This window comes from Diplotaxodon limnothrissa, linkage group LG23 (genome assembly GCF_057381915.1).
Source record: "Diplotaxodon limnothrissa isolate DT_005_m linkage group LG23, D_limnothrissa_male_GT1.1, whole genome shotgun sequence".
NCBI lineage: Eukaryota > Metazoa > Chordata > Actinopteri > Cichliformes > Cichlidae > Diplotaxodon > Diplotaxodon limnothrissa.
Window position 1 is genome coordinate 46,395,453 of NC_140617.1, and position 72,089 is coordinate 46,467,541.

The following is a 72,089-nucleotide window of genomic DNA, read 5'->3' on the forward strand; positions in this document are numbered from 1 at the left end:
GACACACAAAGATGCTAAAAGCCCCAAACATGAACCTGTGAGGTCATTAATACCTGTGTGTGTGCATGTTTACATGTCTTTGTGGGGACCAAAATGCCCGTCCCCACAAGTTTGAAGACATTTGTGAGACTCAGAATGTGGTTTTAGTGTCAGGGACAGTCAGGTCAGGGTTAGGCATTCAGTCTTAATGGTTAGAGTAAAAGGCTGAGGAGAGCATGATGTCAAATAGATGTCCCCACAAGGATATGAAAACACAACCGTGTGTGTGTGTTACTGTGAATTTGTGAAACAAGTGAAGATTTCAGAATCAGTGAGAAATGTTTCACTTCCTGTTGGTGAAGAAGAGCAGACTCCTCTTCAGCCACAGAAATGAAGAAGCTTTTATTTTGTCAGCCTGACAAACACGACCTCAGCCACGAGCAGAGGCGACCCTGCAGAGGTGAAGGTCACAGTCAGAATCAGCGCCAGAGAACCGCACAAGGACGGCCTCATTGGTCACGGCTGAGTTCATTATGTGATGGTAACAAGCTGATTATTACAGAACAGGAAACACACGTCTGCTCATCAAACACCAGCTGCTGCTGCTTTTATCAGTCTGACAACAAAACCTCACAAGAAAGAAGTTTTTGTGAGTTTGCAGCGTTCCTCTAAACTGAAAACTAAAACAGACTGAAAATGGGAACACGCACCCACACTCGAGAGTCAGGCAGCTTAAATGTGTTTGTCTTCATCTGTAGTTACGTTTCATTGGCTGGAAATGTGCTAACTGGAATCATTCATGAGTCCAGATGAACAAAAACAAGTGTTTACTGCTCCACGCTGCACGAATCTGAATCAAAATCACTCAGACGCGCCCACGTAGGCATTCCACTAAAACCATGTGACCACCTTCACCTTTAAACCTGTCGTGAATATAATTTTAGACTCTTCACTTTATTTTGAAAGAACAGATTTGCAGGAAGTGCGGCTGCTGCAGAAACTCTTCACTTTTCACTGGCTTTAATCTTGAAGGTTTCTCCAGATGTGGAACATTCATGCTAAACATTCAACATCTGACGACCGTCTCCGTGTAAAACACTGACAAACTCAAACTTTATACGGTAACTGACAGATTTATTCCTCCATTTTCAGGCATTTCACAATGAACTTGGATTAGTTTGATGATTTTATTCACGTTGGTGAATAAAACCAGCCAAGAGGCTGATTCCTGCAGAGGAGGAGGCAGAGTGGAGGAATCTGCAGGTTCTGTCTCTAACACACAACCAGAGCTTCAATCATAACGAGCACATAATAAAACCATGATCCCCCCTGATCGACTCTTTTAGCCTGTTTCCTCTGGATCGAACAGGATCTAACAAACCCCAGCTTCTGCTGGGACACTGGTCATCATGGGAGGAAAAAGATGGCTGCCGTGTTGCTGTTTCCTGTCTTACACCAGGGTTATACTTCCTGTATCTGTGGGTCTGAGTTTTTAATCAGAGGATGAAGTTAAAGCTTTCAGTCTGCTCTACAACCCACCACCTATCCACACGTCTGCTAAGTGGACTGGAAATCAGTAAAACTTCTACCAGACTTTAGTAAATATTGCATTAAGATGAGCAGACAGATTTTAATCTCAGCATCGTGCACACAGATTTTTCAGGACACTGGAAGAGTTCCTGCCGTGGATTTAGATGTTAGTGTTGTGTGGATGATCCCACTCTGTCATCTTTGTGTTACTAACACTGATGCTTTTACACTTTAGGACCCTCGAGACCTCTGCTGCTCAGCCGTCCTGATCGCTGCCTCCACTTTAACCAGAGGCTGTAACCTCTGATCATTTCACCTGCACCGACAGTAAAACTCTTCTCCAGAACCAAACGTGCCATAAACCCATCACAGCTTCATCATCAGCTCAGTCTCAGCAACATGCAGACGACCGAGCAGCAGAAACTCTGCAGGGAACGTCTGAAGTCTGTTCTTCAGTTTTCCCAGCTCACTGTTTATTGAACATGAGACAGAAAAATAACTTCACCTTTAATGTGAAACTTTTATCGCCTGTGACATATTTGCAGGAAGTTTACATGCTGTGATTTAGTGTCACAGCCATAAATATCACACAAGGTAAAAACTACAAGTCCCAGCATCCTCTGTGTTTAGGGAGGAGCAGTGAAAGTGAAAGTGTTGATCCTCCGTTCAGAGCAGCAGGAGGAGGAAGGTGGAGCTGAGGCAGGTGAGTGTTAACATGAATATGTTTCTTCTTATGACATAAAATAATTCCACGCTGTTCGTGTCTGTGGGTGAAACGTGAGGCCGGTCGGCTCCTCTGAGCGCTGGTTTCCTGTAAGTAGAGAGGAAGTGAGTTTAGCTGAGAGAGCAGGAGGAGAGTGAGAGCTGTGCTGAGGCAGCTGAGTGTTAACACCGCTCTGACATTACTGTGTCTCTGTGGCGGGAACAACAGGCTCCGTCAGTGGAGGCAAAAATAATCAGACTTTGGTTTTTCAAAGGAAACTACTTTATGTTGGGAGAAGCCGCGCGCTCATTGGATAGCGACTTGTCCATCTCAAGTTATTAGCCAATGAGCGCGCAGGTTCACAGTAAGACCCGCCCTTATCACGACGTCTTTTAAAACGAAAATGGCGACAGAAACTCTGTGAGTGGAGTTCAGGCTGACTTTACGAAAGTGCGACGTTTGAGCCACTTCCTGTTCTCAGTCCCGGCGTCCTGATCACCGAGGTTTCTGTTGCTCTGATGTCTGATATTGATTATATCGGTAAACAGGCTGTAGGCAGAAACATCAGGTCTGATCTGAAAATCCCTTCAGAAACAAACTTTAAAGAGTTTTATGTCCGTGTGAGGCCGCACGCTGATTGGATAACCACCTGTCAGTCTCAAGTTATTATTAGCCAATGAGCGCGCAGATTCACAGTAAGACCTTCTCACGTCATTTTTTAAACTAAAACATCAACAGTGAAACTGTAACGTGTCCTGTGATCTATAAACACTCTGTGATGAATAATCTGAAGTCATTTTGAGCCTGACAGTAGTTTCCTGTCACAGAGCAGAAGCTGCAGGCAGTTTTTGGCACCTTTATATTTAATTTATTCCAAAATAAATCAATAAAGGTAATAATAATAATGGATTGGATTTATATAGCGCTTTTCATGGCACCCAAAGCGCTTTACAATGCCACTATTCATTCACTCTCGCATTCACACACTGGTGGAGGCAGCTACGGTTGTAGCCACAGCTGCCCTGGGGGAGACTGACAGAAGCGAGGCTGCCATATCGCGCCATCGGCCCCTCTGGCTAACACCAGTAGGCGGTAGGGTAAAGTGTCTTGCCCAAGGACACAACGACCAGGACAGAGATCCCGGGGATCGAACCGGCGACCTTCCGGTTACAGATACGCTTCCCAACCCCTTGAGCCACAGTGCTTCCAGTACAACAGCACCTCTGAGTGTGTGTGTTTACCTCTCAGACTAACTCCACCCTGACATCAAGAAGATGGAGGAAGAGGACGGAGCAGCATCTGCAGCATCCAGCTGTGTGTCTGTGAGGAGTGACGGGGTTACACAAACACCTCCACCTTACAGTCATGGACCTGCAGCAACAATGTTCTTCAATCGTGGAGCTCAGCTGACCATGTAAGAGATCTGCTGACTCAGAGTTTAAAGGTTGTTTATATACATGTATTCTACCAGTGACATCATAAATTATTCCTTATGGTCGTGTTGATTTAAAAAAAGAACCAAATCTGAGAGCAGCTCCAACCCTTTAGTTTAAAATCAGCTGATTTAGTTTTTTTTCCTACAGTAACTTCAGTGTATTTAATCAGAATCAGATACTTTATTAATCCTTAATGAAAGTATGTGTTTGCAGTTACTCTAACACAGTAACAATAACTGACTGAACTAATGACATAATACAATATATATGACAGTGTTACAGAATATAAGAAATGGCTCTAATATATACAAACAGCTCAATCATAAATATCCAGAATATTACAAATGATCTCTCTTCATTTGTAGGTTTTAGTGGACTCCTCGTACTGTGTAGTGGTTTTCATGGGACAAAGGCATTGTATTCCAAGATCTGGGAGATTGTAGAAATGAGCAGCGATGCCCTTCTTACCATCTTTCCAGAAACATAAGTGATCTGGAAGCTGTTAGGCTGACTTACAGCAGCAGCACTTTCTGCACCTGCATAAACTCCAGAACACATTTACTAACAGTGTTTGTTGCTGTGTGTGCTGCAGCTTTGATTTTTTTTGAGAGTTAATATTTTGGCTGATAATTTTGACTGGGAAACTCAAAGCTCAATAGTCTGTATCAACAGAAATTCACTGCAGTCTGTGTAATATTTGATGTGTCATAATTTATTCCAGTCTATCTTTCAAATACATATTTGTGTTGCAATGTCATGCACAAACACAACTATTAGATCCTTTAGATCAAACCTGTGTCATTCTTTTGGTCCACTGCAGTGTAGTAAGCCATCAGATGCCCCTATTTGAAACTAAGAATATTACATGAAATTGTTTGTTTGGCCAAAAATGGGTAAATGATGTAATTTGGTAAAAAAGAAAAGAAAACAACCATAATTTTTATGTGTTGAGTTTAGAATGAAAGCAATTTTACCTAAATTGCATGATTTAGCACTGTCAATAACAAGGAATTTAAAAATGTCATAATGGGTTTCAAGTGGCCAAAAGCTGAAAATAAATCTAGACCTTTTCATTCAATTTGCATTAACACAGCAAAAATGGTCCAAAAAAAGAAGTGAAGTGGCCACAAATAGCCAGGATAGAGCCCAGAAGGTTAATGCATAAAATGTATAAAATATTATTGATTACAGGGTAATACATTAATGTTAATAGCATCTGTAAGCTTTTTATTTTGAAGTTACAAGTATAAACAATGCTGAGCCTTGAAGGTTTTTTTGTAAGAAGACTAAGACCACAGTGAGGGCGTTTTATTTTCATGGACTTTCCACAAGCCACAGTTTCATTCAGCACAGAGGGAGGAGCACATGAATGTTCTACTGAAGATTCAGATGCTGGAGACAAAACATCGAGAGGGAGGCGGGGCTCTTTGGAGAGTGCAGCGGGGAGCAGTCCTGAATGCTGAATGCTGACATGACGCTGTATGACTGTCATGTTACAGACAAGGCAGTGAAAGTGCACCGGCATATCATTTTGTCTGGAAGAGAGAAAAAAACAACAACATGTAATTTAAATGTAGTTGTATAGAATGCAATCAGTTTATCTAACAATCAGATTGTACATATTAACAAAAGTATCCAAGCCATGCTCAATAATGAAAGCAAAATGGTGTGGACCACAAGAGCGGTCAGGAAATATGGTGAACAGGAAAAAAAAAATTTCATGAAAACACTTTTTTCTCTTGCTGATGAATGAACTGAACTGTACAATGTGAAAAGCAACTTTTAGGTCAACAAAGAGACTGCAGAGGTGCTGAAAAGAGGTGCATATTTATAACTTTAACTATGAGGTATATTTAATACCAACATACCTTTGAAGGCAAAGCATTTTTAATGTGTCCATTTATCTGCTCCTCGATCTTTGCCCTGACAGTAGGGCTGAGAGTGGGGCACAGAGGGCAGTGAAACAGCCAACACGTGGTGCTTTCCTGCAATTCTGGCTTGGAGGCAGAACTCCAAATTGATATGTGCATCTAAAACAGAGAGAAACAGATAAACACCATATACACATTTAAGTTCAGGTTTTAGCAGAAATAACACGTTACAGTTAGCATGTAAGAGATTTGGGAGAAAATTCTTTACAAAAACATAATTTACAAGACACTTTTATTTGTGACATACGTATATATTGACATAGACAATTTAACAAATGCTAACTAACATCTGGGCAATAAAAAAGCAGAACAGAATGGAATAGAGAATATTAGTATTTCTAAATATATAAACCTCTTTGTGACAAACTTTACAGTGTTGATTAGGGCTGGGTATCGTGTAACGCAAAGTTATTTAAGGACTAGTTTATTTCAATGGATGAATTTACTGACTGACGCGCAGAAGAAATAGTTCTTTATGGAGCCTAGATGGTGTGAATGATGAGACCAAAGACTGCAATATCTTGTACCAAAAATATATTGAATAAATGGGGGACAGGGGAAATGGAACAAAATAATTAATACAACACACAACATAAACGCCCACAATTAAATAATAAATCAATGCTGTGATTTTTCTGTGCAAGAGTCCTTTTGCTAAGAGTCCTTTTTGGTCCTTTTCTTTTTAAAGTTCACTTTCAAGGTATTCCTCCTTAGGGTCCAGCTTCATACAATGGGGAAATATGTCCGTAATCCAAAGACGGCTAAGTGGGGGAAAAGAGGGGAAAACAGAGAATGGTCCTACCGGCTCGCCACTTCAATATGAACAAGATCAATTCAAAGGGGGGGAAAAAAAACCTGACCTGTAGGTCAGAAAAATGTCCATTAGCACATCAAGTTCGATTCAGTTTACGGGTAAACAAATATATTTTTCTGCAAGTCTATGTAACAATGCAAATCATCATCATCAATCAATGTACAAAAATTATTAATCATCTTGGCTACGTAGCTTAATCTATACATTCCAGTAGCGTTCGCTACAAACAATACAAAAACAACAATAAAGAAAAACAACTGTCTAACAGACAGCATAGCCGAATTCAAGGCAACACATAACAATAATCATTCGATCGCACTTTGTTTCAAAGTAAGCCCATAAAAATGCTTAAGTAAATAAAAGTGTTCAAAAACAGCGGTTTCTGAACCGGAGTTCTGCTCGCGGTGGGAACGCCGCCGCACAAAGTCATTTTTTAATCGCGAAAACGATCGGCTGGTTACTGACAACCAAAGGGTGAAAGATATTAAGGACACTTACCGCTGAGGTGAAATGAGTTTATAGATGAATTGAGGGGAGAAAACGCTTTGTTTTCCAACACCGTTCTAAATGCCATAAGCTCACAGCCACAGCAGGAGTTGAACCCGGAAGTATCCCTCCACAGCCGGTTTTCAGAGTTGCCGCGACGTGGAAGGAGCCAATCAGAAGAGGGGCCTCAAATCAGCTGACGTGGGTCATGTGACAGGGAGTAGTTGATATGGGTTACAATTGTCACTGATTTCTAGAATCGATTCAATTCCGATTCACAAGGTCCCGAATCGATTCGATCCACGATTCGATTTAATTCGATTCGATTCGATTTAAATCTGGGAAATTTTGACAGTCAGAAATATAATTCAGATCAGTACCTTTACATATTTTTGTATCAATCAAAAGGAAGCTGACACACGCAAGACTTTATCACAGGTGTGAGCGTCACAGCAGATGCCTTTGTGTCAAAGTAGCTGAAGATAAAACACAGAAAAACATGAAGGTTTTCCTGGCCTGGGATTTTATAAAGATATTCTGCAGTACATCAAAAACGAAAGAAAACCATTAATCAACATATGAACATTACCTCTGACGTTATACCGGTTTTATTAGAGACACGGTTAAGCGTTTTGCATTTTGAATAATTTTAAAAAGTTTACATTTGTTCAGTATTGAACAGCAGAAATGAGGTTTTCTTTTCGGAAGAATGTAAAAGGGAAAAAAACAGCGGCCGACAGCGCTGTAAGCAACAGTAGACTTGTGCGTAACAAGCAAGCGAATAATGCAGAAAGGGAAACTGTTCTTGAAGTACAGAGAGAGGGAGAGAGAGAGAGAGAGAGGGAGAGAGAGAGAGGGAGAGAGAGCTGTGCATCGTGGTCGACGCAAAACAGTAAAAGTCAGAGTGAATTCATGATGATGTTTATGTGAAGCGTTTGGATCTTCTTTTGCTGCTGGTTCGGTCAATATTGTTTGGAGAGACATCAAACTAACAGCTTTAGAATCAGCGCATAAAGGGCGTGAACACAAAGCGCGGACCCGCCGACAGATCAGAATCAGCGAGCTGTCGGCTTTCAGCCCCGACCGTGAGAAAGGCGACATCTAACTGATTCTGATCCGCGGGACGCGCTGTGTGTTTAAGTCTATGTGCAGAATCCCTGTACCTGCTCTCATTTACTGTCTTAACTGTTTGGTGGTTCTTGAAATTTTGTGAGATGTCACCAGAGATTCTGGCATTTCGGGCAAAATAAATTTATATTAAAAAAATCGATTCAGGATTTTAATGAATTGATTTTACGTTATCCAAGCCAGAATCGATTTTAATCGATGAATCGATTATAAAAACCCACCCCTAGTGTTGATGCAGGTGGAATGAAAGACATGAACAAAGTGCAATATGCAGTAAATGGAACAATGTGCATTGATGTTACAGATAGTGAAAAGCAGTTCAATAACAAGCAAAAATCAAATACTTTTGAAACTGACCACTAAATGCTAACCAGAGGTGTTAAAAGTACACATTCCTTACTAAAGTTTAGATACCTCGGGGGTCTGACCGTTGTTGTAACGCTAACAAAGTGCCAACATAATCAGTGTAAGCAAAGTAGTTACTGTGGAGGTCCCAATATGGCGCTCCCCAGTGGCTGCAGCCAGACCCTTCTCACCTACCCGGCCGTCGGTGGACACGGCCCACGTAGACCGTGTTGCTAAAATGATTAAGCTTGCAATATATTAGTACTGCAAGATATCTGTCGCCAAAGTGCTCGATCATCGGGGTCATATGATTGTTAGATTTTCTCTGCATGTATTATTGTAGGGTCTACCTTTCAATATAAAGCGCCTTGAGTCAACTGTTGTTGTGAATTAGCGCTGTATAAATAAAATTGAATTTAATCAACCTTGAATCACAGGTCAGAGGTCAAATGTGACACAAGATTTTAAAATCTCAAATGGTCCTGTCTGTACTAACTGTCAGTTATCATGTTTACAGACAGAATGACACAAAATCATATCCTTGTTTTCCTGTGAACATCTCTGCAGCTGTTTGTAATCTAATCTCAGATTACTGTCACTGACAGAAACTATGACATCATTTAGTTTCTGTGTTTACAGCTGCTTAAAAGATTTTAACCAGAGAATCTATCTCTGATTGATGTGTGTGTTTGCAGAGGTCAGAGGTCACAGTCTCCAGTATCCAGCTGTGTGTCTGTGAGGAGTGACTGGTCCAAAGAACATCCTCTAAACTTCAGTGATGAACCTGCAGCAACAATGTTCTTCAGTCATGGACGCCAGCTGACCATGTAAGAGATCTGCTAACTGTAATTCTACCACTGACATCATAGTTTATTCCTAACAGTGGTCTGTGTATGATGATGCTCGTTCTGGGTGTATTTTCCTGCTGATGCAAATGCATCTACTTTACCCTTCATCTGTCAGTTTGGACCAAAACATGCAATGAAACAGACCCAGGCTGTTCACCCTCAAAGTAAAACTTTGTTTTTTAACATGTGTTAGTTTATTTTGTGTATGCACTTTACATTGGAGTTGTTGTCATGACAACAACAAACTGTATGTGAGCTCCTACAGAGTAGTCTCCTTAAATGAACGGAGGATTCAGGGTCACCTGGTCCAGCCCTAACTATATGCTTTAGCAAAAAGGAAAGTTTGAAGCCTAATCTTGAAAGTAGAGATAGTGTCTGTCTCCCGAATCCAAACTGGAAGCTGGTTCCACAGAAGAGGGGCCTGAAAACTGAAGGCTCTCCCTCCCATTCTACTTTTAAATACTCTAGGAATTCATCTTCACACACTCAGGTCAATTATGGTGTTCCACAGGGTTCAGTGCTAGGACCAATTCTGTTTACATTATACATTCTTCCCTCAGGCAGTATCATCAGAAGCCATAGCATACATTTTCACTGCTATGCTGATGACACACAGCTCTATGTGTCCACATATGAAAAGAAATGTTTTTTCTGTTTGCAGAGGTCAGAGGTCACAGTCTCCAGTATCCAGCTGTGTGTCTGTGAGGAGTGACTGGTCCAAAGAACATCCTCTAAACTTCAGTAATGAACCTGCACCAACAATGTTCTTCAGTCATAGACCCCAGCTGACCATGTAAGAGATCTGCTGACTCATTTATAGGTGCTTGAAGTTGTTGACCACTTTGTTATTACAGTTAGTGGGGATAGGTTAATTGGTCAATCTAAATTGTGAGTATGAATGGTTGTCTGTCTCTGTGTGTTAGCCCTGCGACAGACTGGCGACCTGTCCAGGGTCGACAATGCCTCTCGCCCTATGACCCCGTGATCCTGAAAAGGACAAGTGGAAGCAAATGGATGGATGATCTAAAACTTAAACTAGACAAAGATGACCGAGTGAGAGAAGGATATCGGACTTGGTTATTAGTTTTCTTAGAAATTATCTAATATAAAATCTGCTTTTAATATTTAAAAAGGTAATTTGCTTTTCAGTTGATTTTATTTTAATAAGAACAAATTTGTGTCTATACATGAATCAAACAGAATTGTGAGGCTGTGACAGAAACAGGTGTTAACAGGTCTGATAACCTGTGAGGTTGTTTCCCCTCTGCAGTTTCCACAGATGGATTATTGATAAGAGGAGAAAATATAAGATGATTAAAGCCAGAGTTAAAATTCAGTGCTGTGAAAGTCAGTTAGTTCAGCTGGTGGGAGGAGCTGTGTGAAGGTGTGTGTCAGCAGGAGGAGACGGTGACATCACTGTTTATAAGACTGTTGGAAACGAGTCTGTGAAAGAAATCTGTAGCATCAGTCTGTGAGAATCATTTTACTGTCTCTGACAGCCCAGAACAGATATGACCAACATAAGCTTTGAATTTAGTGACGAGGAACAGAACAGCTCTGTGTGTAACATGGTGACGTTACACTGTGTGTAACATGGAGAAAGTATCAGGATAATAATCTGAACTGAGTCATCAGAAATAGAAAGATGGTCTCAACAGGCCACTGAGCTGATCTCCAAAGAAATGCAGAAGATTGAAGAGTCCGAGGCTGTTTATTTGTCACAGGCATCGTCATACACGTACAACACAGTGAAATGTGCTGAGCTGCTCCTGTGACTGGACAAAACATTAGAAACAATCATTAAATGAAATAATGAAACATTGTGCAGATGTAATGTTAAAGTGCTTTGTGCCACATTAGCACAGCATGTACTGACAGAGCAGTGCAAGCAGAACAAAGCAAATGAGCAAAGTGATGTAAACAGAGTAACTGAACAGAGTGAGCAGAGTAATATCAGCAGTAATGAAGCAGCAGGATCAGTGTAGCAGCGTGTGACGTCATAATGAATCAGGTATGATCTGAAATATGACAGTGAGACAAGAACATGATGTAAGGTCCTGTTTAAACCCTGATGGTGATGCTATGAGGGGAGCATGTTCTGATTTAGGACTTGGATGGTCTGAGGATAGAAACTCCTCTCTGTTTGTGTCCTGATGGTGCAGAAGCTTCTGCCTGATTGTAGAAGGAGCTGAAGCCAGCATCATCCCAGAGGTGAAGCTCCTCTGTGTGCAGACCTGAGGTCAGATTCCTCCAGGCTGATGTTCAGGATCTACAGAAACGTGTGGTTGTAGTTATTGCTGCACTGTGTGCTGACAGCAGATACTCAGAACAAAGCGCTGCACACGTGTTCTTTACAAACATCTGTACATATCAAATATGGATCATGGCAGTGAATGAACACGTTTCTGTCATTTGTTTCATTGGCTTCTTTTTTCTGCCTGTGTTCATGTGATTAATGTCTAACACATAAACAGGTTTGTAATCAAACATCACATCATCAGGGAGGCATCATGAAACAAAGTTACTGCTGGAGGCTGAACTCAATTTGGTGGCAATGTTCAAAAATATCACTCAGATCATTTCAAAGCTTTTAGTTCTTCTTCTTCACTTCTGTAAAAGAATAGAAAGGAAATCAGAACCCAGAAGTTCACTTCCTGATGACTGAACTCTTTCAAAATAAAGCTGAAAGCTCTGAATGTGACACCGCTGCTCCACCACAGTTTTTAGAGGAGGTCAAAGGTCAGTTGAAAGTGATGGATCCCAAACTTCCAGTACATCCAGTGAAGGACATAATCAGCTCTGTGATGAAGGCTTTTACTGTGGAGTTTGTAGGCTGATCACTCTGTGTTTAATAAGACAGGCAGGAACAGCAAAGGAAACTTGGATTCTGAACTCAAACACAAGTTTCTCCACTTTGACTTTTCTCTGTGACCATCAGAGCTTCTGCACAGTGTCATCAAATCTGGATGTTTGTCACTGACAGTCAATGATTTTAGTGATAAAGAAATGTGTTCACAGAGGGAGGAAGAGGAAGAGGAGTGGTGTCTGTGAGGAGGAGCAGCTGTCCTGCTGTGCTTTGTGTCAGGACGTCCTGAAGGATCCAGTCTCTACCAGCTGTGGACACTGGTTCTGCAGACAGTGCATCTCCTCATACTGGGACCAGTCTGCTTCATCAGGAGACTGGTCCTGTCCCCAGTGTGGAGAAAGATCCAGAAGCAGAGCTGGACTGCAGACAGCCAGTCAGAGCAGCTGTGTACAAAGTAAGACTGAACATCTGTCTGCTGATGGACTCATTTCTGAAAACTGGACTTCTTGTTGTTGTTCAGACATTGAAGAGTTTTCTTTCTGTTTTTCTTTCTTTCAGCAGATGTTGGTCTGCAGGAGGTTTTAGATGAACATAAGATCAGTCTGAGGAGGAGATGTGAACGTGTGACTGAAGGAAGTGATGAAACAGGAAGTAGAACCCTCCTCAACAGGATCTACACTGAGCTCTACATCACAGAGGGACAGAGTGAAGAGGTTCATAGCCAACATGAGGTGAGGCAGCTGGAGACAGCTTCCAAGATGGACGCCCTCCATGACACTCCAATCAGGTGCCAGGACATCTTTAAAGCCTTACCTGACCAACAGAGAGCCATCAGAGTGGTTCTGACCAACGGCGTGGCTGGTGTTGGAAAAACCTTCTCAGTGCAGAAGTTCACTCTGGACTGGGCAGAGGGCTTGGAGAACCAACATGTCAGTGTGGTGGTTCTGCTTTCATTCAGGGAGCTGAACCTGATCAGAGAGGAGCAGTACAGTCTTCTGGAGCTGCTCCATGTTTTCCATCCAACACTACAGAAGGTCACAGCAGAGAAGCTGGCTGTCTCTCAGCTTTTGTTCATCTTTGACGGCCTGGATGAAAGCAGACTTTCATTGGATTTCACCAACAGGAAGCTGCTGTCTGATGTCACACAGAAGTCATCAGTCAGCCAGCTGCTGACAAACCTCATCCAGGGGAATCTGCTTCCCTCGGCTCTCGTCTGGATAACTTCCCGACCTGCAGCAGCCAATCAGATCCCTCCTACATGTGTTGACAGGCTAACAGAAGTACGAGGCTTCACTGACGCCCAGAAGGAGGAGTACTTCAGGAGGAGATTCAGTGATGAAGAGCTGTCCAGCAGAATCATCTCCCACATGAAGACATCCAGGAGCCTCCACATCATGTGTAGAATCCCAGTCTTCTGCTGGATCACTGCTACAGTTCTGGAGCACATGTTGACTACAGAGCAGAGAGGAGAGCTGCCCAAGACCCTGACTGACATGTACTCACACTTCCTGCTGGTTCAGACAAAGAGGAAGAAGAACAAGTACCACGAGGGACATGAGACGAGTCCACAGGAGCTGACGGAGGCTGACAGGGAAGTTCTTCTGAAGCTGGGGAGGCTGGCGTTTGAACATCTGGAGAAAGGAAACATCATGTTCTACCAAGAAGACCTGGAGCAGTGTGGTCTGGATGTGACAGAGGCCTCGGTGTACTCAGGAGTTTGTACAGAGATCTTCAAAAGAGAGTGTGTGATCTTCCAGAAACCAGTCTACTGCTTTGTTCATCTGAGCATCCAGGAGTTTCTGGCTGCAGTCTACATGTTCCACTGTTTCACCAACAGGAAGTCAGAGGTGCTGAAGAACTTCCTGGGAAAAAAATACAGAGAGTCATCTCTGGATGATTTTTTGATGCAAACACTAACAAAATCCTTCAGGAGTAAAAATGGTCGTCTGGACCTGTTTGTTCGCTTCCTTCATGGCCTCTGTCTGGAGTCCAACCAGAGACTCTTAGGAGGTCTGCTGGGTCAGACAGAGAACAGTCCAGAAACCATCCAGAGAGTCATCAAGAATCTCAAAGAAAGGAAGACAAAATCCTCTCCTGACAGAAGCATCAACATCTTCCACTGTCTGATGGAGATGAACGACCTCTCAGTACATCAGGAGATCCAAGAGTTCCTGAAGTCAGAGAACAAATCAGAGAAGGAACTCTCTGAGATCCACTGCTTAGCTCTGGCCTTCATGCTGCAGATGTCAGAGGAGGTTCTGGATGAGTTGGACCTGCAGAAGTACAACACAACAGCAGAGGGACAACGTCGACTGATTGCAGCTGTGAGGAACTTCAGAAAGGCTCGGTGAGTCCAGATGTGATCATTAATATTATCAATTAGTGATAGTTTAGTTACTCAGTCACACAGTAATAAATTCTTCTTGTTGTTTTCATGCTTTTAAAAATGTTTTGTTTTTTATCAGAACACTACATTTGTATTATTCTGGCAGAGACCTTGGTAGGAGAGTGCACCGTCACATGTATGTGGGTGTGTAACTGTGAGCTTTTCACCACGTCGTCGGTTTTTAGTCTTACGCTGAGTTTGCAGTCTGACATGTTTTATCTGTGTGCTGTTTCCGCTTGGTCGTGTTAACACGGTGCAGCAGACAGTAATGAGACTGTTGCTCATGTCTGTGCTGCTGTTGGTCTGTTAGCATTGCTCCTTAGGAGAGAAGACTGAAGTGAGACTTTACAAAGAACGTGTTTGTAGTAAAGTGAAACTGTGTGAAACAGTGAAGATGGTCCAAAGCAGCCTCTGTTTGTGCTTCTGATCACTGCTCTTTCTGTCTGATGTTATTGTCTTTATCTGGGCTCTGATTGCACTTTCTTAATTTTTCCAACTAATTATTGAACGTGTGAACAATCACATTATCTGTGACATCATCACCATCAGCATATGTGCTCCAGTTCTTTAGTTTTTCTTTCCTCTGTACTAAAGAGCTGAGATGGACAGCAGTGTGCCAGCATACATCCAAAATTAGAGTCAGAGGTCACTGCAGGTCATTATTTTTAAACCGTCACCACTCGTGACTCCGCCCCTTTATAACAAAAGTCCCACAAACAGCGTGTGAGGTCACGAACACACCACAGCATCACCAAGTCACAAGGACGAGGCTCTGACAGGGACGACTCACAGCAGGAAGAGGTCAGTCTGTGCCCGTTGGCAGAGTGTTGGGCGTGATCACGTCGTATCTGCATTATTTGGTACGATCATCATAGAAATGATCAGAAATCATCACCAGACGAGAAGCTGAGCTTTGATTACTTGATGCCAGCATCATCATCATCATCCCTGGTGGTTGGTGACGTGTAGCAGCAGTGAGTGGGCCAGAGTGATTTGTGTGTTTGTTTTTCTTAAAGTGGATTGTTGAGTCATTCTGGCTCGTTTTGGTTTCACAGCCATCCTCCTCACCTGGATGCTGACTTGCCACTTAGTGAGAGCTCTGTGGAGATCTTCAGGTTCGCCAGTATAGTCGAGAGTCACTTTTATTCTTTTGGGACCCGACGCTGGAGATGTGGAGCTCACAGGGGCCTTACTTGCCGAGTTCTTCAGCGTGATTTCTCCACGGTGAACAGGTTTACCGTGGAGCACAAGAAAGCTGACCTTATTGCTTCGATGGAAACGGAGTAAGGCCGAGTTTTAGGACCACGGTAAGAAAAATATTCCCGATCATTTTAAGATAAAGTCGAGGTTAAAGTCAAAATTGTATTTGGAGAAAAAAGTTGAAATGTGGAGATTTGATGTTTCAAGACAAACTGCCAGGTTTGCTGTCCCCTCTACAAAACGCTTTGTTTAGATGAGTTAGTGAAACAAAGTGATCCACCGTCTTATGATAATAACTTTATTTCTAAAGCGCTTTCAAACAAAGTGCTGAACCAATATTTCATCATCCAGTTTTGCAGCATCCATCCTCTTTATTGTATGAAGGTGGAACCATCGATAACCTCGCATCCGTCCATTACAAGACATTTGATTTTGTACAAATCTTCCAGATTTGTGTTTTTCAGCTTTCTGCACCATCCTTTCAGCATCTTTATACTTTTCACCACACTGTGTTTATATAACACATGGATGTGTAACAGGAATCATTTCCCTTTTTTAGCTAACACCACTGCTGAAGTTTCACTGACTCAGAGAGTACAGCAACTGTGGCACTTTGTCCTGAAACAGCAAATCTCCACAGTTCTTCATTTTCACCTTTAATGTTGAAATTAAGGACATTATTTTTTCCTTAATGTAGCATGGGCCTTCTGTATAACAGAGACCCAGCAGTAACTAGTGAAGCCCAGTGTGAGGGTCTCTGTCTTTAAAATAATGAGAGCTGGTGATAAAGTGGTGGTGAGGGAATCACGGCTGAGATTGAACTTCGATCCGCCTCCCATGTTCAACTGAGGGCGAATGTGGAAGTTGCCACTCAGACCACAGTAACGTCACACCAGACGCTCCCAGTTTATTTTGTCATTTTAATCAATGTACAGTTGGGAGGTCGCTCGCTGACGTTTGTTATGGCTCCATCAAGGAACCTAATAAATCTTTCTGTGGAGCTCTCTGTGGCATGTTTGACTGAAATGTGTTTTATTTGGTTCCCGTCATGAAATCTGTCTTAAAGAGAACTAAACCTCAGTGCTGGTTCTGGTGTGGTCAGCGAGTCCATCCAGACCCTTCAAGACTGTTTTTCTTGGACTGATTAGGACTTATTTCAAAATGCTTGCTGTGACTTGGATAAATTTACAGACTGTGACAGCGAATATTCATTTTTGTGAGGACCTCATAATCCCAAGAGGGTAATTTGTATATGTCCAAATGATAAGCTTTGGAAAATATTATTAATTATTAATGCCTGAGTTTCAGAGTTCCTGAGATTTGGGAGGAATCTATTATTGTGTCTAAATCTATAAATATTTTTGGCCTGTTGCTTGTTTTGTAATCAAAACCTGAGAAACTTTTGTGTGCCAAAAACAGAACGTCCTCCTATTGGCTTATAGAACATGCAGGGGTGTGTGCACTGTGCTCCACATAGTTATGAAGATCTTGATTAACCACATTAGCGTCACATTAGTAACTTTGTCCTCGACAGCTCGGCCATCTTCAGAACCTGCCCGGGAATTGAACTGCACATGTGCACTGGCTCCAGACGTGGGGTTGTCCTGCATAGTCAGTGGTGTCAGTAGATCATTAAGTAAAATAATATATAACTCAGGCACGTGCAGAGGGGGGGGGGGGGGGGGGGGGGGGCTAGAGGGGCTTGAGCACCCACCCCTTTCCTGATGGGTGCCCAAAGTGCCCTTTTGTTGAGGCAACTTTTTAAAAAAAAATTATTATTTATTTTTATGTGTGTGTGCGTGCGGAGTCCTGTCTGTGCCCCTCAACAATAATATTTAACTATTAATCACAGTTTTGCTAAATAAAAGGATCTGGCTTGCATCAGTCACATGATCACATTTAACCAATGATCGCCCTTGACGGCAGAACGCGCTGGTTACGAGCCGGGAACGAGCTCACAAAGAGCACGCGCATTTGTTGCGGTCCGGAGCTGTAGGAGAAACACAAGTTAACTCAGAGACACAGACTGATGCAACAAAACCAGTAAGTAGCTGTACAGCGTACACTGTAGTGTATAGCACACAGGAGTATTGGCTTATTACGTACACGTTGGTAAGTTGTCTTGTGACAATTTGACGAACTGAAACAAACGAGCGTGCTGTGTGTGCAACAGCGTGACAAACATTACCTGTCCTTTTATTAACTGCACATGTAGTGCTGGTCATAGCTGCTGGCTACCTGTGTAAGGCTGTCATAGGTCTGTAGCTCTGTCACCGTTTTAGGGAACATATTTAGTTTTAAAGTAAGTTTCCGGGCTTTTCCTGCCTTTCTGGAGGGATTATATTTCACTAAAAAACGATCTAATATACATGTCCACATAATAATTATTATAATTATAATATATTAAAAAAACACACGCTGTATTTTAAAGAACATACTTTAAGAAGCAGATTATATTAGATTTATATTTTAAATAAGACAAAATTTGGATTTTACAGCAGTAACATTATTGTATCTCTACAGTTTAAAAATGTAATAAGCTTTGCTCCTGCACAGAGTGGATAGTGAAACAAATGGAATCATCATAAATACATTATTTCATATTTATTACTTCCCCCTCCTCATTGCTTTATTATTGTAGCTCTAGTAATAAATAATAATGTAAGGATTCTGGATCAGCACAGTGATGCCCATAGTATATACAGTATTCTGAAGAAGGTCTAAAACGTCACTGTGTGTGCGTGCATGTGTGTGTTTTATGTATATGGATTTTTTTTTAAAATTATTACTCATGATATAACATTGTCTAGACATGGCTGGTAAGGACATGAGGAGGAAACAGTAGGAGCTGTGTGAGGCTACTAAAGGCAGTGCTATAACATTTTTCTCTCATCATTTTATTATAGATTAAGTGCTGGAGTTGTTAGGTGTGGATAATTAGATTATAGTTTATTGCAATAGCAAGTTGTGCCTTGTTCTCACATAGACAGCAAGTGGAGAGTGATATATGAAATGATGGAAGGAAGAAGAGAAGCAAAGAGTGATTCACAGGCAGAGCCTAATTTCTTTCTCACAGTTTTTTGTTGCCTTATGGTTCCAAGCGCTGTCACCAATCTTTGCATTTTGTTATTATCTCATGACACTTGTTTAATCAGCTACCATCTCTCCTATGGACTTTTTAATGTCTAGAGTCTCAGATAAACACAGCCCTGCCCTTCCCATATTAGATTCTTGATGAATGTGTGTTGTTGTTATTCAGCCTGGTTCAATGTGCCCCTTTTTAACTTTGAGCACCCGCCCCTTTAAACTTCTCTGCACGGCCCTGATATAACTAGTAGGGGTGCAACGATATTCGTATCGATATTGAACTGTTCGATACAGTGTTTTTGGTTCGGTACGCATATGTATGAACAATACAAAATTTGTAATTTATTTTATCAACTTTCCTTCTGACGATGCTGTCTGTGTTGAGCGCTCAGTGAATCTGCGTTCGACAGCATCATCAGAAGGAAGAGCACAGGGCAAGCTAGCGAGACAGAAGTTAAGCTCTCCTTGCAACATGGCAAATTGAACCTCCCCCACCCTCATTCAGATCTGGCGTTTGGAATTATTTTGGTTTTCATATGACGTATGACCCTGAAGGTAAGCACGTCATGGACTAAAGTAAAACAGTATGTTGGATGTGCCACGCAATGCTTAATTACATGGGTGGGAACTAGTGTGTTAGCGCAGTTAGCTCGTTAACGTGTTGGCCGTCTAGCCCCATGCACGGCGATCAGGGGTAGCTCGTTAACGGAGATTTGCCGTGTTGTGGCGTTAAGGTCATTTCAACGAGATTAACCTGAAAGCACTAGTGGGAACACAACGAATATGACTGCACATTTACGCCGACATCATCCTAGTGCAAAGACAAAAACAACAAGCATGCTACTAACTTTAGCCGAGTCATTTAGACAGCTGTTAGCACATGATTCTCCTCATGGGGACCTGATATATTTAATATGCTGCTGAGAATATAGCCCAGAAGAAGCATATAGTATAGCTTTTATTTTGGAAAGAGACATTTCTCTGTAATAAACTCTCTTTTCCAAAGATGAGTTATTCCTCAATCAGATACAGGGCTCGCAATATCGCTAGCCCGACATCCCGGGGCTAGCGATTTTTCCAGTCGGGCTACCAAAATCTATCTCTGCCCTGCCCGTCGGGCTATTGTAGGAAGGAAAAATATATGTCAATGCTTTTGCATTCTTTCGGAAATGTAGCTGGGTAATTATGTCATTGGCATCGGTGAGCCACTGTCAATATGTGACATATTGAAATCGCATTTGAATTTGCACTTGTTTTTTGCTTTCACTTTGCAATCGCACGAACTGTGTGTAGAGAGCGACAGCACTGATTGGTGAGTGATGATAATTTGCGCACCAATTCCTCTGACATCGTCTTATTAATCGTTAGCTTACTATGCAAACAAGACAAGTGAAATCTCCTGCAGTGAGCTTAAACATGTGAGAGGTTGATCGCGCAGAGAATCGCTGAGTGTTATGTGAGTGCGTGTGTAAAAGCAGCAGGATATATATTTTAGTTTTGCTGAGCCAAATAAGACAGGTCAGGGTGAACAAGTGACAGCCAAAGAAAAGCTTACCACAAAACGGAAAAGTAATGACAAATCAGACTATAAGGCAAAAAGAAAGTGCAGCTTTATGGTTTCATGGACAAAAGAATTTCTGTGGCTGCAATATGACGAGCTAAATAACCAGGGCTGCACATAAGTGGTCCGCAGGTGCACATTCGCTGTCAAAAATAAAAAACGCGCACAAGGGTTAGGGTTAAATTTAAAAACTGTACTTTTCAGTTAAAATATATATTTATAATTTTAATAAATGACAAATTAAAAAGGCATGAACATTTTTTTTTGTATCGAAAAAATATCGAACCGCGACACCAAAGTATCGAACCGAACCGAACCGTGAATTTTGTGTATCGTTGCACCCCTAGTAACTAGATTCCTTTGAAAGAGCAACCATGGACGACAAAGCTGGGCGGATTCTGCTCTAAGACACCAAATGAGCAAATGTTTGCTAACCTGTATCAGTGATCACCTTTTTGTTGGCCTGGTCCCCCAGTCCTCCCACTCCCCCCGGTCCTCGGTGGATGCTGTCACTTCCTCTGACACTGGCTCACCATTTATGTTGTGTCAAAAATCAAACGTGAAGATCTAATTTACTCTAAACTCTCTGACTGTTACTAATATAGTCATAAAATATGCAACAACCACTGGAGATGGAGATGAAGCTTCAACTTGCAGAAAATAGTTTATTAAAATCAGTTTGAATAAACCCAAGGCTCAGAGCAAAAGAGACAAAAGCGCCCCCAAGTGGTCAGACTGTAGACGAACAGAATAAACCCTATCAAAGACAAACACGCTGGAAGCATCTTTTCTAACACTCCAGTATTTATTAGCATTTATTATAAATTTATTGTGACTTTGAAGCGGTTCAGTGTTTCCTTTGGTATAACGGAGGTCTGACTACAGTCCAGTAAACACACTGATTAGGATTATAGATTAAACTGCAGTAATACTTTCACAGTGTGCAGTGATGCACAGGTCCGAGTGGTTTTACACTGAAATTCTCAACAACAGGAAACTATAAGAATTTGTTACTCTAATAATAAACATAGAAGAAGAAAAACATTTTTCATTTAGAGTTGATGAATATAAATGAATTTGAACTTTACAAACCAATCAAAGACAAACTGATCCATGTGAGTTTATAACAATATTCAAAGGCTGCTGCTGGACACAGACAGGTAACATCATTTTGACTTGCTGTCACCTGGATCTGGAGTCATAAACACTGAAGCGCTGAACATTAATACAAATCTGTTTCTGCCAACTAGTGATAAACCTGCAGACTAATGGCTCAGAAAGCTAAAACGAGCCAATCATTTCTGTGTTTAGTTCCCCTGAAATCAGATGTGATATCAGCAGCTCTGAGTTCATTCATCATTATTGTCCAGTGATGACATTTCTGCTCCGTTTGGTGACAGTCAGCAGATTTTTCCTGAGTGTGGACGTGAACAGTCGTACCTGACAGCAGCAGGTAGCAAACAGAGATCGTCTTTCCAGCTGGAACTCTTCACTGAGCTGAGCTCATTCAAAATGTCCTGGAGTCAGATTCAGGACAGGAAACAGTTCAAATGTGCGTCTTCACTCTGACTCTGGATCAGATCTCAGTGACAGACTGTGGACATTATGGAAGCCTAAATGTGACACCATCTTCCTCCTTCATCTGCAGATTAAAGCCAAACAAAGATTCTCATTAAAAGTCTGCAGGTCTGAGAGAGACTGAATCGTTGTGTCATGTCAAACACAGTAAGAGGAGCTGAAGCACAGATGTGAAGAGCAGATGTTCATCAGATTATGACCTCATTCTGTTTTGTCTTCATATACATTCAGTCTGTGTTTATAATGCAGACTTTCTGCTTTTATAATAACACATTTTGTATTTTCTGTGATCACAGACTGACTCGGTGTGGACTCTCAGGGACTCACTGTGAAGTTGTGGCCTCGGCTCTGAAGTCCATCCCCTCCCATCTGACAGAGCTGGAGATGAGTAACAACAAGCTGCAGGATTCAGCAGTGAAGCTTCTGTGTGCTGGACTGGAGAGTCCAAACTGTCGACTGGAGACTCTGAGGTGAGTTCACTGACTGCAGCTGTTGTTGTTTTTCTATATTTCAGATCTTTGATTGATGTTTGAAACGTTCTTTAGTTCCTAAATGTTCAGGATGTGTCTGAAGACAAATGTGAAGAAGTTTGAGTGCTTTCAGAAATGTTGTGTCTTTCCAAACGACTGAACAACAGTTTTTCCTCTTGGCTGCAAATAGAAGTGACAGACTTGAGCAGGGTTCATTTAAAGGCTGACAGAAGTGGAGTGGTGACGGGGAGATGTTTGACAGGACAGCTTTTCAGCCTCCACAGGTTCATGTTGTGCTCCATCAGTCAGTGAAGATGAAGTCAGTACTGATGAGGCTGTAGAGTGTGTGAGGGATGTGAATGAGGCTGTTGGAGATCTGATGATAGCAGATAAAAACAGGCTGCAGAGACTTTGAGCTTGTGTGGAAACAGACAGAGAAAAGAAAGACATGAATGTCAAAGCTAATAAAGGTGAAGTTAGGAGCTGTGATGATGTTCATGTATCAGAAGCTGATCGGGCTGCTACAGAGACGACCCACACAGCTGCTGTGGTGAGGTTTGTGTTAAAGCAGAGGAACACAGGCCCACACATGACAGCAAAGCAGGTTTCAGGCTCTGTGAGAGGATTTCAAACAGAAGCTGGAGAAGAGAAAGGACTACAGAAAGAAGGCAGCTGAGACCAGTCCAAGTGTTTCCATGGAGCCCAGTCTAACATTCATTTATACACTAACGTACAGAAGTGAACGGGAAAATGAATCCATAGTTTCAAATGTAGAAATAGTTCTCAGTTCATTTACAGAGTTTAATACAGTTCATGAGGAAATGTTCAAAACAGCAGCTGAGAAGAAATCTGCTTCACAAAGTTGGATCCAATTCCAATAGTTTGTGATGCACTTGAACGCAGCGTGAGCAGTTCACTGCCTAACCCCACAGAGACTGTCAGTCTGGACTTTTCTTTATTTCTATTGGCTGTCAGTGAGATTTCAGAGCAATCAGAGACTGTGGGTCTGTGTATGAAGTATAATTCATGTGCAGTTGTTGAAGTTGTAGAATGAGAAATAGCAGTTTGGGGTATTTCCTGCTTTCATTGTCCTGCTTGTGCTGATGAAAATGTTTATTGACGTGTGAATTCATTCTTCAACGCTCGATTCTGCCTGAACAACGAGAAAACTTTGCTTTGTGTAACACAATTCAACGCACTGAAGCATCGACTTATTTCATTATCCAACAATGAAAACAGGAAACACAGACAGCTGGCCTTCAAAGTAAAAGCTGCTCCTTTTGAAACATGTTGGTGGTAAAATGTTAGAAGAGCTGAAGCACATAAATGATCTACGTGCCAAAATATTAAACACAGTTGATATATTTGTGTGAGTGTTGTGATTCAGGTGTAGATGTAATAATGTACATATAGCAGAGTTTCCTCTTCTAGATCAGCTGATCAGAGTCAGGCCAATCAGCTCTGAGCATGCTCAGTCTGAGTTATGGAGCCACATACTATGATTCACCATGGCAACGGCATGAGCAGAGGCTCCGTGTGAATCCAGAGGAGCAGAAACATGAATGATGACAGTAGATGTTTGTGTGAAAGTGCTGGAAGCAAATGAGTGTGTGATGTTCTTTCAGTGTTGCACTTTGTAGACGCTCCCTGAGCACTGGTCTCACAGCCAGCTGCACATAGAGACCAGTGTTGTTAGTCCAGGTCAGAAGATGACTTGTTGGAATGAAAATGAGCTTGTAGTTTGTCTGCTTTAATAATGTGACTGGAAAAAGGTGTTGGACTTCAAATATGTCCATTTCTGTCACACTTCACCTTTAAAAGTGAAGCCATGTGGTTCCTGGAAGGAAAAACACGACTTTTTCAAGTCTTTGTCCTGTTTTTATGAGAAATGTACGACTTTAATGTGAAACATTCAGAGTTTTTTCTCTTGTTGTGTTTGTTTGAAGCTGCTTCCTGTTGGCTTCAGCTGTTTGGAGTTTCCATTTTCTAAACTTCTACATTCTGAACCTTCTTCAGCTCTGAACAGATGATGAAACACTGAATGATTTCAAGCACTTTGTCTAATAAACTTACATCTTTCATTCTTTATACAGATTGGAGAGCTGTGGTTTGTCAGAGATCAGCTGTGATTATCTGGCAGCAGCACTGAAGTCCAACCCCTCCCATCTGAGAGAGCTGGACCTGAGCATCAACTACAAGCTGCAGGATCCAGGAGTGAAGCATCTGTGTGGTTTCCTGGAGAGTCCAGGATGTAAACTTGAAACTCTGAGGTCAGTCAGCATGTTTTAGTTGTGCTGAGATGAATATGATGTGAAAGTTGTGCTGACACTAAACTGCAGACATCAGGCTGATATTATACTGATCCACACTGAGGATCTTCATGGTAAAGTCTGTTTTCTTCTTCTCTGGTTTAGTCCATTGACTGCAGCAGAACAATGTTCACATTTCAAACAGTGATACTCAACGTATGGCCCGCGGCCCACACGCGGCCTGCCCACCTTTCCTGATTCAGAGAGAGGGGACCCTGATTAACTGTGTAGCTTCTTCCTCACAGTTCTAAGTATCAGACACAACAATGAATAATCCACAGCTGACTGTCTTTAGCAGGTCAAAGGTCACGGCACACAGCAGACAGTCAGAAATATTCTAACTCTGATCATTTATCAGTTGTGACACTGTGAGACTTGATCAGAGGTGTGATCATCACAGCAGAGGCCTTTGTGTCAAAGTCACTGAGGATCAAACAGAAACACATGAAGCAGATTTTCCTCTTCTGGCTTTTTATAGCAGATAACCTTCAAAATATTCTGCAGTCGATCAAAAACTGAAGCAAACCATGAAGCAACATGTGAACATGAGCTGATGCTGCTGAAGTGAAGCAAAGTTACAGAGGTTTGATTACAGACACAGCTGAGAGTTTGTAATCTGTCATCATTTTAAAAAGTTTCCATGGAACAGCAGAAATGAGGCTTTACTGTCAGAGGCCGACAGCACTGAACACAACAGCAGACTGGTGGCTAATAAACAGTGAATGATGCAGAAACAGATGTTTGAAGCTGTTCTTGGAGTACACTGAGAGAGAGAGAGCTGTGCAGGCAGGAACAGCCAAAGTCAGAGAGAATTCATGAGCATATTGATCAAACGTGAAGCAGAGTTTGGATCTTCTTTTGCTGCTGCTTCACTCAGTTTTGGTTGGAGACAGATGAAACCTGCAGCTTCAGGATCTGTGAGCTGTCCACTTTCAGCCCCGACGGCGTGTCCGTGTACGTGCCGTCGAGTGAACGATCCACGCTCTGTGTTTCCATCTTTGTGTGTTTAGCTGCTCTCATTTACTGTTTTAGCTGTTTGCTGCTTGTTGAAATAGTTTGTGAGCTTTAACCTGAGATTCTGGCAAAATACATTTATATTAAACATCGATTCAGGATTGAATGAATCAACATCGTTTTATTCAAATTAAAACCATTTAAATGGGAACATGAATTTTTTACAGCCGCCTCTAATGCTGGGTAATGTCAGCTGGTCCATGTGCAGCTGGCTGTGAGGCTCAGGGAGCGTCTACAAAGTGCAACACTGAAAGAACATCATCCATAAATATTGAGTAAGAACTGGACTCTCATACAGCGAGACTCAAATGCCTTTAAACATCAGCTTATCCTGCTGATCCAAGTCCAACACTGAGTTTGTAAAAACATGTTTGTCAATCATTTTGTTTGGTTTCTGAGGAAAATGATTCAATAAGTTGCTGCTAATACACAACATTTCATCATATTTCCTCATAACCCTCTTTTGTCTGACCATTTGATCCCATTTGAATTTGCAATAAAGGATCCACAGAGTTTGGTGACAATAATGACAGTAGATGTTTGTGTGAAAGTGCTGGAAGCAAATGAGTGTGTGATGTTCTTTCAGTGTTGCACTTTGTAGACGCTCCCTGAGCACTGGTCTCACAGCCAGCTGCACATAGAGACCAGTGTTGTTAGTCCAGGTCAGAAGATGACTTGTTGGAATGAAAATGAGCTTGTAGTTTGTCTGCTTTAATAATGTGACTGGAAAAAGGTGTTGGACTTCAAATATGTCCATTTCTGTCACACTTCACCTTTAAAAGTGAAGCCATGTGGTTCCTGGAAGGAAAAACACGACTTTTTCAAGTCTTTGTCCTGTTTTTATGAGAAATGTACGACTTTAATGTGAAACATTCAGAGTTTTTTCTCTTGTTGTGTTTGTTTGAAGCTGCTTCCTGTTGGCTTCAGCTGTTTGGAGTTTCCATTTTCTAAACTTCTACATTCTGAACCTTCTTCAGCTCTGAACAGATGATGAAACACTGAATGATTTCAAGCACTTTGTCTAATAAACTTACATCTTTCATTCTTTATACAGATTGAAGGACTGTGGTTTGTCAGAGATCAGCTGTGATTATCTGGCAGCAGCACTGAAGTCCAACCCCTCCCATCTGAGAGAGCTGGACCTGAGCGACAACTACAAGCTGCAGGATCCAGGAGTGAAGCATCTGTGTGGTTTCCTGGAGAGTCCAGGATGTAAACTTGAAACTCTGAGGTCAGTCAGCATGTTTTAGTTGTGCTGAGATGAATATGATGTGAAAGTTGTGCTGACACTAAACTGCAGACATCAGGCTGATATTATACTGATCCACACTGAGGATCTTCATGGTAAAGTCTGTTTTCTTCTTCTCTGGTTTAGTCCATTGACTGCAGCAGAACAATGTTCACATTTCAAACAGTGATACTCAATGTATGGCCCGCGGCCCACACGCGGCCTGCCCACCTTTCCTGATTCAGAGAGAGGGGACCCTGATTAACTGTGTAGCTTCTTCCTCACAGTTCTAAGTATCAGACACAACAATGAATAATCCACAGCTGACTGTCTTTAGCAGGTCAAAGGTCACAGCACACAGCACTCTGTGAAACAGTTTGGAGCAGGAATTCTTGCACATTTACAAACTGACACTGCTGCACGGCATGCTGGGTAATACTAGCTGCTCAGGTATGGGCGTGCTAACGGCTGTGAGGCTCTGTGGCTGCAGAACACCGAAGAAGAGAAAAGAGAGGCGGAGGATGAAGAAAAGAGGCGGAGATGAAGCAGAAGTTTAGCTCTAGAGAGGAGATGTTTCTGTGTGGGTGGGTGATAGGTTTGTAGCTTGAACCTATTCGCTGGAACGTTGAAGACAATATAATTACACAGCAAGCAAGACACGAAGTAGGCAAAGTTCTTCTTGTTACTCATTCAATTCAATTCAATTTTATTTATATAGCGCCAAATCACAACAAAAGTCGCCTCAAGGCGCTTCATAGATACAGAGAAAAGCCCAACAATCATATGACCCTCTATGAGCAAGCACTTTGGCGACAGTGGGAAGGAAAAACTCCCTTTTTACAGGAAGAAACCTCCAGCAGAACCAAGCTCAGGGAGGGGCGGGGCCATCTGCTGGTTGGGGTGAGAGAAGGAAGACAGGATGAAGACATGCTGTGGAAGAGAGACAGAGGTTAATAACAGATATGATTTAATGCAGAGAGGTCTATTAATACATAGTGAGTGAGAAAGGTGACTGGAAAGGAAAAACTCAATGCATCATGGGAATCCCCGGCAGCCTACGTCTATTGCAGCATAACTAAGGGAGGATTCAGGGTCACCTGGTCCAGCCCTAACTATATGCTTTAGCAAAAAGGAAAGTTTGAAGCCTAATCTTAAAAGTAGAGATAGTGTCTGTCTCCTGAATCCAAACTGGAAGCTGGTTCCACAGAAGAGGGGCCTGAAAACTGAAGGCTCTGCCTCCCATTCTACTTTTAAATACTCTAGGAACAACAAGTAGGCCTGCAGAGCGAGAGCGAAGTGCTCTAATAGGGTGATATGGTACTACAAGGTCATTAAGATAAGATGGGGCCTGATTATTTAAGACCTTGTATGTGAGGAGCAGGATTTTGAATTCAATTCTGGATTTAACAGGAAGCCAATGAAGGGAAGCCAAAACAGGAGAAATCTGCTCTCTCTTTCTAGTCCCTGTCAGGACTCTTGCTGCAGCATTTTGGATTAGCTGAAGGCTTTCAGGGAGTTTTTTGGACATCCTGATAATAATGAATTACAGTCGTCCAGCCTGGAAGTAATAAATGCATGAACTAGTTTTTCAGCGTCACTCTGAGACAGGATATTTCTAACTTTAGAGATGTTGCACAAATGGAAGAAAGCAGTCTTACATATTTGTTTAATATGTGCGTTGAAGGACATGTCCTGGTCAAAAATGACTCCAAGGTTCCTCACAGCGTTACTGGAGGCCAAGGTAATGCCATCCAGAGTAAGAATCTGCTTAGATACCATATTTCTAAGCTTTTCAGGGCCGAGTACAATAACCTCAGTTTGATCTGTATTAAGAAGCAGAAAGTTATGCATGAGGGAGACCTGCCTGGAGCCAAGTGTCGTTCCCCATAGCACTCCTTTTATTGTGGTTACATGAATATGCATAGGGTCATTAACATATGACGTCTACATAGGTATACATGTGAACAAAGAATACTGTGTGTGTGTGTGGGGGGGGGGTCAGAGTGTGACCCCATAAATGACTTCCCTAAACCTGCTGGTCTGGAAGTCCAACAGTTCATCTAAACAAAAGGCACTTAGCCTAAAACAGATACAGCCACGTTTATCCTGCCATAAAACAATAAAACAAGGTACGACCTCTTCCCATGCTCCCAGGATGTAGGCGTGCATTCCAGTGTGGAATACACACCAAGCCTTTGCAGCCTGCTAAAGATCACACATCCTATCAGTACACAATTGATTATACACCTCTAAGCATCAGAATCAGAATCAGAATCAGAAAGGGTTTTATTGCCAAATGTTGAGCAGGTTTACAACATTAGGAAATTGCTGCGGTGCTTCAGTGCAAACATACTGTCATAAAAATATAAAAATAAGAATAAGAATTAAAAGTGCTAAGTAGATAGATATATACATGATATATACATGAGTGCAGGTGGTGATCAGTGCCAAACATGGAATGATGCAGTGAACACAGCGTAGGGTGTTAGTGGTGGGAACAGTCATACGGTTATTGTTCATGTGTCCGACAGCAGAGGGGAAGAAACTGTTCTTATGGCGAGAGGTTCTGGTGCGAATGGACCGGAGCCTCCTGCCTGAGGGGAGCAGGTCAAACAGACTGTGTCCAGGGTGAGAAGGGTCAGCTGAGATCCGAGCTGCACGCCCCAGTGTCCTGGAGGTGTACAGGTCCTGCAGAGATGGGAGTCTGCAGCCAATCACCTTGTCAGCAGAGCGCACAACACGCTGCAGTCTCTGTTTGTCCCTGACAGTGGCTCCAGCGTACCACACGGTGATGGAGGAGGTGAGGATGGACTCGATGATTGCAGTGTAGAACTGCATCATCGTCCGTGTTGGCAGGTTGAATTTCTTCAGCTGCCTCAGGAAGTACATCCTCTGCTGGGCTTTCTTAATGACGGAGGTGATGGTGGGCTCCCACTTCAGGTCCTGGGTGATGGTGATACCCAGGAAGCGGAATGAGTCCACAGAGGTGATGGGGGTGTCAGACAGGATGATGGGGGGGAGTGGGGCTGTGTGCTTCCTGAAGTCCACAATAATCTCCACTGTCTTCTGGGCATTCAGCACCAGGTTGTTGTGGCTGCACCAGGACACCAGACGTTCAACCTCCCTCCTGTAGGCAGACTCATATATGGTTAAATATTTCTAAGCATAAATGACAATCAACAATACAAAACCTAACAGCGGGGCTCAGACAGCTCCGCCCATACAGTGACAGTGAAGCAGGTGAAGAGTAATAAATGAAGACAGCAGACAGGATTTGATAAGCTGATGTACAAACATGTAGAAACGGGTCCATACAGACTGAAGCGTGTCTCCTTTGCATCTTCCATATTTGATACTGAGAGTTTCCAGAAGAGCAAACATCAAACACGCCTCCAAACATGTGACGAGTCAGACTGACATCATTTCTACAGAGAACAGTGTGAGCTCTCAGCAGCTCACTTCAATAAGAAGGACAAAGTGCAGCAGGAATGACTAAACCCACTAACAATCTGATATCCCCGTGTTCCTGTTGTTCTACAGCATCATCATTAATGCTGCTCCACCACCATCACTGCAGCTGACCAATCAGCTTCTGTTACGTCATGTGACGCTCTGTGACTCAGACTGGAGAAATGCTAAATGGCTAACCTGAAGCTAACCTGAGAAACAGTCAAAGTACTGATGATTCCTACAAAGTGTGTGTGTTCAGTATGAGATGAGTGTGAATGAAACCATGGAGGAGCGGGCCGTGGCTGCTCTCACACACGTTTGCTGCAGGGGCGGATCTACAGAAATGTTCATAGGGGGCAAAATCAAAGCCATTATTGTTGACACATATGCAGCTGTTACATCCTGTAATATGCATTAAATATGGTTCAAATACATTAAATGCATTAAATATACATGTTTCATATAAATACAGTCTACAACGGTGTTTTCTTCAGCCCACATAAGGAAACAGTTGAGTCAGATAAAGACAGAAGGCCTTTTCCACGTCCATCTGCTCAGTGTTAAAGTGCTGATGATGTTCAAGCTCAGGCAGCAGGAGGGATTTCTAAGCATCCTTCACTGATCCACAACAAAGGTCCAGAGTTTGATCCGTCCTAGTAGGACAGGAAACATACTGATAAGAGTTTCAAAGTGTCTTTGTAAGCAGACATGATTGAAATGAGCCAGTCTGAGTTTGGTTCCTGCAGTTTGTGCTTCATAAACAGAGCTGAAGCAGAGGCAGCGTGTGCCTGCAGGTCAATGTACACTGCTGTTATAAGAGCTGTGGAAACTCAGGTCAAAAGGACGTAACCACACTGCTGACAGTTCCAGGACATTCACAGAGTTACAGCATCATTTGTGAACATAAAGACAGAAAGCTCATCCAAATGCTGGGATTAAAAGTCTGTCCTGGTGGTGTCCAGTCAAATACGTCTCTGTGAAAGCTTCAGTCCAACAGGCTCCAAAGTCCTTCTGCTCATTTCCTCGCCGGGTTCTTGATGCTCCTGTACCATCTCTCTGTCATCCTCCTCGCTCCCTCTTTGCACTCACAGTCTTTGTGCATCATTAACACTCACATGTGGAAAACCAAAGTTTTACTGGGCAGAAGATGATCATCAGTGACTCTGTCTTTAAAACACTCTTGTTAGAAATGTTCGACTTTAATGTGAAACATTCAGAGTTTTTTCTCTTGTTGTGTTTGTTTGAAGCCGCTTCCTGTTGGCTTCAGCTGTTTGGAGTTTCCATTTTCTAAACTTCTACATTCTGAACCTTCTTCAGCTCTGAACAGATGATGAAACACTGAATGATTTCAAGCACTTTGTCTAATAAACTTACATCTTTCATTCTTTATACAGATTGAAGGACTGTGGTTTGTCAGAGATCAGCTGTGATTATCTGGCAGCAGCACTGAAGTCCAACCCCTCCCATCTGAGAGAGCTGGACCTGAGCGACAACTACAACCTGCAGGATCCAGGAGTGAAGCATCTGTGTGGTTTCCTGGAGAGTCCAGGATGTAAACTTGAAACTCTGAGGTCAGTCAGCATGTTTTAGTTGTGCTGAGATGAATATGATGTGAAAGTTGTGCTGACACTAAACTGCAGACATCAGGCTGATATTATACTGATCCACACTGAGGATCTTCATGGTAAAGTCTGTTTTCTTCTTCTCTGGTTTAGTCCATTGACTGCAGCAGAACAATGTTCACATTTCAAACAGTGATACTCAACGTATGGCCCGCGGCCCACACGCGGCCTGCCCACCTTTCCTGATTCAGAGAGAGGGGACCCTGATTAACTGTGTAGCTTCTTCCTCACAGTTCTAAGTATCAGACACAACAATGAATAATCCACAGCTGACTGTCTTTAGCAGGTCAAAGGTCACGGCACACAGCAGACAGTCAGAAATATTCTAACTCTGATCATTTATCAGTTGTGACACTGTGAGACTTGATCAGAGGTGTGATCATCACAGCAGAGGCCTTTGTGTCAAAGTCACTGAGGATCAAACAGAAACACATGAAGCAGATTTTCCTCTTCTGGCTTTTTATAGCAGATAACCTTCAAAATATTCTGCAGTCGATCAAAAACTGAAGCAAACCATGAAGCAACATGTGAACATGAGCTGATGCTGCTGAAGTGAAGCAAAGTTACAGAGGTTTGATTACAGACACAGCTGAGAGTTTGTAATCTGTCATCATTTTAAAAAGTTTCCATGGAACAGCAGAAATGAGGCTTTACTGTCAGAGGCCGACAGCACTGAACACAACAGCAGACTGGTGGCTAATAAACAGTGAATGATGCAGAAACAGATGTTTGAAGCTGTTCTTGGAGTACACTGAGAGAGAGAGAGCTGTGCAGGCAGGAACAGCCAAAGTCAGAGAGAATTCATGAGCATATTGATCAAACGTGAAGCAGAGTTTGGATCTTCTTTTGCTGCTGCTTCACTCAGTTTTGGTTGGAGACAGATGAAACCTGCAGCTTCAGGATCTGTGAGCTGTCCACTTTCAGCCCCGACGGCGTGTCCGTGTACGTGCCGTGGAGTGAACGATCCACGCTCTGTGTTTCCATCTTTGTGTGTTTAGCTGCTCTCATTTACTGTTTTATCTGTTTGCTGCTTGTTGAAATAGTTTGTGAGCTTTAACCTGAGATTCTGGCAAAATACATTTATATTAAACATCGATTCAGGATTGAATGAATCAACATCGTTTTATTCAAATTAAAACCATTAAAATGGGAACATGAATTTTTTACAGCCGCCTCTAATGCTGGGTAATGTCAGCTGGTCCATGTGCAGCTGGCTGTGAGGCTCAGGGAGTGTCTACAAAGTGCAACACTGAAAGAACATCATCCATAAATATTGAGTAAGAACTGGACTCTCATACAGCGAGACTCAAATGCCTTTAAACATCAGCTTATCCTGCTGATCCAAGTCCAACACTGAGTTTGTAAAAACATGTTTGTCAATCAGTTTGTTTGGTTTCTGAGGAAAAAGATTCAATAAGTTGCTGCTAATACACAACATTTCATCATATTTCCTCATAACCCTCTTTTGTCTGACCATTTGATCCCATTTGAATTTGCAATAAAGGATCCACAGAGTTTGGTGACAATAATGACAGTAGATGTTTGTGTGAAAGTGCTGGAAGCAAATGAGTGTGTGATGTTCTTTCAGTGTTGCACTTTGTAGACGCTCCCTGAGCACTGGTCTCACAGCCAGCTGCACATAGAGACCAGTGTTGTTAGTCCAGGTCAGAAGATGACTTGTTGGAATGAAAATGAGCTTGTAGTTTGTCTGCTTTAATAATGTGACTGGAAAAAGGTGTTGGACTTCAAATATGTCCATTTCTGTCACACTTCACCTTTAAAAGTGAAGCCATGTGGTTCCTGGAAGGAAAAACACGACTTTTTCAAGTCTTTGTCCTGTTTTTATGAGAAATGTACGACTTTAATGTTCTTTTTTTTTTTTTAACTCAATTTTCATTATAATTTACAACATTGCAACTTGTACTTGTCAGTGTTCACAAGTAGGACAGTTACAGGAACTGCAATGCAGAAATGTAGATTAAAATAAGAACTGCAATTAGGACGCACAAAACAAAACCCAAGCAAACAAACAAACAGACAACAACAACAACAACAAAAAGAAAAAGAAAACAAAAACAAAAACTTTATGTAATATTAAATAACATGTGACAAACTTAGCCGTAAATGGACAAAACGAAACAGACCTATGCTAAATTATTGAAACAGTAAAGCATACAGTCAGGGGTCTCATGAGCTGCCCAGAAATAATATTTCAGATTTGGAACAGCCAATCCCCCCTGCAGTTTTGACAGTTTTAATGTTTGGAACTTGATCCTTGGGCGTTTGCTTTGCCATATAAATTTGGAAAAAAGTTTATCTAAATTATCAAATGTAGAGTTGGGAATGTTAATAGGCAGCATTTGAAAAAGGTCTAGAAGTCTTGGCAATACATTCATACGTATACTCTCGATCCGACCCAAGAAAGACTGAGGCAGGACTGTCCATCGCTCTAAATCTTTTTTTATTTTTGCAGCTATAACTTCATAATTTACTTTAAACAAATCTGATAATGAGTGAGGAATTTGAATTCCTAAATACTTGATACCTTCGTTTGGCCATTTAAAGCCACATCGCTCCTTGAATGTTTGTGAAATGTTTCCTCCTATATCCATTGCCAATGTTTTGTCAATATTAATTTTGTAACCAGAGAGGGAACCGTAATAATTTCTCTTAAATTAGGTAAACTGACTGCAGGATTTGAAATGTATAAAAGTACATCGTCTGCGTAGATGGACAATTTATGCTGTTCTCCATTAATTGAAAGGCCCTGAATTTCATGTTCTTCTCTAATCAACTGCGCCAGAGGCTCAAAACTTATATCGAACAGCAGGGGCGACAGTGAGCATCCTTGTCTACGCCCACGTTCCAGTGGAAATCTGGCTGATATTGTTCCATTTACCCGTACAGCCGCCATTGGGTTGGAATAAAGAATCTGTATCCACTTAATTAAGTTTGGCCCAAATTTGAATCTTTCAAGTGTATGGCCCAAGTACTGCCAGGAAACCCTGTCGAATGCTTTTTGCGCATCAAGAGACAGAATCATTGTTTCTTCTTGTTTGGTCTTGTACAAGGACATTAAGTTCAACAATCTACGAACATTGTGCCCATAGTGCCTTCCTGCAATGAACCCCGTTTGATCTGGATTTATAACCTGTGTAATAATTTTACTAACTCTTTTGGCTAAAATCGTGGTGAGAATGCGCAAATCAGTATTAAGTAATGAGATTGGCCTGTATGATTGACAGTTTGTGGGGTCCTTGCCCTCTTTATGGATTACGACAATTGTAGCATCGTTCCAGGACGGCACCATAGTCCCAGTCTCCAGAGCGCAGTGGTAAGCTTTCAGTGATAAGGGTGCGACTTTGTCCTTAAGTTTTTTTATAGAATTCGTTAATAAAACCATCAGGGCCAGGACTGTTTTTAGTTTTAAGGTTTGAAATCACCTGTAAAATTTCTTGTTGTCGAATTGGTTCATCTAACTCCTTTGCTACAGACTCTGGCAGTGTTTTTAAATTGATCTTTTCTAAGAAATCAGATAGTGTATTGTTATCTTTACATGTATCTGAATTTTTATATAATGACTCAAAAAAATTGGCAAAACAACTTGCAATTTGATTTGGTTTAGTAATTAGGGTTTGATCTGACTTCAACTTTTGGACCATATTACAAGTTTGCTGTTTCCTGAGTCTTATTGCCAGCAATCTACTAGCCCTACTACCCTGTTCATAGTACTTTTGTTTAGTGAATCTGAAATTGCCCTCAATTTTCTCGTTTATTAAACTATTAAGCTCACTACGTAACATTTTAAGATCGGAAAGCAAATTGGCTGTCTGTGCTTTTTTGTGTTGTTGCTCTAGGTGTTTTATTTTGGCCTCCAATTCACACCGCCTAGCCTCTTTTCTTTTCTTCCTGGCACTTGCAAATGATATTATGCGACCTCTAATGTATGCCTTGGTGCAATCCCAGAGGGTTAAAGGCGATATTTTCGGAGTTGTGTTCAACTGCAAGTAAGTATTTAGTTCAGTATGTATGAACTCAAAAAACTGCCAGTCATTTAGGAGTGAGGCATTTAGTCGCCAGACTTTAATGTTCTTGATGCTCCTGTACCATCTCTGTGTCATCCTCCTCGCTCCCTCTTTGCACTCACAGTCTTTGTGCATCATTAACACTCACATGAGGAAAACCAAAGTTTTACTGGGCAGAAGATGATCATCAGTGACTCTGTCTTTAAGATACTCTTGTTAGAAATGTTCGACTTTAATGTGAAACATTCAGAGTTTTTTCTCTTGTTGTGTTTGTTTGAAGCTGCTTCCTGTTGGCTTCAGCTGTTTGGAGTTTCCATTTTCTAAACTTCTACATTCTGAACCTTCTTCAGCTCTGAACAGATGATGAAACACTGAATGATTTCAAGCACTTTGTCTAATAAACTTACATCTTTCATTCTTTATACAGATTGAAGAGCTGTGGTTTGTCAGATATTGGCCTTGAATATCTGGCAGCAGCACTGAAGTCCAACCCCTCGTATCCCACAGAGGTGGACCTGAGTGGAACCTACAGCAACCTGCAGGATCCAGGAGTGAAGCATCTGTGTGGTTTCCTGGAGAATCCACGATGTCGATTTGAAACTCTGAGGTCAGTCAGCATGTTTTAGTTGTGCTGAGATGAATATGATGTGAAAGTTGTGCTGACACTAAACTGCAGACATCAGGCTGATATTATACTGATCCACACTGAGGATCTTCATGGTAAAGTCTGTTTTCTTCTTCTCTGGTTTAGTCCATTGACTGCAGCAGAACAATGTTCACATTTCAAACAGTGATACTCAACGTATGGCCCGCGGCCCACACGCGGCCTGCCCACCTTTCCTGATTCAGAGAGAGGGGACCCTGATTAACTGTGTAGCTTCTTCCTCACAGTTCTAAGTATCAGACACAACAATGAATAATCCACAGCTGACTGTCTTTAGCAGGTCAAAGGTCACGGCACACAGCACTCTGTGAAACAGTTTGGAGCAGGAATTCTTGCACATTTACAAACTGACACTGCTGCACGGCATGCTGGGTAATGCTAGCTGCTCAGGTATGGGCGTGCTAACGGCTGTGAGGCTCCGTGGCTGCAGAACACCGAAGAAGAGAAAAGAGAGGTGGAGGATGAAGAAAAGAGGCGGAGATGAAGCAGAAGTTTAGCTCCAGAGAGGAGCTGTGTCTGTGTGGGTGGGGCTCAGGCAGCTCCGCCCACACAGTGACAGTGAAGCAGGTGAAGAGTAATAAATGAAGACAGCAGACAGGATTTGATAAGCTGATGTACAAACATGTAGTATGATGGTGGCAGCTACAGAAACAGGTCCATACAGACTGAAGCGTGTCTCAGTCTGAATGTACACTGCTGTTATAAGAGCTGTGGAAACTCAGGTCAAAAGGACGTAACCACACTGCTGACAGTTCCAGGACATTCACAGAGTTACAGCATCATTTGTGACCATAAAGACAGAAAGCTCATCCAAATCCTGGGATTAAAAGTCTGTCCTGGTGGTGTCCAGTCAAACACGTCTCTGTGAAAGCTTCAATCCAACAGGCTCCAAAGTCCTTCTGCTCATTTCCTCGCCGGGTTCTTGATGCTCCTGTACCATCTCTCTGTCATCCTCCTCGCTCCCTCTTTGCAATCACAGTCTTTGTGCATCATTAACACTCACATGTGGAAAACCAAAGTTTTACTGGGCAGAAGATGATCATCAGTGACGCTGTCTTTAAAACACTCTTGTTAGAAATGTACGACTTTAATGTGAAACATTCAGAGTTTTTTCTCTTGTTGTGTTTGTTTGAAGCTGCTTCCTGTTGGCTTCAGCTGTTTGGAGTTTCCATTTTCTAAACTTCTACATTCTGAACCTTCTTCAGCTCAGAACAGATGATGAAACACTGAATGATTTCAAGCACTTGGTCTAATAAACTTACATCTTTCATTCTTTATACAGATTGAGGAGCTGTGGTTTGTCAGAGATCAGCTGTGATTATCTGGCAGCAGCACTGAAGTCCAACCCCTCCCATCTGAGAGAGCTGGACCTGAGTAATGACTCCTCCTGGTTTTCGACCAACAACAACAAGCTGCAGGATCCAGGAGTGAAGCATCTGTGTGGTTTCCTGGAGAGTCCAGGATGTAAACTTGAAACTCTGAGGTCAGTCAGCATGTTTTAGTTGTGCTGAGATGAATATGATGTGAAAGTTGTGCTGACACTAAACTGCAGACATCAGGCTGATATTATACTGATCCACACTGAGGATCTTCATGGTAAAGTCTGTTTTCTTCTTCTCTGGTTTAGTCCATTGACTGCAGCAGAACAATGTTCACATTTCAAACAGTGATACTCAACGTATGGCCCGCGGCCCACACGCGGCCTGCCCACCTTTCCTGATTCAGACAGAGGGGACCCTGATTAACTGTGTAGCTTCTTCCTCACAGTTCTAAGTATCAGACACAACAATGAATAATCCACAGCTGACTGTCTTTAGAGGGTCAAAGGTCACGGCACACAGCAGACAGTCAGAAATATTCTAACTCTGATCATTTATCAGTTGTGACACTGTGAGACTTGATCAGAGGTGTGATCATCACAGCAGAGGCCTTTGTGTCAAAGTCACTGAGGATCAAACAGAAACACATGAAGCAGATTTTCCTCTTCTGGCTTTTTATAGCAGATAACCTTCAAAATATTCTGCAGTCGATCAAAAACTGAAGCAAACCATGAAGCAACATGTGAACATGAGCTGATGCTGCTGAAGTGAAGCAAAGTTACAGAGGTTTGATTACAGACACAGCTGAGAGTTTGTAATCTGTCATCATTTTAAAAAGTTTCCATGGAACAGCAGAAATGAGGCTTTACTGTCAGAGGCCGACAGCACTGAACACAACAGCAGACTGGTGGCTAATAAACAGTGAATGATGCAGAAACAGATGTTTGAAGCTGTTCTTGGAGTACACTGAGAGAGAGAGAGCTGTGCAGGCAGGAACAGCCAAAGTCAGAGAGAATTCATGAGCATATTTATCAAACGTGAAGCAGAGTTTGGATCTTCTTTTGCTGCTGCTTCACTCAGTTTTGGTTGGAGACAGATGAAACCTGCAGCTTCAGGATCTGTGAGCTGTCCACTTTCAGCCCCGACGGCGTGTCCGTGTACGTGCCGTCGAGTGAACGATCCACGCTCTGTTTCCATCTTTGTGTGTTTAGCTGCTCTCATTTACTGTTTTAGCTGTTTGCTGCTTGTTGAAATAGTTTGTGAGCTTTAACCTGAGATTCTGGCAAAATACATTTATATTAAACATCGATTCAGGATTGAATGAATCAACATCGTTTTATTTGAATTAAAACCATTTAAATGGGAACATGAATTTTTTACAGCCGCCTCTAATGCTGGGTAATGTCAGCTGGTCCATGTGCAGCTGGCTGTGAGGCTCAGGGAGCGTCTACAAAGTGCAACACTGAAAGAACATCATCCATAAATATTGAGTAAGAACTGGACTCTCATACAGCGAGACTCAAATGCCTTTAAACATCAGCTTATCCTGCTGATCCAAGTCCAACACTGAGTTTGTAAAAAGATGTTTGTCAATCATTTTGTTTGGTTTCTGAGGAAAATGATTCAATAAGTTGCTGCTAATACACAACATTTCATCATATTTCCTCATAACCCTCTTTTGTCTGACCATTTGATCCCATTTGAATTTGCAATAAAGGATCCACAGAGTTTGGTGACAATAATGACAGTAGATGTTTGTGTGAAAGTGCTGGAAGCAAATGAGTGTGTGATGTTCTTTCAGTGTTGCACTTTGTAGACGCTCCCTGAGCACTGGTCTCACAGCCAGCTGCACATAGAGACCAGTGTTGTTAGTCCAGGTCAGAAGATGACTTGTTGGAATGAAAATGAGCTTGTAGTTTGTCTGCTTTAATAATGTGACTGGAAAAAGGTGTTGGACTTCAAATATGTCCATTTCTGTCACACTTCACCTTTAAAAGTGAAGCCATGTGGTTCCTGGAAGGAAAAACACGACTTTTTCAAGTCTTTGTCCTGTTTTTATGAGAAATGTACGACTTTAATGTGAAACATTCAGAGTTTTTTCTCTTGTTGTGTTTGTTTGAAGCTGCTTCCTGTTGGCTTCAGCTGTTTGGAGTTTCCATTTTCTAAACTTCTACATTCTGAACCTTCTTCAGCTCTGAACAGATGATGAAACACTGAATGATTTCAAGCACTTTGTCTAATAAACTTACATCTTTCATTCTTTATACAGATTGAAGAGCTGTGATTTGTCAGATATTGGCCTTGATTATCTGGCAGCAGCACTGAAGTCCAACCCCTCGTATCCCACAGAGGTGGACCTGAGTGGAACCTACAGCAACCTGAAGGGTTCAGGAGTGAAGCATCTGTGTGATTTTCGGGAGAATCCACGATGTCGATTTGAAACTCTGAGGTCAGTCAGCATGTTTTAGTTGTGCTGAGATGAATATGATGTGAAAGTTGTGCTGACACTAAACTGCAGACATCAGGCTGATATTATACTGATCCACACTGAGGATCTTCATGGTAAAGTCTGTTTTCTTCTTCTCTGGTTTAGTCCATTGACTGCAGCAGAACAATGTTCACATTTCAAACAGTGATACTCAACGTATGGCCCGCGGCCCACACGCGGCCTGCCCACCTTTCCTGATTCAGAGAGAGGGGACCCTGATTAACTGTGTAGCTTCTTCCTCACAGTTCTAAGTATCAGACACAACAATGAATAATCCACAGCTGACTGTCTTTAGCAGGTCAAAGGTCACGGCACACAGCACTCTGTGAAACAGTTTGGAGCAGGAATTCTTGCACATTTACAAACTGACACTGCTGCACGGCATGCTGGGTAATGCTAGCTGCTCAGGTATGGGCGTGCTAATGGCTGTGAGGCTCTGTGGCTGCAGAACACCGAAGAAGAGAAAAGAGAGGTGGAGGATGAAGAAAAGAGGCGGAGATGAAGCAGAAGTTTTGCTCCAGAGAGGAGCTGTGTCTGTGTGGGCGGGGCTCAGGCTGCTCCGCCCACACAGTGACAGTGAAGCAGGTGAAGAGTAATAAATGAAGACAGCAGACAGTATTTGATAAGCTGATGTACAAACATGTAGGTCGTGTCCAAATTCATGGGCTGCATCCTCCTGAGGCCGCATTTGTAGACCGATTACGTCACAGCGACACGTCGAAGGCTGTCCAAATTCGTAGACTCCTCCGAATGCAGCCAACAAATGCGTCCTCCTTTTCCCCGAATTTGAAGGATGGGTCGGGTGTGTCCTTCGTGGCCTACCATATCCCAGAATTCATAGCGCGGCCCAGCCAAACTCCAGTTTCCAACAATGGCGGCCGCTACTAAGTTTTAAAATTACTCGTACTAATCTTTTTCGGTCACAAAATAAACTTTTAACATATTTTCAGGCGAGAAAGTAGCTGTGTAAACATCAAATATCTGCTCGGTTTATCAAGATACCGCATATATGCAAAAGTGCTTCGACGTTTTCGGAGACGTCTGCTACCCACCAGCTCGATAGCTCGCCGGGAGCTCGAGGGTCACTGAAGCCGCCGAGAACGGCACAACTCCCGGCACATCATTTTCAGATCACCGCGGACTTTCGCTACTCAGGTTAAACGTGATATATAAGTCACTTAGACAACCTCAAAATGTTATTGTTGGGCTTCTTTCAGTGTTTTGTTTGTTCGTGAGTAAATCGGTTTGGCTGAGATTAAAGTTATTAGATTAGATTAGATAAAATAAAACTTTATTAATCCCCCAGGTGGGTTCCTCCTTGGTCTTTACAGAGCTGACTAAACGTCAAACAGAAAACTGATTAAACAGAAGTATGAGACGGTCGAGAATTTACGCCAGTGTCCTGTTATATTTTAGATAGCAAGGAGCAGACGGCTGAGTTTATTAAACTCCACCGAGACAGCGGTGACGCTAATCAGAAGGCTAGACCGTCCAATTTCCCCAGCCGTTTATTTCCAGCCTACCCGACCTTCTGAGGACCCAGCCCACGTAGACCGCAAAGGCCGGGTCCTCGGGAGGATGCAGCCCATGAATTTGGACACGACCGTAGAATGATGGTGGCAGCTACAGAAACAGGTCCATACAGACCGAAGCGTGTCTCAGTCTGAATGTACACTGCTGTTATAAGAGCTGTGGAAACTCAGGTCAAAAGGACGTAACCACACTGCTGACAGTTCCAGGACATTCACAGAGTTACAGCATCATTTGTGACCATAAAGACAGAAAGCTCATCCAAATCCTGGGATTAAAAGTCTGTCCTGGTGGTGTCCAGTCAAACACGTCTCTGTGAAAGCTTCAATCCAACAGGCTCCAAAGTCCTTCTGCTCATTTCCTCGCCGGGTTCTTGATGCTCCTGTACCATCTCTCTGTCATCCTCCTCGCTCCCTCTTTGCACTCACAGTCTTTGTGCATCATTAACACTCACATGAGGAAAACCAAAGTTTTACTGGGCAGAAGATGATCATCAGTGACTCTGTCTTTAAAACACTCTTGTTAGAAATGTACGACTTTAATGTGAAACATTCAGAGTTTTTTCTCTTGTTGTGTTTGTTTGAAGCTGCTTCCTGTTGGCTTCAGCTGTTTGGAGTTTCCATTTTCTAAACTTCTACATTCTGAACCTTCTTCAGCTCTGAACAGATGATGAAACACTGAATGATTTCAAGCACTTTGTCTAATAAACTTACATCTTTCGTTCTTTATACAGATTGAAGAGCTGTGATTTGTCAGAGATCAGCTGTGATTATCTGGAAGCAGTGCTGAAGCTCAACCCTTCGTATCCCAGAGAGGTGGACCTGAGCTACCACAAGCTGCAGGATTCAGGAGTGAAGCAGCTGTGTGTTCTTCTGGAGAATCCACAACATCAAATTGAAACTCTGAGGTCAGTCTCCACGTTTTAGTTGTGCTGACACTGTCGATCTGTGGAACTAAAACCTTTATACAGGAAGTCTGGTTCAGCTCTTTGTAGACCTTCTAATCTCTGATGCTCTGAGTCTTACTCAGTAGATGATGCAGAGTTGTGAAGCCGATGTGGGTGAGGACACTCGCCCAGCTCTAACTACTTTGACGTCCAGGCGGCTTCCCTGCTTGTCCTGATACAAACAAACCTGAGTAACCTTGCAGGTCAGATCTCATCAGTCACACCTGTTATGGCAGCTCTCCTCTAGATTGTAGTTCTTGTTAACCTGGGATGGTTTTAGAAGCCTGGACCACAGACTGCAAGGGAAGATATTACTGGGAAAGGCCAAAGCAACCTATTAGACCCATTAAACACTAACATAGATGAATACTTAGATTTAAACCTTTATTGTTTCACAAAGGGTTAAAAAGGGAACGTCCACAGTTTAGACTGCAGCAGATTTTATTAAAGCAGTTTGACAGGAGCAAAGCAAAAACACAAAGAATAAGTGTTTCACATATTAATACATATAACATAATAATAAAAGAAAAGCAAAATAATGATAAAAAAGAATGAAAAAGTTGTCCAGAGCAGCAGGATGTCTGAGGTCTGCAGAAACACAAAAACACAGCAGCTAAAAATAGTTGTTGAAAGAAAACGAGGTGGGAGCTGCTGATTCCTGAGCTTTGATACTGGATTAGCTTCAGTAGTTATTCCCATCACTGCTGTAGGAGCTACATTTAGTCACAGCTGATTGTCTCCTTTGACCAATCAGAAGACTACTGTTGTAAAAACAAGCAGACAAAGAACCAATGAGAGTGAAGAACAGGATAAAGAGCTCGTGTGATGGAGGCAAAGCAATAATCAGCAGACTGTAGCAGTTTCTATCTGGATGAAAGTAGAAGGAGCTCAGCGGAGCTCAGTCCCATATCTTTGTTTAGAAACAACATCAGTGATTTCCTGCTGCTCGAGATGATTCCAGCAGCTCTCATTACAGCAGCTGATGAGAGAAACAGCTGATGGCTCACAGCTCGTACACTGTTGGATCTCCAGATGTTCACGTGGCTGAAGTCTGTGAAGAAACTGTGGTCCACGTAGTTCACACGGCCTCAGATTGGACCGAGCTCCCTGGATCACTGCAGCATCCTCAGCTGGTACATGGACGTCTCTGCTCCTCAGTCTTGGAGCCCCTGCAGGTCCGTCCACACCACCAGGGTCTTCTCACTCACCTTTCCTTTGTCCTCGTCCTTCATCGGCCGTGCTGTGTCTTTGTTCCTGCGGTGTTGTTCCCACGATGCAGCGCTGATGTTCCCTCCTTGAATGCACAACAAGTACGGTGCTGGTCTTTCTCGGGTGGAGCAGAGACAGATTGAAGTCTTTCAGGCTTTAGTGCCGACTTCCCTGACAGAGGCTGGACTCCATGGTCTGCACAGGAGGCTTCTACACTGTGTGGAGGTGACTCCTGGACTCGAAGACAGGCTGCAGGTACATGTGTGATGAAGAGGAGCTACAGCAGTGTGATGGAGCTGCAGGTGTGAAGGAAGTCCTGCTGTCCTGTCCCACCCTCATCTTTGCTTCCTCTGTCTTCTCTGGACTTGTCCTCCTGTTTCAGAAACAGCACTGCTTCATGCCGAGGGTGGACGGGAGCGTTGGCTCTGATTCTTTTACCGTCCACCACAAGGAGACACTGATGCTGACCTCCTGATTCATCTGCATGTGTTCTGCTTCACACTGCTCACCTCCACCAAAGACTTCACAAACATCTTCTTTCTTTGAGTCCAGTTTGTCCCACAAACACTTCCAAATCTCCTCCTCTGAGATTCTGCAGCTTCTTGCAGTGTGACTCAGCTGACTTCTGACAGACCACAGACTGGCACAGCATCCACATGTGTCTCCTTTCAAACAGGCTCTTGATGTTTCCTCCCACATCATTCTGGCCTCTCAGTCTCCTTTGTTCTCCAGCTCTGTAGCTCCAGCTGGTGAAGCTTCAGTTTTCCATGTTGGTAACAGTAAACTACAGCCTCTGCTGTCAGCTGGGTAACTAAACAGAGCTGCAGCACGTCTCTGCGGTGGTGCTACATCCAGCCTGCAGACGGCCGTCTACATGTTGTAGTGGTTTACAGTCACCAGGGGGCGCTGTCCCAGCCATGCAGGCAGTGGGCTGCTCTGCTTGTGCTGTTGTTGGTGAAGCTGAAGTGAAAGTGATAGGTTTGTAGTTTGAACCTATCCACTGGAACGTTAAGGACAATCTGCTACGCAGCAAAAAGCAAGACACAAGGCACCAAAGTTCTCTGGTTTACTCATGCATGAGGGAGACCTGGCTGGAGCCAAGCGTCGTTCCACCACTTGACCACCATCAGACTCTCAGCCAGGCTCCCCATAGCACTCCTTTTATTGTGGTTACATGAATATGCATAGGGTCATTAACATATAGCATCTCACATAGGTATACATGTGAACAAAGAATACTGTGTGTGTGTGTGTGTGTGTGTGTGTGTGTGTGTGTGTGTGTGTGTGTGTGTGTGTGTGTGTGGTACTGCTGATCAAAGGGTCATATAACATCCTTGGTCAGGAAGAGGGTAGACCCCCCTTCACCCTAGATGGTTCACCCTAGATAACATGGTGAGGAAGTCCAGCAGTTCATCTAAACAAAAAGCACTTAGACTAGAACAGACGTAGCTACGTTAATCCTGCCATAAAACAATAAGAGAAGGTACGACCTCTCTCGTGCTCCCAGGATGTGGGTGTGCATTCTAGTGTGGAATACACACCAAGCCCCTGCAGCCTGCTAAAGATCACACATCCTATCACTACACAATTGATTATACACCTCTAAGAATATATGGTTAAATATTTCCTAATACAAATGACAATAATAAAATCTAAACCCATCAGAAAGCGAGAGTTAAAACACTGAACAGTGTCCACTGAGCTTCTTATGCTATTCTCATGCTCAAAGAAGTTTAACAGGACGGACGACTCGTCCATCAGGCGTCCAGCTGTCCGTGACCGTGTCCACAGCAGAGTGTGACCGAGGCTTCATGCTAACACGCACACATGAAGCTAATACCACCACAAGCAGCTGCTCAGTGGATTTGGAGGACAAATGTCTGCAGCTTCTCACAGGCAGTATGCAGAATGTGGATCTCCACAAAGACTGTGGAGCGCTCGTCCCACACTCTAAATCCAAACTTGTCGGCACAAAACTTCTCACACGTTCCCGTCACAAGTGTCTTCTAAGTGAAGCTACCAGGTTCAGGTCCAGCTTGTTTATCTGGAGCTGCAGGAGATGATCCATCCTCACAAAGCAACACAGCAGATATGCAAACACACAACACAACCAAAGGATTCTCTCTGCATGTCTGTGGCTGATGCTGCTGGAACGAAGCTGTTTGAAACCTTGTTGTTCTGCACTTTGGGACCAGAAGAGGAAACTGAAGCTCTGTGCAGAGGGTCCAATGGAAGCAGCCAAGCGCTGTAAGTGTCTGCTGTACAGGGATGCTGGTTCAGCTGTGGCTCAGTTTCACAGTGTGACTCAATAAAAGCAGCAGGAAATCAAAGCTTGATGCTTTCATCAGTGTGGAAATAAGAAAGTTTCCTGTGACAGACGCTGGAGCTCTTTCACTCTCAGCTTCACAGTTTCAGCTTCAAACTTCTTCCAACATGTTTCTAACACGGCCACATTCCACCTTAATGGAGCTGATATCTTGTGCATCAGCACATTTTCTAAAGGCAGCGATCACATCTTTAGTTTTGGATGTTTAACTGCAGATTGTTTGTGTTTATAGCACATTAATTACAGCAGCAGCGTTGACCACAGTGCTGTACAAGAATCCAAGATAACTATTAAAATAACTCCTAATATTAATATCACACATCAAATATCAAATAACTCTCATGCTGTATTAAAAGCCAGTGAATACAAATGTGTTTTAAGAGCAGATTTACAGAGACTGACAGCAGGAGCTGGGGCTGTTCGATAGAACGATGTATATATGATGACCATATGAAAACGTCTATCGTTTCATATCACGCTCTTTGTTTCCTGCTTATGTGTTTGTGTTTTCCAGATAAAGCTTTCAAAATAAATCTGAAGATCCTGTTGAGAGTTTTCAAAATAAACACAATACAGTACTGCGGTCGCTCGTTTATCGAGTTACGTTCTAAAAATAAGTCTCAGAATGAAGTAGCAGCTTTATGTTTTACAAGTATTATAGAAGTTTTAAGGCAGTTAAACCCTCACTGCACACTTTCTACACTTTTCTCAGACAGGCATGAACATTTTCACACTTTTCTCTCTTGTTTAAACAAAGTTCAAACCTTCATAGAAAAATAAGTTCATTATTAAAGAGTGAAAGCAAAGTGTTTCTGAAATGTGTCAAATCAGCCTTTGCTGGCATTAAATGAGCTTCTGTGTGAGGAGCACTCGTCCATGGCCTGGGCTCCTCGCTGTCAGGTAAAGTTTCATAAAGCTTTTGAGTTTTTCTGCAGATAATGTTGGTGTCCAGCACGATGTTCTTTTTCCTGCGGTCACTGAGCCACAAAGCCAAAGCTGACTCCATCCTTACGATGTTCTTGTTGTGGACAGTTACAACCTTTTTGCCTCCTTGTTGAAACTATGATGGTCAGCATCTTCCTCTGCCTTTGGCTGCTACCACAGGTGCAAAACGTCTCGTCATCATTGTTGTTTGTTGGGACAAAACGTACAAACATACAGTGCAGCACTGCAGAGTCACACTGCTGTAAATTTGAACACATTCTGTACTGTACAGGAGACACGGCACGAGATTGGCTGACAATGGTCTACAGCCAATCAGGACGCAGAACACAATGTGCTGTAAAAAACAAAAACATGCAAAATTGCACAAAAAAGATCAGCGAAACAGCGAAGCCGCCAAAGGTGAACTGTGTTACAGCGAGGGACCAGCGTATATGTGGTTGTTGGGACGATAAATGTCTTTGAGCTTGTGTCAGAAGACGAGCTGCAGCTTTCTGGACCAGCTGCAGTCTTGCCAGGCAGGTCCCACTAACTCCAACATATAAGGAGTTACAATAATCCAGCTGGGACGTCATGAAAACGTGGATCGCCCGTTCAAGGTTTTTAAAAGATAGAAATGATCTCACCTTAGATAAAAGCCTCAGTTTGAAGAAAGACCGCTGTACAACTGAGCTCAGCTGTTTTTCAAAGGTCACATTGCCGTCAAATATAAGCCCCAAATGTAATAATGCGATTTAATAAAAGAGCTGAACCAGTCTAATAGAGCGCCCTTGATGCCGCCATGCTCCAATGGTGAGGTCAAGATGCTGTGGTCAAGGCAGCAGTCAGATCCAAAAGCACAGCTGAGTCTCCTGATCAGTGGCTGATAAAAGATCATTAAGAACTTTTCAAAGTGCAGTTTCAGTGCTGTGAAGAGCTTTAAAACCAGACTGAAACCTTTACAACAGATTGCAGCTGAACAAATATAATCTTTTACAAAATCTTCGACAGGAAGGGAAGCTTTGAAATAGGCCTGAAGTTTGAGCGGACAGAGGATCCAGATCAGGTTTTTAGTACAGGCTGTACAACAGCATGTTTAAAACAGGCTGTACAACACCTGAACTAAGACTGCTGTTAAAAATCGCTAAGATGTCGGAACCAACAACCTTTAAAATCTTTTTAAACACGTGTTGGAACAACATCATTTGGACAAGATGATGTCTTTATAGCATCACATCGTTCCTCCACCTGATCAAACCACACAGGCTCAAACTGATCAAAAACAGCTGAGCAGGTGAATATTTTAGCCCCGGTGCGATCTCGGGCGAGAGTATCGATGATGGCCAAAGGGCAGCGTCCAGCTCTACGGCCGCTGAAGAGCAGACTCAACAGACGCACGTGATGTGGATCCTACTGCTCTAAAACTGGAGCTTCTTCAATCCATTAAAGAGACACAAAACCACAAAGACTTGTATAAAACTATCTTCCTTTATTCTCGATGCTTAAAGAGGATTTTGGAAAATGTGAGTTTTGCCTCTTTATATTTATGGTGGGGATGCAGAACAAGGAGCAAAGATGAATGTGATGCTGAATCAGCAGAAGACTTGGACTCATTTGATTCCAGCTTTGATATCATTGATTTCAATATGTCCATTTCTGTCACACTTCACCTTTAAAAGTGAAGCCATGTGGTTCCTGGAAGGAAAAACACGACTTTTTCAAGTCTTTGTCCTGTTTTTATGAGAAATGTACGACTTTAATGTGAAACATTCAGAGTTTTTTCTCTTGTTGTGTTTGTTTGAAGCTGCTTCCTGTTGGCTTCAGCTGTTTGGAGTTTCCATTTTCTAAACTTCTACATTCTGAACCTTCTTCAGCTCTGAACAGATGATGAAACACTGAATGATTTCAAGCACTTTGTCTAATAAACTTACATCTTTCATTCTTTATACAGATTGAAGGGCTGTGGTTTGTCAGAGATCAGCTGTGATTATCTGGCAGCAGCACTGAAGTCCAACCCCTCCCATCTGAGAGAGCTGGACCTGAGTAATGACTCCTCTTCTTCAACTAAGAACAACAACCTGCAGGATTCAGGAGTGAAGCATCTGTGTGGTTTCCTGGAGAGTCCAGGATGTAAACTTGAAACTCTGAGGTCAGTCAGCATGTTTTAGTTGTGCTGAGATGAATATGATGTGAAAGTTGTGCTGACACTAAACTGCAGACATCAGGCTGATATTATACTGATCCACACTGAGGATCTTCATGGTAAAGTCTGTTTTCTTCTTCTCTGGTTTAGTCCATTGACTGCAGCAGAACAATGTTCACATTTCAAACAGTGATACTCAACGTATGGCCCGCGGCCCACACGCGGCCTGCCCACCTTTCCTGATTCAGAGAGAGGGGACCCTGATTAACTGTGTAGCTTCTTCCTCACAGTTCTAAGTATCAGACACAACAATGAATAATCCACAGCTGACTGTCTTTAGCAGGTCAAAGGTCACGGCACACAGCAGACAGTCAGAAATATTCTAACTCTGATCATTTATCAGTTGTGACACTGTGAGACTTGATCAGAGGTGTGATCATCACAGCAGAGGCCTTTGTGTCAAAGTCACTGAGGATCAAACAGAAACACATGAAGCAGATTTTCCTCTTCTGGCTTTTTATAGCAGATAACCTTCAAAATATTCTGCAGTCGATCAAAAACTGAAGCAAACCATGAAGCAACATGTGAACATGAGCTGATGCTGCTGAAGTGAAGCAAAGTTACAGAGGTTTGATTACAGACACAGCTGAGAGTTTGTAATCTGTCATCATTTTAAAAAGTTTCCATGGAACAGCAGAAATGAGGCTTTACTGTCAGAGGCCGACAGCACTGAACACAACAGCAGACTGGTGGCTAATAAACAGTGAATGATGCAGAAACAGATGTTTGAAGCTGTTCTTGGAGTACACTGAGAGAGAGAGAGCTGTGCAGGCAGGAACAGCCAAAGTCAGAGAGAATTCATGAGCATATTGATCAAACGTGAAGCAGAGTTTGGATCTTCTTTTGCTGCTGCTTCACTCAGTTTTGGTTGGAGACAGATGAAACCTGCAGCTTCAGGATCTGTGAGCTGTCCACTTTCAGCCCCGACGGCGTGTCCGTGTACGTGCCGTCGAGTGAACGATCCACGCTCTGTGTTTCCATCTTTGTGTGTTTAGCTGCTCTCATTTACTGTTTTAGCTGTTTGCTGCTTGTTGAAATAGTTTGTGAGCTTTAACCTGAGATTCTGGCAAAATACATTTATATTAAACATCGATTCAGGATTGAATGAATCAACATCGTTTTATTCAAATTAAAACCATTTAAATGGGAACATGAATTTTTTACAGCCGCCTCTAATGCTGGGTAATGTCAGCTGGTCCATGTGCAGCTGGCTGTGAGGCTCAGGGAGCGTCTACAAAGTGCAACACTGAAAGAACATCATCCATAAATATTGAGTAAGAACTGGACTGTCATACAGCGAGACTCAAATGCCTTTAAACATCAGCTTATCCTGCTGATCCAAGTCCAACACTGAGTTTGTAAAAACATGTTTGTCAATCATTTTGTTTGGTTTCTGAGGAAAATGATTCAATAACTTGCTGCTAATACACAACATTTCATCATATTTCCTCATAAGCCTCTTTTGTCTGACCATTTGATCCCATTTGAATTTGCAATAAAGGATCCACAGAGTTTGGTGACAATAATGACAGTAGATGTTTGTGTGAAAGTGCTGGAAGCAAATGAGTGTGTGATGTTCTTTCAGTGTTGCACTTTGTAGACGCTCCCTGAGCACTGGTCTCACAGCCAGCTGCACATAGAGACCAGTGTTGTTAGTCCAGGTCAGAAGATGACTTGTTGGAATGAAAATGAGCTTGTAGTTTGTCTGCTTTAATAATGTGACTGGAAAAAGGTGTTGGACTTCAAATATGTCCATTTCTGTCACACTTCACCTTTAAAAGTGAAGCCATGTGGTTCCTGGAAGGAAAAACACGACTTTTTCAAGTCTTTGTCCTGTTTTTATGAGAAATGTACGACTTTAATGTGAAACATTCAGAGTTTTTTCTCTTGTTGTGTTTGTTTGAAGCTGCTTCCTGTTGGCTTCAGCTGTTTGGAGTTTCCATTTTCTAAACTTCTACATTCTGAACCTTCTTCAGCTCTGAACAGATGATGAAACACTGAATGATTTCAAGCACTTTGTCTAATAAACTTACATCTTTCATTCTTTATACAGATTGTGGAGCTGTGGTTTGTCAGAGATCAGCTGTGATTATCTGGCAGCAGCACTGAAGTCCAACCCCTCCCATCTGAGAGAGCTGTACCTGAGTAATGACTCCTCTTGGTCTTCGACTAAGAACAAGCTGCAGGATCCAGGAGTGAAGCATCTGTGTGGTTTCCTGGAGAGTCCAGGATGTAAACTTGAAACTCTGGGGTCAGTCAGCATGTTTTAGTTGTGCTGAGATGAATATGATGTGAAAGTTGTGCTGACACTAAACTGCAGACATCAGGCTGATATTATACTGATCCACACTGAGGATCTTCATGGTAAAGTCTGTTTTCTTCTTCTCTGGTTTAGTCCATTGACTGCAGCAGACAAATGTTCACATTTCAAACCTTCAAAGAAGAAGAAAAATCCTCCACTGGAAAATTCACTGTGAAACTCTCAAACTCTTCATTGCACCTTAAAGTCTGTCTGACACTGAAATCCAAAGTAAAATGTGCGTTTGCTTTACAGACAGCAGTCCAACACAAACATACACACATCATCCAAAACACAGTCCAACATCCAAATCTCCTCCACTGCCAGCATGAATGATGGGAAAGAGAAGGAGGAACACTCTGACATTCAGGGTTAGAATGAGTTTCATCAAGCAGACTGTGAAGATCAAAGCTGCATTAGAAAGCTTACATGAATGAATGAGTGGACAGAAGTGGACAGAGATCATCTGAAGCACTTCAAAGGCTTTAAATCAGCACATTTCTCTTTATTCTTTATCAACTCTGTTAGTTTCTCTCAGTTTTCTGTGGAATGAAGCTAACAGCAGGCTAATAAGATGCTGACCAATAGGTTTCTACTAAAGGTTGTAATTTGTATATGAAAAAGTGCTTTGGCTCAGCAGGGATCAGCTTACAGGTAGAATACAGCTGCTGGATGGGATTAGCATGTCATAGCTATCTACCAAACTGCTAACTGGGGGATTTCAGGCCATCTATGGATCATTTTTGCTAACTGTTTATTCAGCTTAGGCTCACAGGGCTGCAGCCTGTGCCCTAGCTGTCATAGGGCAAGAGGCGTGGTCCACCTGCACAGGTGAGCAGTCCATCACAGGGCCAACAGAGAGCAACAGAGAAGCACTCCCTCACATCCACACCTACAGCCAATGTAGAAGCACCAATGAACCTAAGCAGCATTTCATTGGACTGTGGGAGAACATCCAACCTCCACAGAAAGGCCCAGCTGACCAACAAGCTTCAACCTACAACCTTCTTGCTCTAAGGCACTAGTGCTAACCACTTTTGCCCATTTCAGCCCAAATCCTGCATCTTCCTGTTTCTGACTCCAGGCCAGCTCCACTAACACTTTCTCATCAGACACTGCCACCTAGTGGAGGAAGTCTTAGTTCCATTTGAAGCTTCAGATTACAGTTAGTTCCTTTACAAAGAGGTGGAGGTGGTGGGGCCACAGCACCATCATCACTGAGTGCCATAGGACACTTAACCTTTGTTTCCATATGCTGGGAACTTCCTGTTGTTCCAAGGAGGACTGGAAAATGTGTGAAAATCTCCCAGTCAGTTCCTCACAGCACACTTCAATCATTTCCCTCCCACAGCATCAGGACCAGGGCTTTTTCTCTCTTTGGTCCCACTAAGAGATTTCCACACAAACACCTCATCAGTGGGACTCTCAGAGCTACCAGCCCTTTGCTACAATCACAAAGCTCTTCATTGAAATCAATGATATCAAAGCTGGAATCAAATGAGTCCAAGTCTTCTGCTGATTCAGCATCACATTCATCTTTGCTCCTTGTTCTGCATCCCCACCATGGACTTCATTCCTTTCCAAGCCAGCCTTGAGTGTCCTTTATTCAGCTCATCCTCTGCTTTACTTTTACACCTGATTTTAGCTGCTTTATCTCTCTTTCAACAGGTTTCTGTGCCTCAATCTTTTTCTTCTCTCCCTCATAACAAGACAGCTTCTTCTGCCTGAGAACATGTTGGAGTGATTTACTAATCCAGGGCTGCTTATTGGGGAAAATACTTCCTGTTTCCAAAGTAATCCCCATTTTTCCCAGAAAGAAATGTCAGTAGAAATCGATGATCTAAGTGAGAACATGAGCCTTTAAAAAGTCCCAGTGGGTGCAGTCAAAGCAGTCCCTCAGTCCCAGTATAGAGTCTTTGGTCCAGACTGGAACAACTGTGTGCCCAGTTTGAGCTCTCTTCAGTGCTGTGACCTGACAGACCCAGAGGGGCCATCACATCACATTTAGAAGCTCCCCTGATGGAGTCACAACACATGTCCAATACTTAGTCTGTCTTGTTGGACCAACTGGAAGAAATGATTCAAGGACTTAGTCACAGAACAGAGATTCAAATCTCCAAAATCCAACTGGCTGCATCAGGACATATAGTCTGAAACTCTGCACAGTTTCCTGTTTGAAGCTGCTTCCTGTTGGCTTCAGCTGTTTGGAGTTTCCATTTTCTAAACTTCTACATTCTGAACCTTCTTCAGCTCTGAACAGATGATGAAACACTGAATGATTTCAAGCACTTTGTCTAATAAACTTACATCTTTCATTCTTTATACAGATTGATGAACTGTGGTTTGTCAGAGATCAGCTGTGATTATCTGGCAGCAGCACTGAAGTCCAACCCCTCCCATCTGAGAGAGCTGGACCTGAGATGCAACTACCTGCAGGATCCAGATGTGAAGCAGCTGTCTGATCTTCAGCAGAGTCCAGACTACAGACTGAAGACTCTGGTGTAAGTAGAGTGATGGAGTGAGTGGGTGGTGCTGTCAGCAGTATTGTACTAAACACAGTCAGTATGAAACAAAGATCCAGTGTTTCCTGTAAAGCTGCAGCTTCTCAGTGAAGCTGTGAGAGGAGAACGGTGACAGGCTTCAGGATTGGACACAAACACTTCCTGTTTCTCACCTTTATGGTCACCATAGTAACGGCTGACACGCTCTGATCAAACACTGTCAACAGCCAATCAGCTCTCTGAACAAAGCAGCACGCAGACCAATGACTGCATTGATTTCCAAGTTTAAAGCAGTGAAGAACACAGTCTGTAGGTGAGGAAGAATTTAGTGAGAGCAGATGTTTGGATGGAATTCCTCCAGTTAACAGCTGGAACCGTCCATCTGGATTGTTGGGCTTGTTGTTGGGGTTCCTACAGAGCTCAGAGTGGACACACCAAGGTTCTTCTAATGAATGAAAGTCCAAACTCAAACTAGGAGGGAAAAACATTTTCAGCAACTTCAATAAAAATCCAAAGATTAGAAAAAGTGAAGCAACAATGAGTCCTAGTACAGTCCCAGCACTGACGTCCCTGCTGCTCTTTATACTGGATGTGCTGCATCACTGACTGACAGCTGATGAAGAGTCTCTGGAAACACTCGTTTATCTCCTCTGCTCTTCCTCCTTCTCTCTGCAGGTGGTGATGATGGTAAACAGGACGGTGTGTGTGCTGAGAGAGGAGCAGCTGTGTCCTGATGATCCAGAGAGGTTGAAGCAGCAGCAGCTTGTGTGTAGAGACGCTCTGACTGGGCCATGTTACTGGGAGGTGGAGAGGAGAGCTTCATCCAGCAGTGACTGACAGAGGAATGAAGTGCAGATGACTGTCAGTGCTGCAGAGTGAACTGCTCTGAGAACAGCTCCACTGTCAGACACAATGTAGAGTCCAGCATCAGCCCTGTGTGTCCCTCTGGATCTGACAGAGGATCATCAGTGTATCTGGACTGCTCTGCTGCTGCTCTGTCCTTCTACAGTCTCTGCACAGTCTCTGTCTCACTCTGGAAAGATTTTACAACTTGTTGTAATTACAGAACGTTAATATGATATTCAAACATGTGATCTTCTCTTTATTTCTGAATCTTTACCAAATAAAGAAAAACCAAACTAACAAACAGAAGCTGTCGTGTCCTTTTTCACCACATCTGTGAATCTTTTCTGTGTTTTTCCTCTTTTCCTCCTTCCTGCAGCTCCATCTTCATCATTCTGTGTCCAGTATATGTGAACACGTCCAAAGCATCTGAGCCTCATGTTACCCGTTTGTGTGAGTTACGCCTGTCGTTGTGTTGTGGTGTATAAATAAGGGGCAGGAGACAGCGCTGGATCTCCGAGTTCTTTACTCTCAATTTCTGCAACATCTGCAATATCTAGAAATGCAAACCTGTGAGCTGTGTGTGTTGTGCGTCTGCTCGGCCACCTCTCCTCCGGCCATGCTGGAAGCAGCTGTGCGTTTGACAGTTTTATCGACTCGACAATAATCGAACAAATTAAATGTTCAAAAATATCAACTTAAGCACTTCAAAGTCAACAAAAAGCTTAAAACAATGAAATAATATTTCACTGACAAAACAACAGCTCATAAGAACGATACACAAAATAATACAGAAACAAACAAATAAAAGTTATTAACCAGGATCCATGTTTTTGTCACAAACACTGAATCAGCTGATTCACTCTTTATGTTTCTGAGTTTGTTTTGTGATTATAGTTCTGGTTTCTGTTTCTGTGTCTTCACTGTGTCCCACGTCTCCTTACTTTGGACTCTGTGTTATATTTCCTGTTTTACTTTGACAGTCCTGTGTTACTGTTTCCTGTCTCGTGTGTGTAATTGGTCCCAGCTGTGTTTCCCTCCTGTCTCCCGTTCCCTGATTACTAAACTGCGTCCACGCCGCCGGCGCTCCTCTCCACAGCTGGATTCCAGGATTTCAGAGCATCCAGCTGTGGTGAGTGATGGAGACACTTTCTCTGCTCCCTCAGTAATCAGGACAGTTTATTGAACATCAGAGGACATAAAGGACTGTTTTTCACCTGCCCGTTCTGAACCTGGACATTAAAGACTGCTGGCTTCAAGGACATTAATCCCAGTGTCAGCCAGCCAATAACAGCCTGTGTTTTTCAGCTCTTTAGGAGTCAGAAATGAGAAAGACACAGACTGCTAACCGCTCCCTGCAGGAAATAAGCTCCGCCTCTTCCTGTCCTGTATATGAGTGATTCTGACATGAGACACAATGAGTTTCCTGTTTATTGTGACTTAAAGCGATCAGCAAAGACCCTAAACTGTGTGTTTCCAGCTGAAGCTGCTTTTTGTGTTGCTCCCACAATCCTGTCTGAAACAGTCAGTGAGGAAAACTCAGTTTATGCTTCCAAGCTCATTGTGAGAGGGCACATTGTGTTCCTGCAAGTGCTGATTTTGTCTGCATCCCTGAGTTTAGTGAGCTGCCTCCAAGGACTTGTGAAGCCCAGTGTGTTAAGGCTGCATCTCCCAGATGTTTCCACCTTTCCAGCACAGACGATAAATGTTCCCACAAAGGCTCAAAGACTGTTGGATTTCCTGAGTGTTGGCCTCAAGAGATTGCTCAGTGAGCACCTGAGTGTTTCTGGGACATCGGACACTAACTGGAACTTCAAGTCTGGTTCTGAAGCTGCACATGCAAAGACTGTTTCTGGTTGTAGAGACCTGGCTGTTCCAGGGATTGTAACCTCCCCAGAGGCTGAGCTGCTGACCTCAGCTGACTCTGGAGCCTTGAAGGTAACTAAGTTTGCACCGCTCGGGTGAGCCATCTCAGCTGCAACAGCCTCCACAGAGAGCTCACGCAAGCTTACCCAGCCTGCTGAGGATTTTATGCTGCTGCAGCCCAAAAGGCATCCTGAGCTGGCTGACAGCCACCCACAGCTTCAGCTGCCTCAGCCAGAGGTCTCCACACCTGCTGGCCCTGCATCTGCTCTGACTGGGGGCTCCGGAGAGCCGCGCCAGCCATCCATCTCTGCTGGGGCTCCTGTTTGAGAATGTAGGAGTGTAAACTTCAAATATCTGCTCGGTTTGTCAAGATATCACATATTTGCAAAAGTGCTCTGACGTTTTTGGAGACGTCTGTTACCCACCATCTGGATAGCTAACCGGGAGGTCGAGGGTCATTAGAGCCGGCGAGAACAGCGGACTCCCGGCACATCGTTTTTGGACCCCCACGGCCTTTGGCTGTTCAGGTTTAAACATGATATATAAGTCACTTAGATCACGTAAAAATGTTATCGTTTGGCTTTTTTCAGTGTTTTTTGTTTGGTTTGGCTGAAGTTACAGTTTTCACACAGCTGAATAAACGTCAAACAGAAAAGTGATTAAACAGAAGTGTGAGACGGTCGAGAGTTTACTCCAGTGTCCTGTTAGATTTTAGACAGCAAGGAGCAGACGGCTGAGTTTATTAAACTACACCGAGACAGCGGTGACGCGGATCTGAAGGCCAGACCGTCACAGCCGCTCACTTCCCGCCTACCCGACCTTTGGAGGACCCGGCCCACGTAGACCTTGAAGGCCGGGTCCTCAGGAGGATGCAGCCTGTGAGTTTGGACACGCCATGACACATGATGTTCTACAGCTGATGTGTTTAAATGAGCTCTACAGGTGAACAGACTTATTAACGTTACCAGCATAATAAACTGTCCTGTCACTGAAGGTGTCTGCCCAACAAGGACGTGGTGCTGAATGCATCCAGACCCCTGCTGACTGTCTTTGCAGCTTCGGTCAAAGGTACAGTGTCCACTGTGACCCTGAGAGCAGGACACAGCCAGAGGTGAGTCAGCAGTTACAAACTAAATGCTGCTGACATGAATCAAACTGCTGGATAACCCACTGCTCATGAAAATGGCACCTTTCTGTTGCTTTTTGAGATTACTGAGAATATTTGAATTGTGACTCAGATGGCAGATCCAGGCTCTCAGCCTCCAGCTGAAACTTCCAGTCCTCCCCCAGCCAGAAGCTCTGATGCTGGGCTGAGAGACTTTGATCCTTCCCTGGATCCAGAAATCCAGGAGGGAGAAGGAGAACAGGACCTCCTTCCTGATCTGGAGAGGCCTGAGGGAAAGAAAGATGGAGCAGACAGAGCTTTGAACAAATCCAAACCTCCTGAGCTTCACCTCCACAAAGGTGCAGACACTGATGCACAGATTCACATGTGACACCTGCAGCGTCCAGCTTGTGCCGCTGACATTATCTCCACTCTGATACAAGCCTCATTCACTCGCTCACACACGTTCATACAATCACCTTTTCCTCACAGTCACACACATGAATGTAATGAGGGGAACTCGGGCTTCACTGTCATTCCTCAGGATCCTTTGATATGCAGACTGGAGGCTCTGTGGATGAAACACCGACTGTCTGAAGCACTCTGAAGTCTTCATGATGGACTTCATCCTGATTAACACTACAATACTTGTTAGAGGCCTTTTATATGTAATAATATTCTTTTCCATTAAAGCTCTGAACATTCTCACTCTTTCTTGACCAGGTGTGACAGGTGAAGGACACCGGCGAATAGGAGGACAGAAGCTGAGAGCCATTAGTCACATGACTTCAGCTGCTGCTGCCTCACCAACCACTGGCCCCTCGGTGAGTCTAGAGTTACAGCAGTGACCACAGGAAGTGCACACGTGTGATCTAAAGCTACATGTGGGCCTGTGACCATCAGTCTTCTCACTGTGGTAGACGGGTTTGTGAGTCCCTGTGATGCTGGGAGTGTCCAGGACAGTCGCTCTTGATCGGGTCTCTCATGGAAAGCTGGTCCCAGGAATTCCTGGAAAATTCCTCCACAAAAGAGAACTGGGAACATAAGTGCAGAGTGACAGAGGTGCTCAGCAACCCTGCTGTTATATGGGAATAGAACCAGAATAGTCGGCAACCACTTGAGTTAAGTTAGCCAAAGAGATGCGACTCAGACTGACTTCATCATGTTGGCAACGTGTCTGCATTGATAAACTCCAGTTATTCACAAATCAGAGAATAATTCCAGTCGTTCAGAGACAGATTGTGATTGTTTGGAGGATGTAATCGTTTCCCTTCAGGGAGCGTGTTGGACGCTCAGTGTCCGGGTGATTAGCTGGCTTAGAAAAAGCCTTTGTGCACAACTTTCTTAAAGGCAAACGGCACCATGTTCACTGCAGCTGCAGCAAACGCAGCAAAGAGTGAAAGTTGGACTGAGAATGTTGTGACTGTTTCATGAGAAAGAGCAGGAAAACAAGCATCACACACCCAGACACAGTGCTGGGATTAGAATTAGACTTTAGAGCCAAATGTAGGACAAAAGCTTTAATATGAAAGAGGAAAACCCAACAACAGCCAGAGCATGAAGCTCAAAACTACACCAATCACCAAGAAAGCTGACAGGCCTGTGACACGTCAGAGACGCCGTTCAAATCATAAAGAAGTTGGTTTATTGACAAAATGTAAAAAACCAAAAGAATCAAGTCAACCTTCAGTTTCGAGCGAGTAGACCAATCAGGCACAGCAGCAGCTCTAGAATAAGCAACAATTTGATGTATTACAAACAACCTTTCATATACACACATACATATGGCTCATATGCTGTTTAAAAAGGCCTCAAAGACCCAACAGATTACACAAAGTACAAAAATACTTTCATTCAGACAACAGTCAGCTGTGCACGAGACAGAGAGCCGACTACAGTTAGTAACATGGACTCACTTTGTTTCAGACACGACACAAAGTAACACAAAGCCACAAAGAGCAGAAACATCAAAAAGGAGGCAGAGCAGCAGCAACTCTCCATGAGCTGTGAGGCTAACAGCCACCCACACTTCCTGTGATGCATAATGAAAACAACATTAACCTGAAGGATGATAACAACAGAAAGAAGTCTAAGCTAACGTTACACAGCGCTCACACAGCGCTGACTGTACAGGCCTCACACAGCTACGACCTGCATCCACAACACCTGATTCTACTGAACACAAACAAGTTAATGATATATGAGCAATCCAGGGAAGGCTTCCAGGAAGGTGAGGATCCAAAGACAGCTCTACAACAGCATCAGTCAGCAACAATGTTACTAATCACTGACTCTTTCATCCTTTTATACTCAATCAAAAAGTGCTGTGTTCACATTTGTTTCTGCTGAAATCCAGAGACTGAAAATGCGTCTTTTTAAAGTTTGAATAAACTGACTGAACTTCTCACGAGTCCAACCGTGAGGAACACTTCCCCCCATGACACATCACAGGACAACGTCTCAGTGGAGGGGGGACAGTAGCTCAGTTTAGGCAGTCACACTCAGAATCGATGCCCCCAGTCAGGGTCAAACGTGGTCCTCAGAAACCTGCAGATGTTTGGGCCAAGCTCTCACTGGTCTCTGCGTCTGTAGACTGAGCTGATGTTTCTCCAGGTGTCTGGTAAAAGGACGATGCTGCTGTCCAATGAGGCGAGGAGAGAAGTAGCCAAACAGGCGAGAGCCGTGAAGGAGGAACGGCGGGCAGCTCTGGATGCCCGACATAAATACCTGATGAGCAGGCTGGCCGACGCCGGCAGCCTGGAGGAGGCGGCGGTGGAAGACGCCATCGTCTCTGATGACAGAGTAAGTTCAGAGACGTGATCCTTCCTCAGAGTTGAACCTTTGAGTCATTAATGTCTGATTCTTCCAGTTCAGTCTGATCCATGAATTCTTTGCTGCAAACGGATCCAAGAAGCTGATTTTCTTCTATCAGGATGTCAAACAGGTAACTTTGATCACATTTCAATGACTGACACATGAAGGTCTAACCGCTCTTCATAATCTGCTGTCCTGTTTGTTGCAGCGTACTTTGTATTCATATCTTTTAATATCTGCCTTTCTCCCAGAGTCTGTCCTCCCGTCAGTCTTCCTTTGTGGACGCATCAAACTCAGCTGTGGCTCAGAGGAAACTCTTCCTCACTACGGGGAACTCTGAGGTTGGCTTCAGCTTTTTATGTTTAGTTCATGTGAGAATCACAGAAAAATGCTGATATGAGTGGAAGCTTCTGCTGGGAAATTGGCAAAGAGCAGATTATTGAACAGCGAGGCAGACAGTTCATTTCAGTGATGCCAGTTTATTAGAAACGAGGACTGTGGGGCTGCTGGAAGTCAGGACGGACGTTCTCTGGATAAACCTGACAGCTGAGGTGGAGAGCAGGATTTATCCACAGACGGCTTCTTCCAAGCAAATGTCCTGAACACACCTGAGCTGAGGGTTACACAGTGTGTCCTGTGTGATCTCTGCTTTATGGTGGTTGAATCTCACAAATGTGACCATCAGACCTGACGACTTATTTGTGATGTTTTCATTTAAAATATCCTGGGTGAGGTGTTTGGGGCCTGTCCCATGAGGAGGAGTCTCCAGGGCAGACCCAGGACACACTAGAGAGGTTATATCTCTCAGCAGGCCTGGGAATGCCTCAGTATTGTCCTGGATATGCTGGAGGAAGTGGTTGTTTAGGGAGGTCTGGGATTCTCTGCTTAGACTGCTGCACCTGTGACCCGGGACCAGATAAACAGGAAATGGATGTTTGAAATTCAAAGAAATCCTCTTTTAATAATGAGGAAAAAAGACAGCAGGAGATCCATCGCAACTAACAAAACACTTCAAACACATCAATGCATCAACTTTAATCAACTTCATTTGGTTCAAATGAAGGAATCTAACAAAGCACTCACTAAAATGAAACACCAGTTAGTTTCCCGAGCTCAACAGGTCGAACACCTGAGTTTGGTTTGCGGTGCAGTTTTTATTTCTTCTAGATAACTTGGGTTATTTGCACAGGAAGGTTTTTTAAATGTATTTCTTAAGTACGATCTTATATGGGGGTTGATTTTATAGCATAACAGAATAATGTAATAACTCTAATAGAGTATAAAACATTTGCAGAATGAAGTACAAGGTGAAGAAAAGTCAGAACGTCCCTGTTTGAAAATACAGCCTCAGAAGGTCAGAGATGGACAAATTCAGCTACAGAAACATGTGGCCATTTTTTTAAAGCCATAGAGCATATTACAGACGACACAAAGAGCAAACACTGTAAACTTCTAACCACAGACCTCACACAGCTCACACACGTCAGAGTGAAGCTGTCATTTCCTGAAGCTTCCACACAAGAGAACTGGCAACAAGGTGGAGTCCTCATGGATCACTAGCAGAGAAATGTGGGTGGGTGCCAGACCACATGGACTCGACTCACTTTATTTCATACAAAGGAGCAGACTAATGCTGTCATCCTTAAAGACTAACTAGAAACAAGCAGTGCGCTCGCATCGACTCGACTTGTTTTGCAAGTTTGAAGTGAGATGGTACTTTAGAGTCAGCCTCCCGAGATGATGGCTGGCTGGTTTTTGAAAAAAATCTCATATTTATACAATGAGTAGCAGACTTTCCTGACTTGCAGAGGTCAACGTCCTCCTCAGTCATGCGCCATGAGTGGCACAGATACTATTCATCAAATAACTAACATGGCCTTGATTGTTACTCCAGAGACTTATCTGCGATGTAGCTTTATAGCATTTTCATTAGCAATCGTATGATTTGTGTTACAATGACCTTTGTGGACGGGCCCGGACCCCCAGGCCTCGTCCGTGACGCCGACGGTGAGCGCAACGTTTTTGTTTTCTTGCGCTTAAAATAACCTGATCAGCGTTCTGCGGACGGTTTGTTTACATTTCTCACATCTGTGATTGTTCACACGGGTTGGACACGAGCAGAGAGGGCTTTCAAGATGAAAAAGCCAACGTGAAACTTTAACGGACGACAAAGTTTTTCAATCAAATCTCCGTCACACCCTTCCTTGACCTCATCACGTTATCCACCTTAGTCAAGGAACAGTGGTTCGGGAAAATATGCATTTGTTTTTTGGACTACTTTAAAACGTATCTCAACTAGTGATGTGCGGATCGATACTGAAATATCGATTCCTCCGATACCCGTCATTGTGTCCGGCCCCTTGGCGTGCACACTCACAACAATGGCTGAGCGTAAACAGAGTCATGTGCAGACGTATTTTACCTCCACGAACAGCTGAGACGTGGTTTGCCATACATGTGGCAAGAATGTGAGGTGTTGTGGTAACACCGCTGACCTGGTCAAACACCTCAGAGTGAATCATATCACAGAATATGACGAGCGTATGTTGAGTGAACTGAAGAGGAGGAGAGGGAGAGGTGCTGCCAGGGCGAGACAGACGTCTCTCACGGAGTCCTTTAATGCTGCAGGCAGGCAACAAATAGCCACAACTTCAGGTTTTTCATTTCTATATGATAATTCTGCATCATTAAGTGATAAGAACAAGTAATCTGATGTCCTGTGATCATTACGACGCTATAATTTGAGATAAAATAAAAGATAGAGTAAAAAAAATAAGTTTTTGTTCAGAGTATCATATCAGATCAGTATCGTCGATACCACCCTGAATTTTACTTGGTATCGGATCGGAAAGGAAATCAGTGGAAATCAAATCCTGCTTCTACAGGTGTCCAGTTCATTCACTCTGACCCCTCCAGATAAGCGTTGCCAGTTCTCACTGTGCTGTAGATCACATTTTCTTTTTTTTTCTTTCTTTTTTTTCTTTTTTTTTTTAAAATGACATCAGAAACAGCAGTATGCGACATTACGTGATGGCAGAGCTTCAGTTCATCCTTTGTCATTTTTTTTTTTTTTTTTTTTTTTTTTTTTAATAAATAGGACAGGGGGAATGAATGAGAGAAAGAGGGGGAGAGAAAGAAAGAAAACCAAAGGGGAGAAGAGACGGTGAGAATGGGGGGGAAGAGAGAGAAAAAAAAAAAGAACTCCTGGGTCACCTGTATGGAGAAAAAAAAAAAACAAACAAAAAAAACAAACAGAGGAGACAGCAAACAACAAAGAGCAACATAATAATAGAGAAAACAAAGCACCATCACAATAAACTAGCTAGTCATAGATATCAATATTTACTAAGTAATAAACGATATTGTGCAGCACGCAAGATGGACAGCGCACAGTGTGCTTTGAGGCAGCAGCCAAGAAAGCTTTAGTCCGCGTCTGTGAATACCCATGTGTGCATACCTGTGTGGATCAGCATGCTTGCATTCCAAAGGTTTCTCCATGTAATGATCTGCTAGGGAGTGTGGGGAGCCACAGCCCCGTCCTCCAGGGTGTGAAGCGGGTATGGAGGAGATCAAAACTCCAGACATCCAGAGGCCCCCAGAACACAAGAGACCATGGAAGACCAACAGAGGGGCAGCCGCGCCACTGTTCCAGTAAGAGCTGAGGAGAGTCCCAGATGAGAGCTCGCCCAGCAGCCGCGGAGCAGAAGTCAGGGGGAGTTGCAGTGACGCGCCCGTGAGCTCCGCCGGCCCCCAGCTGTGCCTGAGTGACCGAGCCCCAGGCCGAGAGGCCGGGGGCACCCCACCTCCAAAGGGGCCCGAGCGAGCCCCAGGCCCCAGGCCCCGACAAGCGGCCGCCAAGGAGTGAGCCGGTGTGTACCCGGACGCCCACCCCCAGACACAAAGAACCACCAACACACCGACACCTGAGGGAGTCCGCCACCGGCAGGGGAAGTGGTGGTGGGTGGAGATAGGCCTCCAAACCTTGGAGGGCCTGAGGTGTCCCCAGAGAGGTGGCGTCTGATACCCAACCTGACATATAGACACAGACATACAGGCACACACAGACACAAACATCCATTCCCACCCTCATGCTCTCATATGCACTCACTCCACACTCAACCAACGTGGAGACAGACATAAAGAGACGCTGTACACACAATCACACTCCCCAAGCGTACTCTACAAACCGGGTCTAGGTACCCTTGCCCCTGGAGGGGGGAATTGCACCCAGACCCAGGTGGTGTTACCCTTTTCCCTGCGGTGGGGAGAGGCAGACCACCCCGACTCCACAGCAGCAGGGAGGCCCCACACTCCAGACCGCAGTCGGACAGCCAACTCCTCCTACTAGCCCTCCCGCTCCAGCAGGCCGCAGAGAATGGGGGTGGGAGAAGACTCCAAACCTCCCTCCACCCGCTCATTGTAGTGTTGATGCATATGTGTTCTAAGGTGCAATTAAAACCCAGGAGGGCTTGGAGCTACCTGCCAAGGAGCAGCAGGTAAGCGCATAGTCCCTCCTGCTAGCCCTCAATGACTAAGTGTATTTAAAATTGAGAGGTGGGCAACGACGTCAGGGGTGAGGTATACACCCTGATGGTAATTTGGACTCCGTGATTGTGCCCACCCCCAAGATCCTATATGTATGTGTAATGAGAGTGTGAATAATGTGAATGTCTAAGTTGTGGGATAAAATTGAGGCAGAGGCAGCCAGAAGGGGACGGGGGGGGGGGGGGGGGGTAGCCTCCTCTGCACCCTGGTGACATACCCCTACTCCAAGGCCCTGCATGTGTGGGTGGTTGTGGAGGAGCGGGAAGAGGGAGGCAGCTGGAGATGGGGAGGGAAGGAAGGGAGGGGCAGGTAACCCCTCCCTGGGGCCAGCTCCCCCGCTGACCCCAGTAGGCACTCCCACCCTTCGCGACCCGCCAGGGAAGGGGGGCCCAGGCCCATCAGACCGGGGCCCAGTGCAGTAGCGCCCTCCGGCTCCACAGAGCCCTGGACAGTCCACCCAACCCCACCACAGAGAAAACTGCACCCACCCCACCATCCACACATCTTCCAGACTACATAAGACAATAGACGCCCAGGCTGAGATCTTCCTCCACCTCTCCTGTATCTCCCCCTCCTGCAGAGAGTTCCTGAAGAGAAGAAAGCTCCTGCAAGATGTGACCATCCCCCCCACCAGTTGAAGAGCCCCCCAGGCGGCTCGACGCACCGGCGGCACCCTGCTCCAGGGCCGGGCCCCCATGCACCCACCCGCCCACAACCCCGGCAACACACCAACCAGGACCCAAGCCCCCGAGGCCCGGCCCGGGCCCCAGCCCAGAGACGGAGCGCCCCCAGAACCTCACGCCCATCCCGGACCCACCCAGGGGCAGCCAGGTTGCCAGGTCAGTAACCCACGTCCGTCAGCACAGACCCTCCCCTAGCCCCACTGCACGCAGCCGCGAGGAAACAGTCACCTGAGAGCCAACAGAGCCCCCAACCGGACGTGACCGCTACCCCGGGTTGAGCCCCCCAAGGAAGATGCCTCCGGGGAACCCCCCGACGCCCTAAGCCTGTCCCTACCCCCTCACCACTCACAACAGTGAAGGCGGGACCAAACTATGACCCCCCACCCCCACTAGGTGATGGAGCTGATAAAAGGGGCCCAGAGCAATTGATCTGATGTGGTGGCAGAGGCTGTGTCAAGACTAATGTAATCTAATAGATAATTTCTATATTGGTTAGAATTAAGATTATTTTTATTTTTCCAGTTCATGAGGACTGTTTTCTTGGCTATGCATAGGGCAATGAAAACCATATGGGCTATATTCTTTTCTGAAGTGACATTATCTAAGCTGCCCAACAAACACACTAAGGGGGAAGTTGGAATGTTACATTTCAGACACTTTGATAAGTCTTCACATATCTCGCGCCAAAACTTTTGCACTGGTGGACAGAACCAAAGAGCGTGGATGTAATTGTCTGGTGTATTGTCTTGACAGTGTGAGCAGTTGTTGGAAGATGTAAAGCCCATCTTGAACATCCGATGACCTGTATAGTGCACTCTATGAAGTATTTTGTATTGTATTAATTGCAGACTGGGATTTTTAATTAATTTAAAAGTTTTTAAGCAAATCTGAGACCAGAAGTTTTGGTCTAGGTTGACTGATAAATCTGCTTCCCACTTTGCAGTAGGAAGGGATATTGATTCATCTAATTTAGAAAGTGTTCTGTATATTTTAGATAATAATTTGGGGGATTTAAGAGTAAGAAAATGTGCCGCACTTAGTGGTGTTTGTAATTCAACTTGACTGAGGTTAAATTTCTTTTTTACTATGGATTTAATTTGTTGATATTCTAAAAACCTTGTCTTGTTGATCCCATATTGTTCAACTAGTCTGTCAAATGGAATAAATTCTGTTCCCTCTAATATATGTTCTAAGTATTTAATTCCTTTACAACTCCATTCTGGGAAATTAATCATATTATTGTTTTGTAATATGTCAGGGTTATTCCAGATAGGTGTACGTTTGCATGGGATTAATGAAGACTCCGTTATTTTTAGAAACTCCCACCATGCTGTTAGAGAAAAGCTGATGTTGATACTTTTAAAGCATTCATGTCTTTTGATGTTTGAGCTAATAAATGGTAGGTCTGAAATCTCTAGATCCTTGCATAGTGCCTGTTCAACATCTAGCCAGGGCTCAACTAAGAAGGTATGTTTTAACCATTCTGAGATGAACTGAAGCCTGTTGGCTAAGAAGTATTGGTGAAAATTAGGCAGATCTAATCCTCCTCTATCCTTGGTTCTTTGTAGCGTTTTTAAGCTAATACGCGGGGGTTTATCTTTCCAAAGGAATTTGGAAATATATGAATCCAGAGATCTGAACCAATCTTGTGATGGTTTGTTAGGGATCATCAAAAATAAGTAATTTATTTTTGGCAAGATCATCATTTTTATAGTGGCGACCCTTCCCATGAGTGATATGGGTAAAGATCACATTTTCTTGTGTTTGGGGTTATAACGGTTACTTTTGAGGTCTGTGTTATAAAGCAAGTTAATCCTGAATTTAACTGGAGAAGACAAATTCCCACTGCGTGGTGTAGTGCACAGCCAGGCATTCTTTACATTAGTTCGTTTGACAAAACCAAAAACCTGAAAGTATTTACTTGGAGTTTGGTTTGATGAAATAAGTGCCAGAATCAGTGAATACAAATGATTCCAATGACATGAAAACTGGTCGAAGGACAAATCCCTCAAGAAAAGCACGACTAGCACATTAAGTTTGTTTGTAATCATCATCATCTCTAACACCATGCGCACAACAGTGATTTTGTTACAGAACACTAAGATAGTAAAATCTGGGAAATGATGATATTTCTTTCCAAAACTTCCTGTCTGGAAGACATTAAAGCTGCTGTGCCACCTGCAGCTTCTTTCAATCTACGTTATGTGAATATATCTTTTTTTTTTTGGGTTTGAACATCCATTCAAACTCACTCTCTGCCTAGCAAGTCTCATTCCCTCATTTCCTTGGGGTCCAGCTTCACATACGTGGCACTGAGCCTTTTCCTTTGTCACCTCTTTCTGCTACATGCCTAGCCTCCCAGTTTCTTGGTCTATTTTCTTCATTTCGCTAACTACACTTCTTTTTCTTTGTAAATCTCTTCCTTCAAATACTTTCAAAATCACTTTTCTTTTTTCCCTTTCTTCTGTGCAGAGAAGACGTCAAACCCCTTCTTGGCAGTTTATCTCAATAAAGCTGTACTATCCCAGCCATCTGGTAAGTCTTCCCTACTACCCAGAGCCTGTTTATACTCCTGCATGTCTCTGCCTTCACTCACTTCCTCTTCTTGATGTCCAAACTCATCCTTCAAACTACCATTTGATGCTGCATAGCTGCATTCTCCCTGACACCTCCTTGTCTCCTGTCTTTTTGATTTCACCTTCTGCATAATATTTAGTTGCCCTGTGTGCAGCTTCCTCCACTTTCATATATTTCTACAAGTTCCTCCCTGTTCTTGAAGTATGTGTGCACCACGGCCATTTCCACTTGGAAAATCTGCCCCACATCTGTCTTTCTAGATTTCTCTCCTAAACACCACACCTACCCAACACCTCATAACCTCTGTTCCCTTCACCTAAATGTCCATTGAAGTCTGTGTCAATCACCACTGTAGTATGTGGTCTCTTGCACACAAAATGTGTCTACCCTCCACCTCCATAATATGAGTCCGCCAGCCCTCCCATTGCCAGTCAGAGTCCATAACAAGTCAAAAACATAAACAGCTCGAACGTATTATTTATTTAAAAGAGAGAGAGAGAGAGAGAGAGAGAGAGAGAGAGAGAGAGAGAGAGCTCAGTTGTCCTTGCTCTAGCATCAAGAGTCAGTGACTGGCTGTTCACTGCAGGCTCAGCAGTCCAATGGCCGATCAGCAACAAAACAAATAAAAAAATAAGACACGTTCTTGATTATGACAACAAACCACATCCAAAAAAATATGACAGCAACACTTTAAGTTTTGTGTGCATTCATCATGTGCAACTCTGGAGAAAGTCTCATGTCAAGGATGTGTGGACAGGGGGGCTATTAAAAAGTTCCAGTATACAGAATAGAAAACCATCAAATGAATGAAATAAAATCTGTTGTCACAGTGGTTTTTGAAGGAACAATTACTTCACAGATGGACAGCCTCATTATATTTGAGTTAAATCTGATGATACACACTTCACGTCACCCTAGTTACATGTTTTTATTTGCCATGTGTATGTTATCCAAGGGAGGAAGAAAATGAAAAAGAAAACTTTTGATGTGTCCAGACATTTCTTCACATCAGCTGCCAGCAACCAGTTTCAGCATGTACAACTGTTGCAGTAAGTGTGCTCATGCAGACCAACTATGCTGGTCCACTGTTCTTAATGGTGCTGCATGTTGAGAAAGAAGTGAAACAAATGTTTTGTTTAACAAGTCCACTAGTGTTAGAATAACTTGGCATTTCCAATCTGTTTCTGCTGTAGTTCAATGAAAGGTTTCAGTTACTTAAGTTTGAGAAAAAACCAAAAAACCAAATTGCGTTTACAATTGTAGTTTCATCTTGTTATAAGATATTTGAAATAAAAACAAACAAAAAACATGAACAAACAAACCACAAACAAACAAACCACAAACAAACAAACAAACCACAAACAAACAAACCACAAACAAACAAACCACAAACAAACAAACCACAAACAAACAAACCACAAACAAACAAACCACAAACAAACCACAAACAAACAAACCACTACATTTTCAGAAATATTTCTGCAGTCTGATTTACAAGTATAAACTTTCTGACCAAAACGCCACAATTTCATCCCTCAAACAAGTTGTCAACTGTGTCAACGACCAATGAGGACATCACTGCTACACTTGATGATACTCACACCTTGAAAAAGTGCAAAGGTTTCCCAACAGGACTTCGACGGTTGGTCTTCTTGATCAAGCTATAATCTGTTCTCATCAAAACCACCATAAAACCAGTTTGACAGGATGATGCTGATAAATCCCTCTAGACCTTTTTGTGACAGTATTAAAAGCTTGCTGGAAATTCTCTGTACTCATATTTGTGCTCAGTATCTGTAGGAGCCATTTTTGTGTGGGTACCTCATGTATGCCACTAGGGGTCACCTTTTGTGTTACATATGGTGTGTCTATTTAAGGTAGATAGGTCATGAGCAGCAGGTGTGTTGTTGTTGGGAAGGAGCAAACAGATTGTGACCGCTGCGCTGTTATGTTAAATTGTGTTGGAATAAAGAATCTAAAGGACAAGATAAGTATGGTTTCAGTTATTGAACTAAGTTTAATACGTTTATTCATACCAGTGACATTGCATTAACCTGCCAACAAACAGCTCAGTGGCTTTAAATGTCGGCTTAGCCTCGACAGTATCTATAACACCATTAAAATGCAGTAATGGCCACACAAAAAATAAAACGTGACCATATTCAGTTTAAGCCATTTTATGTGGTTTAGTTTATACACTTGAATCACAGTAGATGATAGCTTTCTGTTTTTAAATGTCTGCATTTATTGCAAACACTATAGTTACTGTTCTGCCTTTTATAAGGTAAACTGGATATTATGGTTGCAAACGGCCCTAGAGCTCCCTCTAGTGGCTGCTTTGTAATATGGGTTTGACTACTTTGGGAAAGGAACAATGAGAACGTGAAAAAATCAAAGATGGCGGAAAGTTATCGTTCTAAGCTGATATGGACCTTAAAATGTTGTTGCCTTGGACAAGATATGTCTGTAAGTATGAGTGACAATAAAATAATTATTAACTTTTGTTTTGTGTAAAAATGGTACGATAATTTGTACATTTGAAAGTTTTATCTTGTTATCAAATCACTTTGATTGTCACATCACATGTGCAGGTACACTGGTACAGTACATGTGAGTGAAATTCTTGTTTGCGAGCTTCACAAGCAACAGAGGTGTGCAAAAATACAATAACGTAAAACAAGCAAAATATAAGAACGGCTAAATCTGAGACTAATAAATATATGTACAATATATAATAGTACATGCATTACTGGATGTGTATACTAAATATGTTTTTCTACACGCGCGTGTGTGTGTACATATTTTACAAATTAAATAGAGTAAACAATAAATAAAATATACAGAGGTTGGTAGTTGGACATGTGCAAAACAAGTGGCATTTATATACAGTGTGGAGTGCATAATGTTGAAGTTCCAGTAGTGAAGCTGAGGTGTCTATGACGTGTTCAGCAGTCTGATGGCCTGGTGGAAGAAGCTGTCTCTCAGTCTGCTGGTTGGGGACCGGATGCTGCAGAACCTCCTTCCTGATGGAAGTAGTCTGAACAGTTGATGGCTGGGGTGACTGGAGTCCTTGATGGTCCTCCCCGCTTTCCTCGGGCAGCGCTTCCTGTAGATGTCTTGGAGGGAGGGAAGCTCACCTCCAATTATCCGTTCAGAGCACCGCACTACTCTCTGGAGAGCTTTGCAGTTGTAGGCGGTGCTGTTGCCGTACCAGGTGGTGATGCATCCAGTGAGGATGCTCTCAATGGCACAGTGATAGAAGGTCCTGAGGATGCGGGGGCTCATGCCGAATCTTTTCAGTCTCCTGAGAAAGA

General features: G+C 43.2%; 1 protein-coding gene across 1 annotated transcript; it reads left to right on the top strand.

The window, feature by feature from the left end:
* Positions 1-2,148: 2,148 nt before the first annotated feature.
* On the top strand, positions 2,149-31,879 carry LOC146608842 (NACHT, LRR and PYD domains-containing protein 12-like). Its single transcript, XM_085348883.1, has 8 exons — positions 2,149-2,212; positions 3,461-3,594; positions 12,382-12,460; positions 12,565-14,353; positions 22,115-22,288; positions 24,382-24,558; positions 26,666-26,842; positions 31,684-31,879. The coding sequence occupies exons 2-8, from the start codon at positions 3,487-3,489 to the stop codon at positions 31,877-31,879; spliced, it is 2,700 nt and encodes an 899-aa protein (XP_085205009.1). The 5' UTR covers positions 2,149-2,212; positions 3,461-3,486.
* Positions 31,880-72,089: the final 40,210 nt, after the last annotated feature.

Excerpts from the sequence above, each read along its gene's own strand:
- LOC146608842 (XM_085348883.1), top strand. The coding sequence starts at position 3,487 with ATGGAGGAAGAGGACGGAGCAGCATCTGCAGCATCCAGCTGTGTGTCT. Across the intron at positions 3,595-12,381 it reads GTCATGGACCTGCAGCAACA|TGGTCCTGTCCCCAGTGTGG; the intron begins ATGTTCTTCAAT and ends TCATCAGGAGAC. Across the intron at positions 22,289-24,381 it reads TGTCGACTGGAGACTCTGAG|ATTGGAGAGCTGTGGTTTGT; the intron begins GTGAGTTCACTG and ends TTCTTTATACAG.